Here is a 66998-nt window from a genome sequence, read left to right as displayed (position 1 = left end):
TTGTGGTCAAACTGTAAATTTGGAAAATATTTTCACTGTAGCAATCACTGTAGCAAACGGCTAACCGTTTATTTAAAACGGCTAACCGATAATTTCCAGAAAGCATGTTCTGCAAAGTATTGTTAAAATGATGATTCTGGAAACTAACGGTGAACCGTTTACTGAAAACGGTTAACCGATTATTTCCAGATTGCTAACCTTGAACCGTTTAGTAAGAACGGTTAAACCAAATTTGTTTTGCAGGTCCCTGGAAATTAACGGCGAAAGGGTAAGCCTAAACGGCTAACCGTTTATTTGAAAATTGGCCCAACGGTAACTTTGACCAGCGTAAACAGTTAACCGTTAATGGTTAACGGCGAACCGTTTTCGGGCAGACAGTTTGTAACGGCTAGTTTTTCAGCTCCAACTATAAATAAGCTCAATCCAATTCAAACAAGAAGTATTCCAACGATCATCATTGAGCAAAATATTGAGAATACAACTTTCATTGAGCTTTAAATCTTTGTATTCATCTCATTCATTCACACATTGAGCTTTCACTTGTGATCAAATACATTGTGTGAGAGAGATTCATTTGTAATCCTTTTTGTAAAATCAAGTTAAAAGATTGTAAGTGTTGGGATACACTTGGGTTAAGAGATTGGGGATAATCTCTTGTTGTAAAGGTCCATTGACACCTTGGAAGTCAATTGTAAGCGTTTGAAGCCTTGGGAGGCTAGCTTAGTGAAATCCTCAAGCCCGGTGTGCTTGGAGGCATGGACGTAGGCGGGGATTGCCGAACCACGTAAAAATCCTTGAGTTTGCTTTCTCTTCCCTTACTCATTTATTATTGTGCTTTTATTGAATTTATTGTTTTCAATTTGATTAAGGCAATAGATTAAATTGTTGAGCGAATTGCTTAGCTTAAATTTTAAAATTCCAATTCACCCCCCCTCTTGGGTTGCCTAGTTAGTATTTCAATTGGTATCAGAGCGAGGTGCTCTTGTATAGACTTAACCGTCTAGAGTTAAAGATCTATAGCAACCCAAATTAGCTCAACTTTCATGGAAGACCAATCTACCACTAGACCTCCATTCTTTGATGGTAATGACTATCCTTATTGGAAAACTAGAATGAGAGTGTTTTTACAAGCCTTAGATTATAAACTATGGGAAATAGTTTGTGATGGTTCATTCATTCCTAGGAAGAATGTTTTAAGTGAATTGGATAAGAAAAAGATGTCATTAAATTCCAAGGCTATGAATGCTTTATTTTGTGCCTTAGATAAAAAGGAATTTCATAAAGTTTCAAATTGTTCTAATGCTTATGAAATTTGGAGAAAACTTGAAATTGTGTATGAGGAGACTACAAAGGAGGAGGAATTTCATGAAGTGTCGAATTTGGCACTTATGGCAATTGGAGATGACTCGGATGATGGACTTGATGAGGTAAATGATCTTCCTACTTATAATGAATTACATGACGCTTTTAAAGAATTGCATGATAATTGGATAAAAATTGGTAAAAAGAATACATGTCTTAAAAAGAAAATGGTAGAGCTCACAAATGAAAATGAAACTCTAAGTGCAAAGATTAGTTGCCTAGAATTAGAAAATAAAATATTGCATGATAGAGTTGCATTATCAAATGAGAAACCTAGCACTTCACACAAGCATCTAGAATCACATGTAAATGACTTAAAAAATGAAAAAGATGCCTTGCAAAAATCCAATGTTTCATTAAATGAAAAGATCAAAGAATTAGAATTAGATAATGAAATGTTACATGATAGAATTGCATCATTCACATGTAAACAAAGTACTTCGTATGAGCATGAGAAATCACATGTTGATGAATTAATAAATGAAAATGAAACGCTTAAGAAAAGGAGCAATGAGTTGAATGAGATTGTTTTGAAATTCACAAATGGGCAAAAGATGTTGGATAACATGCTTAATTCACAAAAATGTGTGTTTGATAAAGGAGGACTTGGGTATAAGCCTTACTTGAAACAAAAATATTATAAGAATTATTTTGTTAAGGCTACCTCCACAAGCGATCATAAGATTATTTGTCATTATTGTAATGGAAATGGTCATATGAGTTTTAGATGTCCAGTTAAGAGAAATGCGTATTATGGAGCAAAATGTATTTGGGTTCCAAAAGAAATTAAATCTAACGTTCAAGGACCCAAGAGTATTTGGGTACCAAAGCACACAACTTGAATTTGTTTTGTAGGTACCACAATCAAGGAATGGTGGAGAAGTTCCTTGATGGAAGCTTGTGAGGATAATCATTTGAGCATGATCTAAGAGAAAAAGATGAGGCAAGATGATTTAATTATTTTGGTAACAATTCTTACCATATTAATTTTGTTGAATGAATCATGATAAATAAAATTGCGAAAGTATGCTTGTATGTTTACATGATGGAATTATCATTGTATGTAATATTGAGTGATTAATCATGATGGATTTGTTTGATGTTAATGTTTATGAAGTGTTTAAGCATGATAGTTAAGTGGTGTGTTTAATTTATTCACTTTTGAATGTTTATATGTTTAATTATTGTGAAAATCTCTAGTCTGCACAAGTTGTAATGAATTGGTCATAACTCCTTCTAGAGAACTCCAAATCCAGCTCTGTAAAATTTATTGGAAAGCTAACTTAATTAGCTTTCCAACGGTATATAGCTTGCACGTTACTTTCTGGCTCAATCAATACAGTTTTTATTCCGAATTTGACCTTTCTGCATTTTATTTTTGAATGCTTATAAGCACTCCAAATCAAGTCTGCACATGTTGTAATGAATTGGTCATAACTCCTTCTAGAGAACTCCAAATCCAGCTCTGTAAAATTTATTGGAAAGCTAACTTAATTATCTTTCCAACGGTATATAGCTTGCACGTTACTTTCTGCCTCAAATCAGACTACCGGTTAGCAAAACCGGAAAGCCGGATTCTCAAGGAACGCTTGCTGGACCAAACCGGATTTCCGGTTCTGTCAATTCGGAATTCCGAATTCGAGCTGCATTTTGGCAAATCGGCAAGCCGATTCTCTCTTGCTATCTTCTGGATCCAACCGGCAAGCCGGTTCGTGTTATCCGGAAAACCGGATTTGCGTGAAACATTTGCTGGAACCAACCGGATTTCCGGTTAAGCTCATTCGGCAATCCGGTTTCGGGTGCTATTTCAACTATTCATCTTCTCCCTCTCTTTCGGCTTTCCGTTTCTCTCTTTCTCACTAAAAGCCGATTACTCCTCACTTGATTTCATTCCAAAATCCATCATTCTCATTCGTTTTCAATCCAAATTGATTCATATAAATTATTCTCATCCATTCTTGTGTCTAAAATCATCTCTAAAATCGTTTTAATTGATTCAAACTTACACTTTTTACTCAATATCTTAAAAAATTCGAATTTGTGCATTTTGAGTATTTCAAATTACCACTTCCATAGTGTGCTCTCCTTATGGATTTTACCATAGTTTTTTATTATATTATGCACCTACATTTTCATATGCATTGTTGCTTTCATTGTGGATTGATGATGATTATTATTTGATATTTGGATGCAAATGTTTTATTTTGAGCACAAAAGATAATCTTGGCAAATTTGATCCAAAATTTGATGTTGGTATTTCTCTTGGCTATTCAAACACAAGCAAAACTTATGGAGTGTATATCAAAAGAACTTTGATTGTGGAAGAATTTATACATGTTATATTTGATGAGTCTAATTCTTCCTCTATGGAGAAAGTTGTTGTTGATGATAATGTAGATGAAAAGCTACAAGAAGATTATCAAATGATAGCCAAAAGAATGCACCACTTGAAAATCAAAAGGAGCAACATGAAGAAATAAATGCGGAGTAAGATGAAGGTACTTCTCAAACACTCCCTAAAGAGTGGAGGTATATTTCTTCTCACCTTAAGAATTTAATTTTGAAGATCCATCACAAGGTGTAACTACTAAATCATCACTTAAAAATATATGTGAGCATTTGTAATAATGGATTTGATCACTTGTTCTTTAGCTCATAATGATGGCTTTTTAGCTATGTTGATTTTGATGATCTATAATGGCATATGTTGATTTTGATTATCTATATATTGCTATTATATACTTATGCTTTGATGACAAAGAATGTGCTTTGATGATTCCATTGTAGTTGATGAAATTTGATCTTATGGAATCTATGATTGGTGAATGGATACATTTTTTGTATGCTTTCTTGACGTATTGTTAAATATCCATTACTTGCTTTAAATAATATCGAAAGGGGGAGAAATACATGATCCTTGAGATCTTGGCGCATATGAGAGTGTAAATTATATTAAAATGTCACATTAGATCTTTGATGAGTTTAGTTGTCTTGATTTCTAAAATGTGATTAGTAATTATATGTTTTTTGAATTGTTGACATTATGCTCTTATGACTTTTGCATTCCCTTGCTTAGCTTATTACTTGTTCTATTTTGGATAATATGCTTTTTGAACATTTTTATTGTTCAAAGGGGGAGACAAAGTAATAAATCATTTTAATGATGTAAATTGGGGGAAATAATATGCATTTTGAGCATTCTTTTAATGGTTGATATATGATTATGGAATCCTCGGATTTAATTGTTACATGTGTTGGAGGAATTCATATTGATTTTGATGATTAATGATTATATGTGCGTTGCTTGATGAATTGATGGAGTTATTGGTTTGTTATAACTGTTGAAGCTTATATCTTTTTAACCATGTTGTGTATTTGATAATTTGTTCATTTTTAAGGGGAGACTTTACCGAAATTTTTGCTCTCACAAAATGGGTAATATCTTCATCGAATTATTTTCATGATATTGTTTCAATTGCATCTATCTTTCCTTTTTACGATGAAGGGGGAGATAAATATGATATGTTTTTGGATAAAATCATTTTGGTTAAATTTTTTAATTGGCCATATATTTAGGGGGAGCATACAATATGATTTTGAACAATATGCATTTTGAACTTTTTTGTTGTCAAAAGGGGGAGAATAACATGCACTTTGAATATTCTTTTGATGATGAATATGTGCTTATGGTGATGTTTTTAAGATATGATAATGATTTGATTACATTGTTTTATATGATATTTTGGAAGTGATATCACTAATCTTGTATTTGAGGTGATGCTTGTTGTTAGGGGGAGATTCTTTCAAAATTTCTACTCAAACAACATGGGTAACAAATTTGCTATTTTTTTTCTTTTCCTTTAAAGTTTTCTTTTTGATGATGAAGGGGGAGAAGAATACATGTTTTTCAAATCTATAAAAATTTGCTACTTTTGTCTTTGCCAATTAAGTTTTTCTTTTTGATGATGAGGGGGAGAAAAACCCATGTATTTAAATCATGAATTTAGCTAATTGGCAAATTGTAAAAGAAGATTATATTTAGGAGCAATTTGTGGAATCATTCTTTAAATACATGAAATGTTTGTCATCATCAAAAAGGGGGAGATTGTTAACATATATGTTTCCATAATATTGATTTTGATGATAACAAACAAGTTTAAGAATGATTAATCTTTTAAGCTCAAATTATTTAATATTCTTTTTAAATAAATCATTATTTTCACATTATAAATGTTTTATATTTAATGGAAAAATGATTTTATGAAATTGATTGTTTTTATTCTTTTTAAATAAATCATTATTTTCACATTATAAATGTTTTATATTTAATGGAAAAATGATTTTATGAAATTGATTGTTTTTATTCTTTTTAAACAAATCATTATTTTCACATTATAAATGTTTCATATTTAATGGAAAAATGATTTTATGAAATTGGTTGTTTTTCAAAGTTTATGGTTTAATTGAAAGAATTTTGAAAACTTTGAAATAAACAAGTATTGCTTGAAATCTTGGTAAAGGACTTATTTGAAAAGTGTAATAGCATTTTGGGGTATACCATAATTTCAGAAAGTTTTGGGATTAACAAAGCATTACTTAGAAATTCTGAAATTGGACCTATGTGCAAAGTTTCATAACGTTTTGGGCCGTAATACAGTTTTATAAAGTTTTGTGGTCAAACTGTAAATTTGGAAAATATTTTCACTGTAGCAATCACTGTAGCAAACGGCTAACCGTTTATTTAAAACGGCTAACCGATAATTTCCAGAAAGCATGCTCTGCAAAGTATTGTTAAAATGATGATTCTGGAAACTAACGGTGAACCGTTTACTGAAAACGGTTAACCGATTATTTCCAGATTGCTAACCTTGAACCGTTTAGTAAGAACGGTTAAACCAAATTTGTTTTGCAGGTCCCTGGAAATTAACGGCGAAAGGGTAAGCCTAAACGGCTAACCGTTTATTTGAAAATTGGCACAACGGTAACTTTGACCAGCGTAAACAGTTAACCGTTAATGGTTAACGGCGAACCGTTTTCGGGCAGACAGTTTGTAACGGCTAGTTTTTCAGCTCCAACTATAAATAAGCTCAATCCAATTCAAACAAGAAGTATTCCAACGATCATCATTGAGCAAAATATTGAGAATACAACTTTCATTGAGCTTTAAATCTTTGTATTCATCTCATTCATTCACACATTGAGCTTTCACTTGTGATCAAATACATTGTGTGAGAGAGATTCATTTGTAATCCTTTTTGTAAAATCAAGTTAAAAGATTGTAAGTGTTGGGATACACTTGGGTTAAGAGATTGGGGATAATCTCTTGTTGTAAAGGTCCATTGACACCTTGGAAGTCAATTGTAAGCGTTTGAAGCCTTGGGAGGCTAGCTTAGTGAAATCCTCAAGCCCGGTGTGCTTGGAGGCGTGGACGTAGGCGGGGATTGCCGAACCACGTAAAAATCCTTGAGTTTGCTTTCTCTTCCCTTACTCATTTATTATTGTGCTTTTATTGAATTTATTGTTTTCAATTTGATTAAGGCAATAGATTAAATTGTTGAGCGAATTGCTTAGCTTAAATTTTAAAATTCCAATTCACCCCCCCTCTTGGGTTGCCTAGTTAGTATTTCAAGTGAGACAGAAGTTTTCCTCCTCTCTCTTCTTCTCACTTTTTTACTTCCTCTTTAGATTTTCCTTTTATCTTCTTTTTCTCTCATTCTCTCCATTGCCACCAACCTTTGATGATAAAATAAATTGAACCTTGTAAATCAGCTAATGTCTAAACTTTAGAATTATAGGAAAAAAAATTAATTATGAAAAAGGCTTAAGGTTTGGTGAGAATGATGAAGCAGCTTGGTATCATAAACCGAAAACAACGATGCTTGCTTAGCCAACGCCCCAATGAGAAGCCCAACATTGATTTATCAAAGTAGAAATAGCAGCCAACGATGCTTGGATTTTCAAGAAAAAAGAGCAAAAAACAAAAATCATGGCTTTAAAATCATATATATTAATTAAATTAAATCTTGTTTCATTAGTCATTACCCATTTGTAAGAATGTTTGGTGGCATCATGGTGAGATCTCCACTGACGCTTGGACTGTAATTTCATGACCAGAGGGTTTCATTGCATGAATAAATTCATGATGATTTTCTAAACCAAACTTGATTCCTCCTATGTTTAAGAGCAAGCTTGTGGGTGTAAAGAATTTTTTTTTTTTGTTTAAAGTGTGGGTTTAATCAGATATCTGGGGTGTTCATAATTTAGTTTTAATCGTTCAATCTGTCTGATTTGTAAAAATCTTATTCATAAAAATTTAATTCATGGATTAAATTGGTTTGAAAATTTTAAAATGCAAATTGAATATGAATTTATTTTTGTAAAGTAGCAAATTGGTTAAAAAAATAATATTTATTTAACCAAAAAATAAAATTTATAAATGTGGCATTATTAGTTAATGAACAAGCTAATTTTCATAACTTATTTCGGCTTTTGCATTGAGTTAATTCCGTAATTATTATAATTTAAACTTTCAAGCTTCAATTTTTGTATTCTTTAAGCTTTGAAGTTGAAACTTTGGTATTTATTTAATTCCATAATGATTATAATGCAAGCTTTCAAGTTTCAATTTTGTATTCACTTCCATAATTTTAGTTAATCCTCATGTATTGATCCAAATAAATCAATTTCATTTTTTTGGGGTGTTACAATTTGAAATTTTGAATGCATTATTTTAGGAGAGAATTGCGTGGGATATACCCCATTTCCTCCAAAATACCCAATATATGCCTTAAATTATAACACTCTTAAATTTTACATATATATACTTTAAAAAAAATAGAAAAAGTACAAAAATAACCACAATTAAATCCTCATAAAACTGAACCCAAATCCTCAAAGTCGGGTAAATAGTCAAGAATATTCGACTTCAATCAAACCATACACGATTAGTAATTCAGCATAAATTCTCGATTTTTCCATGTTAGTCGGGTAAACAATCGAGAATACTCGACGCCAATTGAAATAAAAAATTGTCTTAAAAAATCTCGACTTTTTCAAGTAAGTCGAGTAAAGAGTCGAGAGTACTCGACCTTAATTTAACTTGCCCAACATCCATTCAGTAAAAATTATCGACTTTTCATTGAAGTTCGGTAACTGGTTGAGAATACTTGAGTTAGATTAAAACGAAAAATTTCTTTTTAATTAAATCAAGCACACTCCACTTTAGTTATGTTATTATGTAGAAGTCATGAGAGAGGAAAAAAATGTAGATAGATGATTTTTAAGGTTATTTTTGACTTTTTACACTTTCATGAGGTATATGTATGTAATGGGGTATAGATTTGATATTTAAGGACAAATGGAGCATATTTAAATAAAAAAACACTTATTTTAGTTTTATTTAAACAATTATTATTTTGATTTTTTAATTTAAAATCGATTCGGTAGTCAATTATTTTTAAATTAATTTTTTTTATTAAATAGTTCGTCGATTGGACAAAATGAAAAATTTTTAATCAGCAATCAATCCACAAAAAAGGTAAATTGGATGTGGACTGTATCACATCTGCACCCGATCTAAAAACATATATATTGAATTTAGATTAAATTTCATTAATGCATAGATTGGATCGGATTAAAAATTTATAATTCGTAAAATCATACATCGATATAGATTGATATCTAATTTGTAAATTTTGATCCTTGAGCACCCATATCAGATATACTATTATCCTTTCATGTAATTTTACTGAAGGTATAGATAGTTTGGCTTTAAGAGTATTTAAAGGGTGCAATGATCTCGACTCTTTTTTTATTTTTATTTTTTAAAAATATCGGGTCTACGTTGGGCCAAGTCTGACCAGGCCGTATCAGGCAAAGTAAAGACCCAGGATCGAACGGATGTGAGGTTAACTAAAAATACAGTCAAGCTAGGACCGGGCTTGGCCAAGCCCAGCAAGCCCATTTTCCATCCTTCTATGCAATTTATTTGACAGGATGAAATTAAAATTTTTACTTAAAATCATGACTTAATTTTTAATTTATTATATTCATCAATCACGATTTATTTTTTTTCATTTGTTATATTAATCAAATTCAATGGTAAATGAATCAAGAATTAAATGCTACTTTTTAAATCCACACCATTGGACTAGACCGATTAAAAAGAATAATTAAGTTATGATTTTAAGTAAAAGGGCATTTGTTTTTTTTTTTTAATTTAATGACCTAATTGACGTAATTGACTTAATATCAATAAGTTAAATTAATAAGTTTGTTTATTTTTTCAGTTTAATGAAATTTTTTAGTCGTTCATTTATTTATTTATTAAGCCAATTTTAAAAATTTTTTACTTTATATAAAAAATCTGAATGATATTATTAAGAAATATTCTCTAAAAATATCCCTATCTTATTATTTTATTTTCATCATTACCTAAATAAAATGTAGAGCATCGCTAAAAGACTCTTCTAATTTAGCTCTTTAAATACTTATTTGCTTACCTATGTGACAAATAAAAGAGTATAAAAAAAAGTCATCTGCCAAATTCTCTTCAAATAAAAATGAACATAAATTATTTTAACCAAATCTTTTTCCCTACAAAAGTAATAGCAATTATAAAAATTCACTCTCTTCATGAATTATGAAATAAAAATAATTTAATAATAAATTAAAAGTTTCAAAAGACTCTCCAAATGAGATGAGATAGTACTTCTCTCTCTTTCATATTGAAAAGACAAAAGCATTATTCTATTTGAAGAATCTCATTTGAAAAGTCTTTTGAAACTCTTTTTGTTGATATGACTTTTCAAATAAGTAGTAAAATTTCATTTTGAAGATTTTTTTATGATTCTCTTACTAATTAACATTGTCATTCTTTTATATTACTTGTGATAATATAATAGTAGATTATTATTATTTTTAACTTTTATATTCTTCAAATTAGCATTATTTATCTTTATAATTTTTTATGACTATTTTTCATGTAATACATCATAAATTACAATAAAATTGATCAAAATTTTCTAGTTTAGAATATTAAAGAGTTGTGTTCACTTGAACATGATTTATGTTATGATAATATTATTTTATTTATGTTTGTTGAAATGTTAATTATCTATTTAATATTTAAAATTGATAAGGGTATAAATGTAAAAGAACTAGTTTTCAAGCTCTTTAAGTTAAAAAAAAAGCAACTTAATACTTATTATTAGAGATTAAAAAATAAACATGTTCAAATTTAGCTTTATTCATAATTCAAACTAATTCATATTTATTTAGATTTCAGATAAAAAAAAAAAGAAGCAACATCTAAGTCATGGAACCACTCATAACGATTTATTTAAAAAGGGTATCAGTATCACACCATAAGTGTTGAAGCCATTGTCTTTTGTTAGTTCCATATTTTGAACTTTGTAGTTATGCTTATGTACGCATACAGAAATGGACAAATATTCTACGCTGTTGTTTCTTGTTGTACTTATTTTCATATATTATAGATTGGTATAAATCATTTAATTTTGTCATGTTCGTTTTATTTTATTTATTTTCATATATTGTAGACTAGTATAAATCATTTTAATTTTTTAATGTACTTAATTAATATGTGATTAATGTCAATATTAAGGAGTAATTTTGATAGACTCAAATATTATATAATGAGTCTGATTTATTATACTCTATATAAGAATATATTATGGACAAATTTAACCTTAAATTGTGTTATCATACAACTTATAATGTAATAGGTAACTTTGTAATTAATACAGGAGAGATCCCCACATTCAACTAAAATATTTAGGTGATTATGGCACATTGAGAGTTAATGTCCGATAAGCAAATGGTCACTTGGTAGAGTGTAGATTGCTCTCTCTCTCTCTCTCTCTATCTCCCTCTACCATTTACTTTGCGTCTTCGCCATACTGTGTGCAGTGATCTAGAGCTTATGTTGAAGCTGTAACTTGCAGTATATTTGAAACAAGGCTGGAGCCGTTGTAGAGCTCAACAGCAACTTTCGTTCATGACAAATTAAGATACAAATTTTGCCTCAAGCGTAAGATCATAGTTTATATTTAAAATTATTGAGCAGTTTCTTCATTAATTCAAACATAATTCACTTTATTGCTTACAACAGTCCAAGCACCACATGCAAAATAACAATTTATATCAAGTAGAAATAGCCACTGATCGACCTGCACGAAAGAAAAACAAGTAAATAATACACATGTTTACCAAATACTTTAGTAATTTCGTGTTTATCAAAATCTTTTAGTAGAATTCGAGTTGTGCGCAGACAGAGCCTAAGCGGTCACATCTGGAGGCCGCCAGTGCCAATCAACTTAGTGAGCCCAAAAGTGATGGCCATGGCCATCCAGCCACCAACCAAAACCCTAGCAGAGGATTTCACAATCGGAGTCTTCCCAAGCAATGCTCCCAAAACTCCGAAAACTACCAGCGCGATGCTGGCCACTGCAGCCACAACAGCCAGCCTCACCTTGTGGTCTCGTACAAATGCAGAGCCCAGTAACGGCACCACTGCCCCTACAGAAAAGGCTAGCGCGGATGCTATTGCAGCCTGTGCCGGATTTGGCAATGCTTCTTCTCTCTGAATATTCTCATCGGGCTCTTCATGATTTTCATTGCTGGTAATTTTCTTTTGCTGATCTCTCTTCATTTGAGCAATTTCGATGTCCCTCTGAGTACACACAGAGACAAATTCTCCAATTGCCATACTGCCAGCACCGGCTACTAAGCCTGCAAAACCAGCTAGAAGCATGGCTTTGATATCTGTTTTAACAGCTCCAACACCCATCATTAATGAAGCGACGGAAACAAGCCCATCGTTTGCACCCAACACAGCAGCTCGAAGCCACTGTGCCCTTCGAGAGTAATCAAATTCATCACCAATTTTCTCTGCAGTATCATTCACGTGGATGGTCATTTCAAGATTCTGAGATGATGTTTCTTCAAGCGCTCTAGGGGCAGCCATGACCGAAAAAGAAATTGAAGGATTAGTAATTGGGAAGATATATATAATCAAGGGGGAAGAATGAAGATGCTTGTGCTGGACACACGCCCTCGTCGAGGCTATATTTATAGGGAATTTTCAGCTATTAGTGGCGTTTCATGTTGAGGACTCTCGCAAACACTCGAGAATAAAAAATTGCACGTTTGTTTTTGCTTGGAGAGAGTAACTAATAGAGTATAGTAGATAGTTTCTCAACATTTAAATTTAATATATATATTAATAACGATATAGTTAGTTAAGATAGTTAATTTATATCTTAATTGATATAGCAAATGATGGGTTACTACTTTATTAGCTTAAATGATAGTTAAATATTAAGCCTTATTATTTCTAATTTATATAATAAAATTCTATTAGCTAGTAATACATTAGTTGGAATACAAATGTATAAATAGTAGTTATATATATTTATTAGAGTGATGATACAACCACAAACTCTTGTACAAACTTATTTTGTACAAACTGATGTGGCATGATAAGATTGGTTGAATTAAATATCACTTGATCCACATAATTTATTTTTATTAATTTATATTTTCATTCAACCAATCTTATCGTGCCACGTCAGTTTGTACAAAATAAGTTTGTACAAGAGTTTGTGGCTGTATCATTACTCTATTTATTATACTCTTAGCAATTACAAATTTTATTAATATAGACGAAATTAAAAGACAAATTAATGATTCAAGTTTGTAGTACTACACAGAAGTATGTACTGTCTTGCTTATCTTTTGAATAATAGGTCTACTACACTTGGAAAAAGAAAAACAATGCAAAGAGTATAGGAATAAGAAAATTATTCAATAGATGAGATATTACTGAACAATTAATGTTGCTAGAGTTTGAACTTTACGTACTTGTGGTCCAGCAACCACACAATTTTCTGTGACGACATCTTTGCAAATTTGATATACATATATCAGTTCGATATGTATGCTAAATATACAGTTAATTTATTAACATGCCAAAATTTTTAATTTCTCGTTTTCATATTAAGAGAAAGTCTTTTGTATTTCGAATTCTATTTTTAACTAATTTTCATTATCAATTCCTAGATAAGGCTATTTTGTTCAAGTGACCAACACACACACACACACACACACACACACAAAAGGTCAATTCTTTTTTATTCACTAGAGTTTGGACTAATTACTCAGTTAATTTTTACATTTAAAAAAAAATCTAAAACATTATTTTCTTTTCATTTTGTCTAATGACAACTAAATCTTCTTTTCCGTTCCATGTGAACAGAGTTAGAACTCCCGATTTCATTATTTTCACACAAGAGATTTTATCTAGTAAACTTCCTTGGACCCCAATTATTACTTTTGTAATGGGTGGATTTAACTTTTGGCAAAATAATATTATGACTATCTAATATAACAAAATCAAACACACAACTTAAAAATTAATTAGATACCGAACCTATACAACGTATATCTTTTGAATAATTCTAAAAAATGTAGAGACAAATCGTGCAATTCGATTAAACTTAAAGCACTCAGGGACTGTATAATGCATAAGAAGATACAAGGAATGACTGCCTTAATGGTTTCATTGTTTTAGAGGGATCTTTTAAGCATGGATTGCTGAGTCATTGCTGAATAAGAGAGCACTTCAAATAATGTTACTGAGATCAATCAATTTGAAATTACATATTAATTTAACTAGAGTGAGTGGGCATTCCACACGAAAGGAAACTTTTTATCATTCTTATTTTATTGATAGAGTGTGTTTTCCACACGGAACGCTAGTATTTTAGAGTTTCTCATCATCAAAAAGTGAAGAATATGTATATATATACTCCTCACTGAATGGGAAAATTAGTCCACTATCATTATCTTGTTAATATTAATTTGTATAAATGGAGTGTGCTGTCCACACGACAGCTACTGGCTTCTCAAAATAAAGTCATTATCATGACGAACATATATGAAATTAGTTCCACTACTCGATTGTGGTGCGTACAAGCCAATGTTTGGAGTATACAAAAATAAAGGCATGCACTTTATGTGTTAGGTTTGGGTCGGCTGTACTGGTGAATTTATATATTCATGCAATTCTGCAATTACACGAAAGAATAAAATAAAAATCAAGTTAAAAACTGCAATATTTAAATGTATAATTATTTTTTAATTTTTATATAAGTTATATTTTAGGCTAAGTGTTTGATTAGTTCTTATATTTTAAAAAATACCTCAATCCACTCTTATTTTGAATTGGCAAAATCTCGGATTCGGGCCGGACTTGACAAAGCTTTGAGCATGTCTCTTTCTGGGTTGGAGTTGGGCCTGAAAGCCCGAATTTGTGTATTGTATATTATAGAAAAAAATTTTCATTATATTTTATGAATTTATTATATATAAAATTTTATTTTTATTAGATTACACTTTAAAAGTTGGGCTAAAAGAATTTAATACTTTTAAATATATGTTACCGGTGGGTTAAATAAATATTAAAAGGTGTATTTTAATTAAAAAATATTTTTTTCTTGTTTAGACATTTATTGGACGGTGGATTGGGCTTTGTTTTTTAGGCTGAAGATGTGGCCGATTCAGCCCAAGCCCATCCCAAAACATGCGGGCTAAGGTCGAACAGGCTTTTTCTACATTTCTACCCTTGTTAATTATGCTAGACTCTTGTCCTTGTTTTTTCTTTATTTTAACAAAAGATATTATCATTTTCCCACCAAAGGTATTCTGACACATCATGTCAGTACCATGGTTTGGTAAAACTATCATTTTACCACTAAACGTTTAAACTGTTAGCATTTTCCCACCATTCCGTTAACTGAATAAAAATTATGCTGACGTCATAAGGGTATTTTGGACATATCACGTGAGGCGAAAACGTTGCGTTTTGCAATTGTAAAGAAAGCGGGCAATTTGGACATGGAGCCCTAGAAATCGAAATCAACCCCCCTCTCTCTCGATTCTTCTTCCATCTCCGCCCTCTCTCGCTCATTGTAACTGATGCATATCTCTCTCAGTCTCGCAGCAGTGTTCTTCCATCTCTACTGTCTTCTACTTTGTCCATTGTAAGTAGGATTAATACTTGGTTATTGTTAATGAATTTTTGCCATTTTATTTGTAATCATCAAGCTTACATGCATTTGCCATTTTGCTGTAATTATGGTTATTGGGCATAATTTTTGTTATTGTTCGTTACTTTTTACCTAATTAAATTGCTTTGAGTTGTGATTAGCACTTAAATTTAATAGATTAGGATTATTAGTTGCCTACTGTTAATTAATTTTTGCTTACTGTTAATTAATTTTTTATTTGTAACCATCAAGCTTACATGCATTTGCTGTTTTGCTGAAATTTTGGTTGTTGGCCATAATTTTAGTTATTTTTCATTACTTTTTACCTAATTAAATTGCTTTGAGTTATGCTGTAATTTCAGTTATTCAAAATGTTTCCTCGTTTTTGATCTTGTAGATGATGTTACCATTACAACTACATTTACTTTACAAAGGTGAAAGACATCGTATAGGGTTGATTGAACCTGAAGAATATACCCTGCAGTAGATGAAGAATGAAGCATTGAAGATTACCAGGGAGCATGGGTTGACGACTCCTGAAAGTGTGTAGTTATCGGTTACCAACCCAAGGAACAAGCTTTCGATTATTGTAGATTCTGAGGCAGTCTTGCAGGCTCAGTTCGCTGCACATGATTCAATGGAAGTGGCAGTGTTTGAAGCCACAATTTTGCCAACCCTACGTCCTGATTTACTGCTTTGTGGGGTGTTACAAGTGATGCTACATAACTGTGGAGTGCAGTTATCTGCAGAGCAAATTACATGGGTGAATGATGGTGGAAATGAACCACCACCTAGGACTGGAGGCATACAAGGGCCACCAACAGAGTTGAATGAGAATGATGGACGTGAGAATGATGATGATGATGAAGTATATTCAACTGATGGGAGTCGTATAGATGACACTGATGATGATGATGATGATGCTGGTGACGATGACCAAAATGAAGATAATGGTGCAGATATTATGGATGATGCTAGGGGTTCTAGTTCTGACGATGAAACAGCTGAAGTAGATCCTCAGTTGTTAGCAGACACATCAGATTCAGATTATGATTTGGGTACCACTCAGCTGAAGGATTACATTGAAGTGCATGCATATAAGCCAGGGCGTAATGGTAAACATAGGCTGAGGTTAGGAGATGTATTTGATGATGTTGAGCATTTTAGATATGTGTTAGGTGAAGTGATGGTGGATAAAGGCTTTGAAATTACAAAGGTGTACAATGAGCCTAGGAGATTTTACGGAAAATGCAAGATTAGTGAGTGTCCATGGTATGTGATGGGAGGTAAAATAAGGGGCAAGGGTGGATTTGCAATCAAAGAGTTGCAAAAGAAGCATGAATGTAGACAGACTGGAAAGTCAGTGGCTGTGAACAGTAAATGGATAGCAAAGAAAATTAAGAGCAAAGTTACTGTAGATCCTCATGTGAAGATTTCTGTTCTTCGTGAGTTTATGTTAGAGACTTATGGTGTGCGGATAGGGGATTTAAAACTATATAGGGCTAGAGAGAGGGCAAGAAAAGACATTAATGGAGATCATGCGAGGGGATACGAAGATTTGTTTCAATATGCTGCAGTGATTCACAAGTATGATCCTAGTGCAATTTGTAAAGTGCTTTGTGATGCTGTAACTAGGCCTGAGAAAGTGTTGTTTCAGAGATTCTTTATGGCATTTCCGGCTCAAAAAAATGCCCTTAACAATGGCTGTAGGCCATATATCGGGTTGGATGGGTGTCACTTGAAATCAAAATATGGTGGAGTTCTATTAGCCGTTGTGGGTATGGATGCTAATAATGGAATGGTCCCATTACCATTAGCAGTGTGTGAGATAGATAATACTGAAACCTGGTCGTGGTTTTTAGAAATTCTGCATTCGTATTTTGATAATGGCTTGGAGCAGATTACATTTTGCTCAGATAGGCAAAAGGGTTTGTTGGGGGCCATTAAGATAACATGGCCTATTGCATATCACAGACCATGTGCTAGGCACATATATGCTAACTTCTGCAAAGAACATCATGGTGTTAGTTTGAGAAATCTGTTTTGGAGGGCTGTCAGTAGCACTAACAAGTTTGATTACGCTATTGCAATGGAAAAGCTCAAAAAAGAGAAGTTAGAGGCATGGCAGTGGCTGGAGACTGAGCTTGCTGGGTTTACTTGGTCAAGACATGAGTACGACAAGAATTGTAAGGTAGATCGTACAACTAACAACACTTCAGAGTGTTTTAATAGTTGGATATTACCCCACAGAGAGAAGCCTTGCTTGACCATGCTTGAAGAAATTAGATGCATGTTCATGACACTCTTCACAGAAAGAAAAAAAGAAGCACAATCTTGGACCAACATTCCACCTAGAGTGAAAAAAGAATTGGATGCTGCATATGAATGTGGAAGCAAGATGAATGTAATGGCTTCTGGGGATCTTCACTTTCAAGTATAATTCTAACTCATGTTCCTTATAATTATTTTTTTCCTGAACCTGAATGTTTGTTAGGTTAATCAATTTTTTTTCCTCAACCTTATAATTATTATTTAATCATTATGTAATTTTTGTTAGGTTAAAGACAAGGGTTATTATCCAGCAAGGAGGTTCATTGTCGATCTCATGAGCAGGTCCTGTGATTGTGGCTATTGGGACCTAGCTGGAATCCCCTGTACTCATGCTATGGCTGCAATTAGTCATGCTAGACACACGGCAACAGAGTATCTACCAAAATACTTCAGCAAAGAGGCGTACTTGACCACATATGCAGTGATGTTCAAGCCAATTCCTGACAAAGTTACATGGGACCCTTGTGATAGGCCCAAGCTCTTTCCACCTGAGATTACCAAGAAGATTGGAAGACCAAAAAAGGCAAGGAAAAGGGCAGCCACTGAGCCAATAAAAAAAAAAATCATTTTATATCTGCTGCTCCTTTTGTGGTGGGATGAACCACAATGTCAGGAAATGTCCATTAAGACCATCAATTGCAAGAGAATTAAGAGCCCAGCAGGTAACAGCCATTGAACCTAATGTTTTAGTTGTTTGTATGGGTATTGAAATTAATTTTTTATTGTTATCTATGTAATTTTAAATAGGGAGTTAGTGGGCTGGGAGAAAGTTCTAATGCAGCACGTACTTCAAAGAGGACAAAGAAAGTGGTAATTCGTTTATTGTTATTCATTGAGTAATTTTTAGTTTGTTATAAATATTGATGATTTGATTATTTATATATTTCAATTTAAATAGGCTGTAGGTGGTTCACAGGAGAGCTTTATTGCTCATAGAGGAAGAGGAGGTAGTGGTAATAGAGGAAGAGGAGGGAATAAAGGCCGAAGGGGCCAACGGGGTAATAGAGCAAGAGCAAGAGGCGATGGAGTAAGAGGACGTAATAGAGGTATGTTATTGTTTCAAATTAATATTTGATGTCTGCAAATAGCTATTGCTGGTCTTAGATAATGAGGTAATAATTTTTTTGTCCAGGCCAATATGAAGCTGATAATGTTTCCTCGAATCCAACTCAAGGCTCACAAGCTTCACAGATATTAGATGCTGTATGAAATATTACCATTAAGGTGCTGTTATGTATTTTAGATGCACAAAACTTTATATTAGTGCATTAAGTTGCTGTTATGTTTTTGGAATCCACAAACTGTTTTGATTACTTTCCAGTTGCATTACATCTTAAACTATAATGCTTCATTACATCTTCAGCTACAATGATTGATTGATTACTTTCCAGTTGCATTACTTTTCATGTTTATTACATTACTTCATCATAAATAAGCCTATCACAATGCCACAAATAAAAACTATGACCAATTTCAGTTTCGCTTCAATGCATCGTAGTTGTTCACTTATCTTCATCACATCTTCATTTAGGTTCATGCCATGACCGGATGTAATGTTACGCATTTCCATATCTTCTTTTGCTGCCCATTGCCAAAAATTACACTTTTTAAACTTGCATGTCCAAAAGAGCTTATTGGGGTTTTCCGAGGTTGTAGATACCATCGCACATGCCTGCACTCCACAATTGCAATATTTAGGGTAACAAGTAACTTCAGCATGTTTCTTAGCTCGAACCCTGGTATTAACACTTAAGTTACTACTGGAGGCCATTGTTTTGTTTGAATTTATGTGTATGAAGGCTGAAACTATGTTTGGTTTTGAGTGAATATTAAGAAGAGCTGGATTTTTTGAGCTTGGATGAAATGTAGTGTTTACAGTGGCTTATTGTTGCTGTCTTTGAATGATAAAGGATGTTTGGTTTTGCTGTCTTTGAGCTGAGCATGTCATTTTCTAGGTTGCTGGGGCTGAAATGGGGTTGCTAGTTGGGGTTGAAATGGCCTGATTGCTAGTAATAAAATGAGCTTGCTGGTGTTTAAAAATGGCTTGGGCTTGCTAGTGCAGTGGTATTGAAATGTTTACTGTGGCTTGTAGTTGTGCGTTAAAAATTGAGTTGTTGGGTTGCCATTTTCTTTCTTTTTCAGCTGGGTTGTTGGTGCTCAAATGGGGTTGCTGGCCTTTGATTTGGGGTTGCTGGTTGCTGGTTGCTGGTTGAAATGGCAACCAGCAGCAGCTTTTATAAGCATAAAAGTAGCCGTTATTTGAATGTAACGGCTACTTTTAGGGTTATTTTTGTAATTTAATCATTACTTGCTGCTGTTCATTCTTAAAGGGTAAAATCGTCTTTTACGCTCTAGGGGTAAAATTGACATTTTAAGAATTTTCCGTTAACTATTAACTGAGTTTTAACGGAATGGTGGGAAAATGCTAACAGTTTAAACGTTTAGTGATAAAATGATAGTTTTACCAAATCATGGTACTGACATGATGTGTCAGAATACCTTTGGTGGGGAAATGATAATATCCATTTTAACAATAATACCCTTACGACAATTTTAGAAATGTTAATAAAAAAATTTTTAATTTATTGAATTAATCTAAAAAGGTAATAACAAAAAAAAATTACCTTATGCTTTGTTCGATACATTGTGATTTTCCGATGTTGTGGCTTTAAACTTCAAAGCCACAAAATGTTAAATGAAAACTACATTAGTCTAGTGGCGATTTTGATAGATTTTTGTAACTTATGAAGTTTGGTAAAATTTATATTAAAATTATTTTTTGTTTGACTAATTATATATTTATAATTATTCAATTAAACATATTTAACAAAACACTAATTTAATTAAGTTAATTTCAGTTTCTACAGATAGAATAATAACCTTCAATTTATTCCTAAAAATGTAAATATCTCAATTTGTCCTCTATTTTTGTTCAGATAGAAATGGCAAGAGGAGCCATGGAGGGCATGTTAGTAAATTTTTTTATTAACAATAAATAGAATAAATTAACATTTTCGTGCTTTTGAGAAGTAAATTGAAGATTGCCATTCTAAATAGAGGATAAATGGAAGTTTACCTTTATTAGAAAAACTCTTAGCTAGCAACACAAAATAAAGGAGCAACGGAAGATAAAAGAGTAAAATGAGAGAGCAATATATTATAAAGTGATTTTATTTATTCTAATTGTGTGTACAAAATAAAGAGATGAATTCTCTTTTTATAGTTACATAATCACTCTATGAAATTAATGGAAAAATTATGGATCATAATTCCTTATGAGATAGTGGGAGTTATAGAAAAGCCGAATGTTGTTAATGAGAAATAATGAGGAGACTAATAGATATATATTATGAACATCTACATTTATTTTAATAAATTCATAACAACCTTATTTTTTATAATTATAAAAATAAGACCTCCCCATTCAATAAATAAGTAAATAAAGACCTCATTTGGCGCGATGCCCTGTCAGGTCATAGATGGTACTATTGGAAAACGTCTAAACAGTGGTACTAATCTATGTTGCATATTTCTTTGATCGAAAAATGAAGATTAAACAGTGGCACTAATCTTTGTTGTTACATATTCCTTTGATCGGAAAACGATGTCTAAACTTTCAACTAGTTTAGACTAAAACATAATGCTACAGTCAAACGACAGCGCAGTGAAGAACAAAAAATCAGACAACATAGAAAAAAGGCATTGGTGCAGATTTGATCACAAAGATTCCAATGAATAATGATATCGTTTCTCACCACAAGAGAGAAAAGTGTTGATGCCCCAGAAATGGAGTTTAAAATTCTCCAGTTTCAACCCCAGGCGTTATCAAATCATTGTCCTAATATGCTATCTAGAAGGTAGAAATCCTCCCTAAGATTAACTAATTCTAAGGATTCTACTTCTTGTATAAAATGCCTATGTAGATAACATATTATTTGGGCCTACTAGAGAGATGAATCACACTCACTAAGTGATGTTAATAGTAATGTGTCAGAAGTTTGATGAGCTGTTGTAATATGACCATTAACCAATCCAAGCTCTAGTCTCAGATTTTTTAATTGTGCACAATCATACTGTAGCCAAAGCAGTAGGTAGTAATGGAATCATAACTGAGATTTAAGGTCTCTGTATCATAAAACATCCATATAAAAAACCAGAAACACCTTTATGGGCCACATCAACCAAGAAAATTTAGTAAGTCCTCAGTAATCAGGTTGATTTTGCATGAAATGAAGAGCGACTAAAAGCGTACATAGGGTTACTCAAAATTCAACGAGCAGAATCAAGGAAAATCTGACAGTGACAAACTGAGATACTACCACATAGACACAACATTATTAACTACCGGTAGCCATCAAAAACTCACCCTCGCAGACCACTTCACCTCCCACATAAGCTTTCCCTTCCATCTTTGCTATTCCGAAGCGTTTCTGTAGCTTGACAAGTGTCATTCTCATGACCAAAGTGTCACCTGCAATCACTGGTTTCCTGAATCTTACTTTATCAATTCCAGCAAAGAAGAAATTTTCACGAGAGCCTCCCACTTCTGGTTGCAGCATAACCAAGCCACCAACCTGTGCCATTGCCTGGTTCCAACAATCAAAGTCATGCATCATTATTTAACAGGAACAAAAATACATACAAAAACAGAACTTTAGATAAGTTTGCACAACAACAATTTCAATGTTGCGTGGAAACTATGCTTTAATCTCATTATGCAGCCATGGCTTACGTTCTACCTTCTGAAAAGTAAAATTTTGACACACTCAAACCCAGAAGGCAGGGCAAGTCTCTCTCAGGTGAGGCGGTTGACATGAATGCGTAACTGGACTCACATTTACATAAAAAGTTTATTTTCATCAATGATATTTACGTCTTCAGATAAGTTTGCACCGAGACAATTTCAATGTATCCTGGAAACTAAAGCTTTAATCTCATTATGCAGCCATGGCTGAAGTTCTACTTTCTCAAAAGCAAATCATTTACACACTCTAACCAAATATAAGACAGGCATCCTTGGCACTTTGCCTCGGGTGGTGGGGCAAACCAAGGAGCCGAGGCCACTCTCTCTCAGCTGAGGTGGTTGAGGCGAGAGCCTTACAGGACCCATATTTTCATAAAAAGTTTATTTTCATCAATGATATTTGTCCTTCTAAAACAAATGAAATACATTAACTACGGCTTGTAAGAATACTAGGTGAAAGAAAACGCAGTATAGCATTTTCGAAACTACATTTGGTACAATGGATTAGATTGGACCGAAAAAGAACCCAACTAAATTCAGAACCGTCAGTTTAGAGCAACACTACGTTGGCCAAGGTTGTATTATGTAATGAATATTAAATCAAATACGTAAATAATCTGAAAAAGAAAATACCTCAACCATGAGAACACCGGGCATAATTGGCCTCTCAGGAAAATGGCCAGGAAAGAAGTTATCATTAATAGTAACATTCTTAATAGCAACAGCTGAAACTCCTGGATTGTATTCAATAACTCTATCCACCAAAAGAAATGGGAACCTACACAAGTACAAGTCCATCAAAATCATATCTAATGGACACATAAAATCTCACAATTCGGTAAGCAAACTGACCTGTGTGGCAAAATGTCACGAATCTGGTTAATGTCCATCACTGTAGGAAATGCCTGGTACCCTATGGAGAAGCAAATTAAATTAAAATAGTTATTCACAAAGAAAAAAATAAATTAAATTAAGTATTAACAAAAAATAATTAAATAAAAAAGGTTAGGGGCATACGAAGTTCGATGGGTTTATCTTCGATGGAATCTTTGGGTTCAGCGTCCAAAGAACAAAATGTGGTGAAACGAGCATGTCGTTGGTGCTGCTGTTGTTGTTGATTCGTCTTCTTGTCGAATTGGATGGAGAGAGTGTTGGGTTTTGAAATAGAAGAGGCATTTGGATTTGGTCGATGAGAATTGAGAGATAAAAGTGAATTGGCAAAGGAAGCAGCAGGGGCAGTAGCCATTGTAAGAGAGAAGAACTGAGAGATTGGATTCTATTGATTCAATTGAGGAGTAATAAGTTAACTAATAAAATGAGGCAGAGATGTAAGAATAGACATTTAAATCAAACCCATGACAGTTGGTCGGCGGCGACATTAACGAGATAGTCTATGGGTACTAGTAGGAGAGACCAATGATGGGATTGGGTGTTGGCAAAAGTTGTACTGTGTAAAGCAAGAAATACCGGAGGTTCCAATGTTTTTAAGTGCAAAGCAAAAAGAACCATTTGGGCTTAGCCCAAGTGGTTGAGCCCCTCCTTCGTAAATATGAGGGAAGTGATGCGAGTTTTCACAGACGTATTGCAGGGATTTAATTTAAATATTTTTTTTTAGAGTTTTAAAATTTGAGTGAAGGTAATTTTTCTCTCAGACTGGGAGTTGACGTCTCTCGAATATTTGAGAGAATTAAAAATAATCTGAGCAGTACTATATCAGCATTGATGTCAACAGGTCTCAGTATATATATATGATTGTACATATCAGTTATACTCTCATGTAATATGAGTTGTAATTTAAGCAATAGTCTCATGTTATAAAAAAAAAAAAAAAAGTGCAAAGCAAAAAGTAAATGAGAGTGTAGTCGCTCAACAAACTCTTATGACTCTACTATATAAAGTTGAGTATTTATTTCTTCGAATTAATAGGTGCATTCTTTTGGATTATATGCTCTAAAAATTTCATTTTATACCGTATAAACCGTAACAATTAAAAAAATGAAAAATAAGGATGGAGTTGGGTCGGAACAATCTCCAAGCTTAATCCAATTTGATATTTTGAGAATGTCTTTTTAAAGATAAGGATCTTCTTCCTGTTTTTTATCTCGTTACCTCTCCTCCCCTCCATAATTTAGTGAAAAAGAAGTGGTTGATTTTATCAAATAAGGTGAAAAAAATGGTTTGATATTTTGATTGTCAATATTAAAAATAAAGCTCAATCTTAGTTGCTCATTATGTGAGTGGAGGGAGAGAAAAAAAAAAAGAAAAAGGAAAGGATGCCATTTCACTTATCAAACCCTAAAACCTCTAAAATAAAAAATTAAAAAATAGATAAGGATGATGACAAGATTATTATCACCAATTTGATGACAAGAATATTATCACCAATTTGTCATAAGAGTGTGCCGGGATTATTTTCACCAATTTTTGATAAGAGTGTGCTGAGATATTTATCACCAATTAAATGTTCCGAAGTGAAAAGTCGTATAACTAGTCCTCTGCCCTTTTTTTTTTTTATTAATAAAGTAGGGCTAACTTATTTTCATTTTCATTAAGCTCAAAACACCACCAAGGCAATTTGATTTGCTAATGCTGCATTATAAGATGCCGAAAGAAGTTGTTTGAAAATCATACTCATTATTATGTTCACCTTATGCATTTCCTGCTTCTCAATCTCGTGTCAACCAATACGCATTTCCTAAGATCATAACCTCTTTGTTATCCCAAAATGCACACTTATTTTCTACATCCACCTTTATTAGCCTTACAACACAATCACTTTGTGGCTAACAAAATCACACTTACAGACCATCTCCGTATACCTGAGTAATTGCAAATGCTAATCCCACCGTGATAAGAAATAAAATCACACTTACTCTACCACAATTCCATTAACTCAAAGCCCAAAAAGTCTTAATCTACCACAAACAATTCAATTTACTCAAAGCCAAAAAAGTAGATCTACACAGCGAAAGACTAACGAGAGAAATAAAATATGGAGAATAAACTCAAATATATTTTCAAAAGAGGGAAGGAAATGCATAACAAAGATATCAGAATACGTGCAATGGAAATTTCACATCTTCCAACATGTTAAGATGAAGAGAAATAGCTTGGTCATTGGTTTCATTATTGTCAAGAAAACAACATTAGAGAATAGTATTCACCCATTCACCCCTCGTTGAAACTAAAAAAATTCAATCTGGAAGTAATTAATTGAAAAACTAATAAATTGCAAAACTAATTCCAATATTCATAATTTGATGCATGAACACCTAAAGTCCATAAATGAATGGTTGTGGACCAAGCAAACTTCTCCAAACAAAAACAAACAGAGAAGTGAAATACTGCCGCGAAGACAAGTGACTTCACTGCTTCTTCTCTTCCTCGGGCTTCGGTGCTTCTTTGATCTCATCAGTTCCATCATCCTATCAACATAACAGCAAATGTTGATAAAACCATCCAGTATAAAAATGAAAACTGTTGAGGAAAAACAAGTAAACTAACAAGAAAGAAAGATCGAGTTTAATACCTGCATGTCTGAGGTCCACAAAGTGAGATTATCACGAAGAAGCTGCATTATTAAAGTGCTATCCTTGTATGAATCTTCTCCGAGTGTATCCAACTCTGAGATGGCTTCATCAAAGGCCTAAATATTGTTTAAAAGGATGTAACAATCAGCAAACTCAAGGACATGGATGGTACAAAGAAGTCAAAAATAAAGGGACAGAAGATCCATGGTTTAAGGATCAACTGCTACTGCAATTCTTGTCTACATATTGTTTGTTGATCCGTGTCCCAAATTTTGCAGAATGACAAAGTTCTTGGAAGAAACTAAAATCATAAATTCAGGCCTCTCACCTGTTTTGCAAGGTTACAGGCTCTATCGGGAGAGTTCAAAATCTCATAGTAAAACACAGAGAAGTTCAGAGCCAGTCCTAGCCGGATAGGATGAGTTGGCGCCAGTTCAGCATTTGCAATATCCTGATCAAATAATATACCCAACAAAGACACAAAATCAAAAGGCAACAACTAAGAAAAATAGATGGACATATTTTACACATAACATTAACTTCTAAGATTAATAGAAATCAAATAGAAAGATGCACCACATTTCAAACAAAATAAGGTTTACAGAAATAATAACAATAATAAATGGGTATTATACTTCGACTTGTCACGGCATACAGTTAAAATAAACAAGAGAGCTCAACAAGAGAAAATATTTTTCAATACAGCGTTAGAACCAAAATGAAGAACATAGTAAAAGGGCATCAAACCGCACATGATAGAATTGTAAATAGAGCACAAAAAAATTGGAGGAAAGAAATGAAGTTATTAGGATCCTGCATTTAGTGATGAGCCATCAGTAATTTCAATAATAAGATGAATGCTTATTGCTGCATAAACGAAACTCTTAACAGAGCCTTATTAGCATTCATTTCTGATCCTTTTTGCTTAGTCACAGTATACAAGCCCATCCTAATCAAACAAAATTTTAGATCAAACATGCCTTAAGAAAATGAATAATGCAGCATCTAAAATAATTTTAAAACACAAAACAACAAATACTCCACATTTCAAAGTAATAAAAAAATAAATAAACGCAGTGCAAATAGATTAAACCTGAGCAGATTTATAGGCATTAAGAGTATTCTCAGCGGCGACTTTCCTCTCATCGCCAGTCTTAAACTCGGCCAAGTACCTATGATAATCTCCCTTCATCTTCAAATAAAACACCTTGGAATCGGCAGCGGCAGCGGCGGGAACCAATTTCTGGTCCAATAATTTCAAGATCCCGCCACAGATCTCCGTCAACTCGGCCTCGATCTTCGATCTGTACTCCTTAATCACGGAGACATGGTCCTGGTTGCCTCGCGACTCCTCCTTCTGCTCGATGGAGGACACGATGCGCCAGGAGGCGCGGCGTGCGCCGATGACGTTCTTGTAGGCGACGGAGAGGAGGTTGCGCTCCTCGACGGTGAGTTCCTCGCCGGTTGAGGCGGAGGCGACGACTTTTTCCATGTATTGGACCATCTCCTCGTACCGCTCGGCTTGCTCCGCAAGTTTCGCCATGTATACGTTTTCTTCCCGTGGAGAAGGGGCTGCCATTGTTCCGTTCAGTTGTGTTTGTTTCTTTCTTTCGGTTTTCTTTTGGAGATTTTGTGGGCGATTTGGAATTGATGGAAATGGTGGAGGTCAATTTAAGGGGGTTTTATACAGAGGCTCCTGATTTGACAGCTAATTTGAAGAAGCAGCAAAGACAGCGAACCAACGCTTTTGGCCATCGTTTCAGTTGCTATTTTTATTTATTGTGAAATTACAGTTATGTCCTACCTTTTCAAGTTAAATATAAAAATATCCGTGAGGTGTATGTCTAAATATGATAATGGTACATGAGTTCGGATAAAACTGTGGTACAACTGTGGTACCGTGCCACAGTTGCACCAAATCGTTGAATTTTCACTTATTTAAATAGACCCCACTCATTTGAGTAGATCCAACGGCTGGTGCAACTGTGGCACGGTACCACAGTTGCATTGTAGCCTGACCCCATAAGTTCACGGTATATTTACGGAAATGCCCCATGTTTTCTAAGCCTTACAAAAATGGCCCAATCCATACTGATTTTCGGACCAAAATGCATGTACTTTAAATGAATTTGGTAGCTATTTTAATTTGGATATTCCATTCAATTCTTGCAATATCACAAGCAACTCTAATAATGCAATTAGAAAGGAGATATATATTTCCTCCAAAAAAAAAATATTCACTTAACTCCTGAAAATTACCAGATAAACTACTAAATAGCAGGATCTTAAACAACCATTGGCATGTTGATTTTTGGGTTGACTGTTGAAGATGCTCATCAGCGAGCTATTTTGCAAGCATCACTTTGGACTTTCCAGATTGAATTATTCACATCCTCTCTTCTAAATGCTACCCTGCTCTGCTGCGCACAGGCTTGGAAGGTCGAAATGCAACTTGCAGAACTCAGTCTCACTGAAAAACCAGCTTTGGAATATGTTTTGTAACGAGTATTCTAGCTGTAATGAGTCCAGCAACCAATGCAGCTCCAAATAATGCGTGAAATCTCACACAGTAATACTTTGCCATGAAGATCTTCCCTTTGTCCTGAAACAAAAAATTGATTAGTTTAGGCAAGGTCAAGGAATGAGGACTGTATATCTATTGTATTTCAAGGTCTCATGCTCCCTCATTACGGATTGGTCGCTTTACTGAGAGGATTATATTGTTGTAATTAATCATGATTCTGCATACTTTGAGGATGGGTTTGAAACATTAAAATTGAAGTATTGTGCACAAGTTTACTACTTACCTTGTGGTTCTCTTCCACATAACTAACAACCAATTTCCCGATGGGCGAAGTCATGGCACAAAGAAACTGGAGAACAATTGACATTTCAGATATCAGGTGCTATAACGAGTATGGTGCTGGAGAAAAAATACTAGAAGAATACATTTCATCATTAAAATATTGACTTACGATGCAACTCAAGGGAAGAGCTCTGCTTAAACCAATAGCAAAAAGAAGAGAGTAGAGAATCATAACTGCCCATTTCACCACTACAGAGCCTCTTTCAGTTCCCAGCCTCACCTGCATGCAAATAACAAGACAATCAAATGACATAATCTACTCTTAATAAAATTTTAAAAATTAAGAGAGCTAAGTAAACACACCAAAGGCGACATCTTTCCAACATTCCGATCGCCTTCCACCTGAGCTATAAAAAAGGTATCATTTTGTTTGACGTTAGAAAGTAGAGACTTCAAAGTGGGGAACCAAAAGAGGGAAAACCCAAAAGAAAGAGAACTACCTGATGAAAGTGACTACAAAAGAGAATTAAGCTGGTTGTTAAACCAACAAGGAGTGATGCAGAAAGAACTGTAGCCGTTATAGATAGACATAGATTTTCTCTGTCAAAACCATCCGAATCAATATTATGACAAGGAAAGTGAAAGACCATGAAATTGTTAGTAATTAAAATAGGCAACCTTGTGCTGCCAAGCAATAAGTAAAAGGCAGTGGTAGCAAATGGGCCAAATGCTGCAAAGCACAAAGGCTCCCCCAATCCTTGATAACTTAACCTAAATGGAGGGCACTGCAACAAATACAATATTGAAAACTGTCAGATTTTGGTCGTCTGCTCCAATATGCGCACAGCTATGACCATTTAGAAAGCAGTTTTTAACAATATGAAAGCTCTAAAAGTAGATATATAATAATACAAGTTCAAGTTGTCAATCTAATTCCTGTCAAAGGATAGGAAAGCCAACTATGTAATGACAAATTCTGAGAAGCGCGTCAAAGAGAGCACACAACTGTTGTGCCATCAATGATCCAAGCAAAGCAATAGTACATGTTTCCTATAAGGATGATAGTGGGAAATTTTGTAGCATTCCCAAAATCATTTGGTAATGGAAAAAAGAAATGTGTTACAAAATTGAATACATAAAATTATACAAAGATGATAATCATAAAAAAGTACACTTTCTCATCATTAAAGAGTTGGCCTAAACATTAGTTGACTCAGATGTTCTGGCGAGACTCCACCATTGTTGGACTGCCATGCACACAACCAACACCCCTAATCAGATATTACAGGTTCCCAGATAATTATAATAGAGGAGAGATCCAGATCTCCAAAATTAATTTTGTGTTATGTATACCAAGGTAAATCATGTATATATTGCCGAATTTCAAAGCTATCTAATGCCAATTCAATTTCTGCACCTGATATATGTAACCACAAATAACTGCACAAGTCAGTAACATAATTGCGCGCAGATTTCCTGCCTCCACAGATGCCCATGTCAGCCCAATGAAGCCAAGGACAAGAAGCAAGTAGGCAGTAACAAGGGTCCCTGTACGGCTTCCCAGCAAAACAAAAGAAATAACCAGCCAATGTGACTCTTTTGAGTACAAAACAGAGGGACAAAATAGAAGAAAAGTAGCTCTTGGACACACCTTAGAATAAATAAATAGAAAAGAGGAAAATTTATTACCTGCCAACCAAGTTCACAACTGATTCTGTTTTGTTTTTATCAGCTCCTGTGTCGAAATCGTAAACATCATTGCTGCCCACAATACACATTAGCAATTTTAATGGCTTCAAATAGGAGGAGTTAATAGTTCTGTACCAAAGACTAAAGACAACAAATTCAGTTTGCCAAAGTCGTAATATTTTTATGAACCAAAATTACTGGGAAGCCCAAAAGCCAAAGAGCAGCAATCCTTTTTCTGATCTTCAGGCTGCTATCCGCTAAACACTTATTCTATGAAAGTGAAAGGTCTCTTTCAGAATGCAAACGCATCATGAAGTTCCTAGGGGGGTATATGTGGCAATTGCAACACCTTAGGCAAATCAACCTAAAATATAATGGTTGATTCTTCTACTGACTGCCAAGAGACAAAGCAGGCCCAAACACAGATGAGTCCTAATATTGAGAATGAAGACTATATGATCTTTCAAAGAACCCCCAGAAATAAATGTTTGTGTGTCCTCTCAAATTAAATAGAAAATAGCCCATGAGATGCATAGCCATTCATAGGCTATCAGAAGAAATGTTCAATAAATTCAGAAAAGCAATAGATGTATTAGTTTGCAATTACAACACGTAGCAATTACATTCTCAAATGTAAAGTTAAGCTTGTTCAAAGAGTCAGATTCATGCCATCACTAATCTACATCTGAAGTAAAGTTACAAAACTCACCTTAAATTCAGCCAAGTAATAATGAGGACAGAAGAAATCAAGAGAACAAAATAACGCCGGGTGGAAAACATGCCTGTCTGCAAATAAGCAGTTGCACTACCAACCTGTTCAATGGGACTTAAAACAGTGAGACTGAATAGATGTGTGTATGTGGGATCTGCTAGAGAAGAACCAAATTTACTGGTCATTTCCTTCCTGAACAAAGAAAATCACATAAAACCTGCTTGAAAACATGCTTATCTTTTTCTAATGTCAACAGTCATGCTCTTGAGCAACTTAAATTCAAAGCTTCGAAAGTGAATTACAGACCGCTTGAAGTTTTAAAGGAACTCACAGTGAGAGGAACCAGAGCCACGGAGTAAATAGGTAATTTGATGGCCCTCCATATTAAGGTTGCTCTGGAGACATCCTCTTCGTTTGCCTGATGATGCATACTACTAGAGAAATCTGCTTTATCTTTGGAACGAAACAGTGCATGATGGCACTGTTGCTTGAATTCTAATTCTCTTCTACAAGTCATTCGGAAAAAATTTTTAGCACTAACACAGAAATGTGATGACCGCCTTGGAGAAAACAGAGCTCCTGGATACCTGAAAAACAATGCCAGCGAATGATCAGACATATGCCATAGACACCCCCATTTGTCTCTCCCAATAAGCACTCAAAACTGAGAATAAGCATCTTCGAATGTAAAAACTCTAACAAGCAGGAGTACCATAAGATGATTTTCATATTATATCAATATAATGATCAGCACAATCAAATTGTAACTGGATGGGATGGTTTCAAGAAAAAGCCTATTTTATGGAATCAAAGAGTTTCGAAGAGGATCCTTTTGTTTAGGTAGTAATTGTACTTTGGGAAAGAGTTTTCCTGTTGCCAATGAGTTTATATGATTGCAGTTCCTTAATCATCTACTCTGAAACTCTGAAGTGGTGGTGATTGAATTCAAGAAAATGGATATTAATTTATCCTAATTTGAATATATGAAAGGTCTTGAGTCATGATATGAAATTTAACACAAACTGACGTTTGTTTTATGCTACACGCTTGTCTTGACTAGCATCCTCAACAGTAGAAAGCCGCTACCCTTGTGGATAAATATAATACTAAAGCCATTATTCATTCAATACAGATAAATGAGGCGGAATCAAATAGCATTAACTTTCTTACAGTCATTGACACAAAGATGAATTCAGTTTTAAGATAAAAGCAACTTGAACAGTTGTTTTTCTGTGATGGCCTTCTGCAGCTGAAAATACAATGATCCTTAATTGATATTATTTTCTCTCAAATGCATAAATTTCAGTTTTTGATTAACGTTTCAAACACATTAGATTTTTTTTTTTTTCATTTTTAAGACATTGAGAGATTCGTTATCCCTGAATACCCCACACCTCTATCTCCTTATATTTTTCATTTTTGATTATTTTGAGTGAGTTCTTAGTATCTTTCCACGCTAAACATGATTAAAAAAATTTATAAACAAGCAAATTTAACACCTGTATACAAATGTACAAGTAATAAGAAAAGAATTCGTTTCTTTAAGAACAACAACAAAGAAATAAAACTTGCCTTGTCACATAACTTTGCTTAGTGAAGGAAATGGCCATTGGCATCAACATGTTTCAGTGCTAGCTACAAGCAGTTAAATAATAGTTAAAACAATTAAAGATCACCCACTTCATAAAAAAAATGAACATGTACAGCAAGCTGAGAAAAAAAAAAGGGATGGTTTCATTTTCATGGTTTAATAACAAGAGGAAATTCTAAGCATGAAGAAGAAGAAGAAAGGTTGCAGGACTTATTTTTGCTCCCGCAAAAGAATCATCTTTGTGTGCTGTGTCTCAGAAGAGATAAAAAAGGAGTGATAGAGTGAGCATGTGTCCGTTGAAGTAACGGCAACCAACAGATGGACCTTCCCTAAATCCTATCCTATTGTAATCTCGTTAGCTGAATAAATAGGATAAATTGCATATCTATCCTTTTATTTTGACGAATTAGCAGAATTCCCCCAAAAGTTTCATTAATCATTATCATCAACCTTCCTTGTTTGATTGTTTTTAATTTTTGTTGCTTGTTTTGTATTCACGTAAACAGCACAAAATAAAAGAAAAGAGGTATTGAAAAGCCCAACATTTTGCTGATTAGTGACAATTTTAATTGTCACTTTTGCCAACATTTTTGGTCATTCTAATTTGAAGACTTAGTGACGCCATATGTGTCTCTCACTACAAGCTACAACAAAATCGGTAATAGAGAGTAGGCGACAATTCAATTTATATGTTATTTATAACAATATCACTCATTTATAAGAGAGTTAATACCTGTCATAAGTGTTGTGGTAACAATTGGTCAATAATCAAATATGATATTTACCTAACCCTATCACTCATTTACGTAGAATATACCTGTGATAAATGTTGTGATAGAAATTATTCAACATAGGTTGATTAGACCGCAATTTAGTGGGTCCTTTGATATTTTTAATTGGATTTGGGAAAGTATTTTTTCTCTTAATCTTCTTCGACTTTTAACAATCGGTTGATATGTGTCATTAATAAAATCAAAAGGATAAAATTTTATTTTAATTAATTTTTATTTAAATAGACATTTAATTCATGTGTGACTCTTGCCAAATTTTTCTTTCGCAAATTCTTTCCCTCTCAACACACATTCACTCGTAAAATATAGCAGCTAATTTTTTTTTTTTAAATTTTAGGGAAGAAGATTTTTTTTTTCCTTGTAAATTCTTTCCCTTTCAGCACACATCCCGCTTATAAAAATAAAGCAGCTAAGTTTTTTCTTTGTTCTTTTTTTTTTGTTGGGAGAGAAGAAGTGTAGAACTTATTGGACAGAATATCCTTCGACCAAGATCTAAGCTGATGAAACTTGATGAGATTCAAGCACACTTGCATAAAGTTTGGCAGCGTTCGAGTGCTTAGCACTTAATCCCATTCGCCGGAGGCTTCTTTGATATCCACTTCAATGATGAAAATTATGAGGAAGATTTGCATTAGTGGAACATGTGTGCTACCTCAAAGGGTCTTTAAGTTGCATCAATGGCAAGCAGAGCAAGCATTATCCTCAGCAAAACAATTGACATCTTCTTTTTACAATTAGCTGGAAATCGGCATGAGTTGAGAGGGAAAGAATTTGCTGAAATTTTTTTGACAAGAGTCACGCATGTGTTTAGATATGTATTTAGGTAAAAATTAATTAAAACAAAATCTTAATTATTTAATTTCATTAATGACATATGTTAATGGATCCTTAAAAGTTTAGAAGGACTGCGAGAGAAAATGCCTAGGAGAGGATACACATCCAACAACAACACAATGTTATAGAAAATCAATCAAAATAAACTACCATTATTAGATGCAAAATTACATTGATCTTAATCCCATCAACACGTTAACCACTGTAATTTTAATTTACCCAATTCTAATAAACTCCAATTTCATATGCATACTAACCATTATTTGTTGCGACAAGAATTGTAAAAAAAAAAAAATTGTTAGCTCACTCCAAATGAACCTTATCTATTTTAACCTGTGTGTATGCTTCATTTCCTTTCAACTATTAACCACAATATAATGTTATTAGACTTTTAAGCAAACAACGTATATTTTATAATATGAACCTATAATGATATTCATCAGTAACTTACATTGTTCATTAACAAATAAACATCAGCTAGTATGTCCATCATTGTAAGTACCCAATTCCCTAGGGAACCAAGTCTTGCCATGTGTCCCCCTTCAGTAACTGAGGAAGGATCATTTCAGATAAAATGACATCTGAAACACACCTTTTTAGTAAATTACAAAGAAAAATAAGAATAAAAAGAGAAACTAGGTTCAACATGGTTCAAGATCTATCTCTAAGTAGACCATGATAAGAAGAATAAGGCAACAGGGAGAAAAAGGATATAAAGAAAATAATGTACAAAATTCCCCCTATATACATCCGCATAAATGTGTACTAATAAAAAATGATGGCACATACCCTTGGAATTAGGGTTTAGAATAAAACCCTAAGTCCATGTCACCTATTTTCTATAAATAGGGGCTCATTTATAAGAGAATGATTCTTTGGCCATTGTAAAGACACTGTCCACTTCAAGGGAAAAACTCATCTTCTCCCAACTTCATATATATATTTTTTATTTGGCCTTATACAAACACTGACTTGAATGTTAAGAGTATCTTTTGTAGGTATCCACAACAGCTCTAAAATCAATAAACACCGTCAAGTTCTCCACAACTACAAATTTGTGTGAAGGTAAAAAAATTTTATGTGAAGGTAAAAATTTTAACTCCTTCAATCATGTATCTTATAACATAATTGTCACACTAAGCTTCTTTTGTTATTGTAGGGTCTAGTTATAGTTCAAAACCAAAATTTTAATTACTATAACAACTATTAAAATTAATAGTTTAACTAAAGATTTACTTTATGTAATTTGTTTTACTTTCACCATTCTCACCTTTTATAATTCCAGTTTCCTTACTATCTTCTGCTATGAACATTGTCATGGCAATGTATGAAAATTACCTTAGTCATCTTGGGAATATATTGAAGAATAATAAAAGATTAATGGTAACAAAAAGAAGGAATGCATACATTATAAGGAGATTGCATAAATTTGGATTAAGACTTTACTGCACTTGATCTAAATAAAACACATCATTTTTCACCACATTATTTGCAACCAATACCCAACGAAAACTACAATAAAAAAGGGCATGAATTTTGAAATCCATGTCAAGAAGACTAATATACTTTAATAAAAGAAGATAACAGTTAGCGAAATGCATGAAATTAGAAGACGGCATGAATTTCATACCAGGCATTTTATATCATTAGAAGCAGTTATCCTTTTGGTAGGGGTAGCAAAATGAATAAATGAATCAAATTCGAATTGGGTCAAAACTTTGCTGATTTGAGTTTCATTCATTTAATAAATGAATCAAAATCTCAAGATTCGAATTCAATTCGTTTATTAAACGAATATTCAGTTCGTTTATTAAACTAATATTCAGTTCGATTTGTTTAATTCGTTTAGTAAAATTAATAAATGAATTTAATCGAATCTAGATTTGATTACTATTCATTTATGCCATAATAAGCAAATGCATAATGAATCGAATTGAGTATGAATTGTTTTACAAATGCTTTGAATAAATTTGTTATTGATCGGGAGAAAATGACAATGGATCAAATAAAACCCATCTCGAAGATGATTGATTCAAGAACTTGAGTTGAGAGATCTCCAGCTAGTGAACAATTGGTGGTGACCAATAACACAACGAACGAAACGGTTCTTCGATTTCGACCACTCTAGCACTTGTAGTGATAAACAGTGAACTCGAAACTCAAGTACTACAAGTTGTTTAGAGGATTCAGTCTCGGATGACTTGTCACTTGTAGAGTTCCTGAAGCCAGAACCGACATAATCTCAGCCGTCAGTTCTATCTTAAGTAATACACGTGGTTTGCACATGTGTTAAAGCTGACTCTTGCTTGGATCAAGAAACGACGTCTCTGAGTGTCGTTTCTTAAACACACTTAAATCAGCGTATGTCAAGCACGTGAGGTAGAGCTTCTTGGATAGATTTGGCGGGAATGGTAGTTAGCGTAACAACCTAGAAACAGAGGTTAAAAGGTGCAGGCTCTGTCATCATCTTCACATTGATTTGAGAAACACTTAGAGTAGAGAGAAGATAGAGAGAGAAAGGGGTTTACAAGTTCTTGTTCTCTGTAAATCAATTCCTATTCTTGTATTGTTTTGTGAACTAAGGAGTGAAAGATTGTTGCTTTGTTTCCAGTGGATGTAGGCACCACCTCTTGGTGCTGAACCACTTATACTTGGTGTCATATTGTTTCTTTAATGCTTTGATTCTTGCGTGTGATTGTTGATGGATAATTCTGTGCTGTTAATTCTCAAACCATTGATACAGAATTAGTGTCTTGGGGAGAATTTGGTTAGTCGTATCAAAGCCAAATTCACAACAAATTGGTATCAGAGCTCTCTTTTCTGTATCAAGGTTCAAGAAATGACTAATAAGGTGGATCTTGAGAAGTTCACGAGTCAGAATGACTTCAATATGTGGAGGATCAAGATGGAAGCATTGTTAATCACACAAGGTCTGGGAGATGCCATTGATCCAGTCATCAAGAATGAAAATGCAGAAGTTTCTTCTTCAAGAACTCCAGAACATATGGCTGAGATTGACAAAAAGGCAAGAAGCACCATCATCCTCAGTCTTGGTGACTCAGTGATAAGGGAAGTTGCCAAAGAAAAGACTGTTGCTGGGCTCTGGGCAAAACTGGAACAATTGTATATGACAAAGTCCTTAGCAAACAGGCTATACATCAAGAAAAAGATGTTCTCACTGAGGATGATTGAAGGAGCATCACTTGATGAACACATAGATGAGTTTAATAAAGTTTGTGATGAACTGGAAACAATTGATGAAGGACTGAGTGATGAGAGCAAGGCTTTGCTGTTAATCAGTTCTTTACCAAAATCATATGAACATTTTGTGGATGCCTTGTTATATGGAAGGCAATCACTCTCCTTAGAAGAGGTTAAATCTGCTCTGGGTACCAAGAAGTTAAAAGACAAACAAGATAACCCAGAGAGTGAATCAAGTGAAGGGCTGATGGCAAGAGGCAGATCTGAAAAAAAGGAAGTACAAAGGAAAGAAGCAAGGAAGATTAAAGTCAAAGCAAAAACACTTGAAGTGTTTTCATTGCCACAAAGAAGGGCATTTCAAGAGGGATTGCCCTGAGAGAAAAACAAATATGGAAATGCAGCAATAGCCACAGAAGAAACCAGTTTTGAGACAGCTGAAGTCCTCATTGTCACAAAAGAAAAAACTCAAGGTCAGTGGGTATTAGACTCTGTATGTACTTTTCATATGAGTCCAAATAAAAATTACTTTACTACATATCAGTCCTGTGATGGGAGTATGGTGCTGATGGGAAATAATTCAGTTTGTAAAGTAGTTGGAATTGGGACAGTAAGCCTTAAGATGTATGATGGCATGGTTAGAGAACTGACTCAGGTTAGGCATGTTCCTGAACTTAAAAGGAACCTAATATCTATTGGCATGCTTGATCAAACTGGATGTGTCATTAAGGCTAAAAATGAGACATTGAAAGTTATCAGAGGCTCAATAGTCATAATGAAAGGTACCAAGCAAAATGGTTTGTATGTGCTTAATGGACATACAACTGTTGGAGAGGCAAGTGTTACTGAGAGGAGTGAAGATAAAGCAAGACTATGGCACTTGAGGTTGGGGCACATGAGTGAGAGAGGACCGAAGGAGCTTCAAAAGAAGGGGGTGTTTGGAAGTGACAAGCTAAGTTCTTTGGGGTTCTATGAAGACTGTATTCTAGGGAAGGCTTCCAGGCTCAAGTTTGAATATGCAGTTCATTCTACCAAAAAGAGGCTTGCATATATACACTTTGATCTGTGGGGACCTGCACAGGTAGATTCCCTTAGTGGCTGTAGGTATTTCTTATCCCTAATAGATGACTATTCAACGATGGTTTGGGTGTATGCACTCAAAACTAAAGATGAAGTTTTGGAAAGGTTTAAGAAGTGGAAAATTCTGGTAGAAACACAGACAAGCTTGAAAGTAAAAGCTCTCAGAACAAATAATGGATTGGAATTCTGCAACAAAGACTTTGGAGACTTCTGTGACAGACATGAGATTATGAGGCACAAAACAGTCATACACACACCTCAGCAAAATGGTCTTGCTGAGAGAATGAACAGGACCTTAATGGACAAGGTAAGGTGTATGCTGCTATACTCAAAGCTGCCTAAGTCACTCTGGGTAGAGGCCTTAAATATAACATGTTACTTGGTAAATAGAAGTCCATCTACAGCAATAGAATGCAAAACACCTATTGAGCTATAGTCTGGAAGGGTTGCAGATTATTCAAAATTGAGGATTTTTGGCTGTGTTGCTTATGCACATGTCAAACAAGGCAAATTGGAGCCAAGGGCTTTAAGGTGCAGGTTTCTGGGATACCCTGATGGAGTCAAAGGCTATAGGCTATGGTGCATTGATCTTAAGCCACCAAAATGCATTATTATCAGGGATGTAACTTTCAATGAAACAGAAATCTCGAACAAATCCAAAGCCATTGAATCCAAAGATTATAGATCAGAAACAAGACCTGGGAGTGTTCAGTTTGAGGTGGAGTCCCATGAACAAGATAGGACTGAATCAGAAACTGAAGAAGATACATGAAGGGTTGCTGATGGATCTGATGGTGTTCAGAAGTCAGAGCCAGCTGAGAATGAAAATAACTCTTATCAGTTGGTCAGGGATAGAAAGAGGAGAATTGTAAGACCACCTAAGAGGTTTGTAGTAGCAGATTTGATAGCTTATGCATTAACGGTGTACAAGAGGTAAATGAGGAAGAGCCAAGAACCTATAAAGAAGCTATAAACAGCATGGATAAGCTGAAATGGAAGAAGGCTATGGATGAGGAAATTGAATCACTGATGAAAAATGGAACTTAGAAGTTGATAGTTAGACCAGAAAAAAGGAAGACTGTTAGCTGCAAATGGATTTTCAAAGTTAAAAAAGGAATATTTGATGCTGAACCTAGTAGGTTTAAAGCTAGGCTGGTAGCAAGAGGCTTCACACAAAGAGAGGGGATTGATTTCAATGAAATATTCTCTCCAATGGTGAAACATGCCTCCATCAAAGTTATCTTAACTTTAGTTGCCATTCAAGACATGTACCTGGAGCAGATGGATGTTAAAACAACCTTCATGCATGGTGAATTACAAGAAGAAATTGTAATGGAACAGCCTGAGGGGTATGTGGTGTCTGGTAAGGAAGATCATGTGTGCTTACTGGAGAAATCTTTATATGGATTAAAGCAGTCTCCTAGGCAATGGTACTTGAAGTTTGACAGTTTTATGACAAAACATGCCTACAAGAGATGCAATTATGATTGTTGCGTGTACTTTAGGGACATTGGTGATGGAAAAATGATCTATCTTATGCTGTATGTGGATGACATGCTTATAGTATGTCACAGCATAGATGAAATCAATCATTTAAAGGATCTCTTGAGTAGTGAATTCGATATGAAAGATCTTGGAGCTGTAAGGAAGATCTTAGGTATGGAAATTATCAGAGACAAGAAAAGGAAGCTTATGTTTTTAACCCAACAGAGCTATGTTAAGAAGGTGTTGCTTAGATTTGGGATGCATGAATCTATGTCTGTTCAAACACCTTTGGCAAATCACTTCGAACTGTCTGCTGCACAGTGTCCACAAATTGATGCAGAGCAAGGAAAAATGGCAAGGATACCTTATTCCAGTGCAGTTGGGAGCCTCATGTATGCAATGGTTCTCACTAGACCAGATATCTCACATGCTGTGAGTATAGTGAGTAGATTCATGGCAAATCCAGGCTATGAGCATTTGAGGGCAGTCCAGTGGATAATGAGGTACCTGAAAGGCACTATGGAGTTTGGTCTGCTATATGGAGGGTTAAAACAGGAAGGGCACCAGCTAGTGGGATATGTTGACTCAGACTTCGCTGGAGATCTTGATAAAAGAAGGTCACAGACAGGTTTTATATTCACTTTGGGAGGCTGCACTGTGAACTGGAAAGCCACTCTACAAAATGTGGTGGCTTTGTCCACAACTGAAGCCGAATATACAGCAGCTGCAGAAGCTTTTAAGGAAACTATCTGGTTAAAGGGAATGGTCTCAGAGTTGGGAGCAAAATAAGAAACAGTTGAAGTATATTGTAATAGCCAGAGTGCAATACATTTGAGTAAAAACCAGACCAATCATGAAAGAACAAAACATATCAATGTAAAGCTGCATTTTGTTAGACTTGAGGTCTCAAAAGGAACTATGAAGATGCTCAAGGTTCACACTGATCAAAATCCAGCTGATATGTTGACTAAAGCTGTGCCATCTGCCAAGCTCAACTTCTGTTTGAGCTTAGCAGGAATTTGCAGTTTCTGATCAGCTGCAAAAGAAAGGGAATGAAGTAAACAGGAATAGCTTGAGTTCTGAGTTCAAGGTGGAGATTGATAAACAGTGAACTCGAAACTCAAGTACTACAAGTCGTTTAGAGGATTCAGTCTCGAATGACTTGTCACTTGTAGAGTTCCTGAAGCCAGAACTGACATAATCTCAGCCGTCAGTTCTATCTTAAGTAATACACGTGGTTTGCACGTGTGTTGAAGCTGACTCTTGCTTGGATCAAGAAACGACGTCTCTGAGTGCCGTTTCTTAAACACACTTAAATCAGCGTATGTCAAGCACGTGAGGTAGAGCTTCTTGGATAGATTTGGCGGGAATGGTAGTTAGCGTAACAACCTAGAAACAGAGGTTAAAAGGTGCAGGCTCTGTCATCATCTTCACATTGATTTGGGAAACACTTAGAGTAGAGAGAAGATAGAGAGAGAAAGGGGTTTACAAGTTCTTGTTCTCTGTAAATCAATTCCTATTCTTGTATTGTTTTGTGAACTAAGGAGTGAAAGATTGTTGCTTTGTTTCCAGTGGATGTAGGCACCACCTCTTGGTGCTGAACCACTTATACTTGGTGTCATATTGTTTCTTTAATGCTTTGATTCTTGCGTGTGATTGTTGCTGGATAATTCTATGCTGTTAATTCTCAAACCATTGATACAGAATTAGTGTCTTGGGGAGAATTTGGTTAGTCGTATCAAAGCCAAATTCACAACATGTGGCAATGAAGAAGACGAGGTTTTTGGCTTTGAGTGATGAAAAAGAAGAGGAAAAAGTTGTTTAGAAGAAGAATAGTCATAAGAGGAAGCTGGTAAATGATTTTGATGGAGTTGGTGACATTAATGATGATGGTGATGATGATGATTTGATTGGAGTGACAACGAGAAGCAAGTTATTGAAGGGAGTTAATGAGATAAAAAATGTGAATGTGAGTCCTAAGAAGACCACCAAAAATGCCAAGAATTGGAAGATTGATATGATAACCTCCCTCACATTAGCTAAGCATAGATTAAAAAAGAATTGAATTTGTTTGATCTTTTGTCATCAATAAAGGATATAAATTAGGGCCAGCTATGCCTGCACTCACTTATACATTTTGTCTTATTGTCATTTATAATTTCTAAATTAATTTTTAAATTTTAAATATTTTTCATATAAATATAAGGATAAAAAGTTACTTAATTCAATGAATAATAAATCAATTTTAAACGAATGGATTATATTCGATTTATTTATAACCCATTTATTAAACGAATAAACAAATTAATATCCTCACACCCGAATTCAAATTGTATATTAGTAAATCAGATTAAATTCACCCATTTATTAAATGAATCAAGTTTTTTTAAACCCATACCCATTTAATTTGTATCAAATTGAATCGAATAAATGAATCATAACCAAAATTGCCATCTTTACCTTTTGAGGCCTTTTCAAGCATTTGTTTAGGTCTTAAACTCTTGACCAAGATAATTTTGTCCATGAGTTGTATTTTATGGAAAAAATTGTACATAGAGATATGAAACAAAATGATTTCATCCCACTTCTGGTTAGGGTCATGTAAGTATGCAATACCTTGAAATAGTGAAGACAGTAAACTAAAATTAATAGAGAAGTGTCAAAAATTCTTATAAAATGGTTCAAATACAAAGGTAAAATACAAATTGGATCTCATAACACAATATATACTTCAATAATGTTAAGTCCTATCACGTTTATTGAGAGCAATAATTGCACTCCTCATTCCCAAAATGAGCTGAAACACTATTCGGATGAAGTACATCATCAAGAAACATATATTGCATGACTTCAGTTATTGGCAATCATGTTTCACACAATTTTCCAAAATTGGCAACATTAGATGCTTGTTACTATGCGTGATCCCTCCATGCCTTGTATTTCTCATATTTGTCGCAAATTTTTTAGCTTTGTTCTTTATTTACTTTGTTGTTGGGCTAAAAGGTGGAATCTCTTATATACCATTAGCAACTTTTGTAACCCCAAATTTCGATTGCTTTTTAGTCTCTCCAATTTTATTTTTCTCTCTTTCATTTGAATTTTACTAGTTAGCATTTGCAAGCTTATTCTTCCCATTCTCATTTAAAGTTTGTTGGTTGGCGTCCGCAATATTCATTAAAATTTCAAGATCCATCACTTTAGTAACAAAAGGATTGAGTTTTAGCCTTTTCTTTGGAATGCCAGCAGTGTTTGTTGGAGTTCCTTTTTTCTTCTTAAATGTGCATTTTTCCTTTTGAATAAGTCTAACTCTTTTTTAATATAGGTTTTGGTTTTGTTACATTTTCTTCCTTACTAACCTTCTTAGTGTATTAGGCTGTTGATAAATTTAGTAGCAAATATTAGAGGTAGATAAATATTAATATAAACAAAATAACAAAGTATTGATGATAAATTTCCAATCATCTAGTGTAACTGATTCTAAATAACAAAAAAATGAAGTTAATAAAAGAAAATCAGATTTAATGATAATAATAAAAACAATAGGTAATCCAAATAAAACAACAAAATGATAAATAACCTTAACTAATATCGAGAAACTAACATTTTCTTCCAAGCAATCATCACCATCAATAGCTTTATAAGTTGAGTAGTTAGAACTTCCTACATCCGAGTGGCAAGATGTCTTCTTTAATTTCTTATAAATATCTTCCAATTCATCATCAATTACTTTCTTCCAAGCATATAGCTTTTTCTCTTTGTCACTATGTATTGGTCCCTAAATGGTGTGAAATTGCGTAGAAGAAGTTACAAATTTACCCACCCCTTGCATATAACTATAATGAGGAATCTTTCCCAGTGATCACGCAAATAAGTCATTTCTTGCATCTACCTTTAACAACCTTTTTTAGCCTCTTTTTCCAACTTTTCCTATCACCTATAATAAAGAAATTAATAACTATTAGTTACGTACACAGTGGCTTAGAATGAGGAAAAAAATGTTGTTGTAACTGAATTTTGTAACTATTATGTTAATAATTTATTTAGTCTCAAGGTTGTATTGTCCATTGTTCAATCTCCGAGCTCTTTTCTATAGCACAGTTTCGTCTGCTTACTCTTCAGGAAAACCCTTGTTTGAGCACCACTGAATAAAAAAGACAAGTTAAAATCCACAGTTTAAGATAAATTAAACTCTTAGTTGATATATATTCATGATTTCTTGTATATATCCAATGTATTCTATTCAATTGAGGCGATGACTATACTTGTTCATAGCCTGCATTTTATTAGCACCGTTGAATTTCTTCGTAAATTGAACATTTTATAATACAAATGGTAAATTTTAAATAATATTAAAATATGATGAAACCTAAGAGAAAAGAATAAGACAATGAGAGATAAGAGATTTTTTTGTGAATGCACATAGTTTCCATTTCTTTAGCTTGAATATATACTATACTTTACATTACTTTATAGTCTTTGCTGTATTATTTTATTTGCTAATCACATGGCCATTGTCTCCACTACACTTTATCTCCACTTGAGTGTTCTTGAGTGCTAATTGAGTCACCAAGTCACCTTATCATTTTTGCTGAGCTTGCCTGTCATGCTTGACGCGCTGACTTCACACTTCATTCTAACACTACCACTCAAGCTTAGCTTTTTTCCTATACTCTTAATTTATTTCTATGGAATTTGAATAGCTCCTGTCCCAATGCCTTTGTCATAATGTCTGCCACTTGCCTTCGACTCAGCACATACTTAACCATTATTTATTTCCCTATCTTTTCCCTCACAAAGTGCACATCTATTTCAATATGTTTAGCTCATCCATGAAATGTAGGATTTTCAGAGAGTGCAATTGCACTCATGTTATCACACCATAGAATAGGCCGTGACTAAATTTATGATGAGCGCTTTAAAAAGTGACTGCATCTAGACTAGTTATTGAGAAGCATTTGATAATGCTCTATATTAAGCTTCAATAGTAGACTTTAAGATTGTCATTTGTTTTTTGGCATTCCATGAAACAAGATTTCCAACTAGACAGATATAGCAACCTCATGTTGATTCTCTATCGTCTTTATCTACTCTCCAATATGCATCAGTGAAGTCCTTAATTTTCATTTCTCTTCTAGGTGTATAAAATAAGCCATAATTGTTGTTTCTTTCAAATATTTGAGAATCATCTTGCACCCTTGCCGATGTATTTCTCTTGGATCCTCAAGATATTAGCTTAGTTTATTTACAATTAAAGAGATTTCTTGCCTTGTAGTTGTGGCATATTGCAGAACATCAATTACACTTCTATACATGGTTTTATCCTCAAATGGTCTTCCACCTTCTTTGATTTCTAGGTTCACCCTATACTTGACTATTGTACTCATTGGAGTAAGACTTTTTTTTTAGTCTTGTATGCATGTTTTCTTCATTAAATCTTAGATGTACTTGGTTTGAGTTAGATGAATTTCTGACTTATCTCTCTTGAGCTAAATTCTTTTAGAGTAAATTTGTTTCTCAGCAAGTCAATGACTTTTTGTATATCCTTGATTTGACCTCTTGTTATTAGAATGTCATCAACATATACTAAAACTAATAAATGGTTCTCCCCTCTACTTTGATCAAAGAATGATGTGTCTAAGATTGTATTTTTAAACCCCCACTCAATTAATGCTCATTTTAACTTTTCACACCAAGATTTTGGTGCCTGCTTCAACCTACAGAGTGCTTTCTTCAACTTACATACTGCCTTTGGACACTTTGGATCAACAAACCCTTCCGGTTGTTGCATATTTACTTCCTCATTCAGTTCACCATTTAGAAACGCATTGTTTATATCTACTTGTTTTATTTCTTAACCTTTTGCTACCACTATAATCATTATCATTTTTACTGTTGCATTTTTTACTACTAGATTAAAGGTCTCTATATAATCAACTCCTACAGTTTGGTGATACACTTTAGCCACTAGCCTTACTTTGTATCTTGATACAGTTCTATTTGGATTATATTTGATCTTGTACACCCATTTATTTCTTACAATCTTCATATTTTCCTCTGGTTTAACTAACTCTATTGTTGAGCCGTAAAGCATTGAATTCCTCTTTCATTGCATTCCTCCAACCCTTATTTTCCAAGGCATTTGCAGTGTTATATAGAATGAGTTCAGCATCTTTTTATTCTCTCTTGGACAGATAGATCCTAAGCTTGTAGATTCCTACCTTTGATCTTGTTATCATTGGGTGGCCTTTTCGTTGGTTTGATGGTAATTCATGGTTTTCTAATAGGATATTAGGTTTAGTTCCTTTAGATTCTTCATTTGTGGTTTCAAAATCAGGTTAAGTGTTTTCAATTTGTTGGAGATGAGGAGAATGTGATTGATTTTCAACAAGGTTAGGTGAATTGTCATTTGTATCATGAGTTTGAGTAATGTTCCACTCTAAGGTGAGAAGTGAATCTCTATAAGCTGAAAAATCAAAACCAGATGACATATATAACATAGAAAGAAGTTGTATGTAATAATTTTGTGTATTTTGACTTTATGATTGATTTGATGTATTAAATAAGGGATCATTAATGAAAGGAAAGTCATTTTTATAAAAAAACTATATCCCTTGCTATGTATATCCTTCCTGAATTGTGTAGACATCTATAACGTATGAAAATGCACTTTAATGTCCTACATTGTACCTTGTGAGGATAACATACATATCTAAATGTTTTGAGGAGGCTATAATCTGGTTCATTTTGATAGAGTTGGCATAAGGAGTTTATGGTTCAATACAGATGTTGGAAGTCTATTTAGAAGATACACACTTGTCTCACATGCTTCCCATTATAATTTTAATGGTAATTTAGATTGAGCTAGAAGTGTGAGTGGTGTTTCTAGGATGTGTGTGATTTTTTTTAACTTTGTAAAATTTTGATGTGATGTGTAGGGACATGATGTCTAAACATTGTTCTTTGTGACTCTAGATATCCTTTTGATGGTCTAAATTCACCTCCCTAGTCACTTTGGATACATTTGATCTCGTTATCTATGAGCTTCTTAATAAAGTTCGTAAATTTGATAAAAACATTTGTAGTTTATACTTTGTCTGTTAAGGGAAAGTTCCACGTATATCTAGTGTTGTCATCCATTATACTCATATAATATTTATATCCATTATTAGAGCTTATAGTCGCAAGTTCCACAAGTTTGTGTGCACTAATTCAAGTGATTTGGTTGTTTTGTCAGGTGTAGATGAATAATGTAATTTGTGCCTTTTTCCATGCATGCACACTGAATAAAATGACGTTGAACATTCTTTATTTGTTCTTTTGAATTGATTACAACTAGATATTAGTTTCATTAAGACTTGCTTGTTTAGGTGACCGAGTTTCCTATGTATAATGTCTATTTGTTTTACATTCTTAAGAATAGGCTCTGACTTGACATTAGAATGAATGACTAAATGTTTTGAACTAGCAAGATCGCACAGTGAGGCATACAATGACATAACATAATTAAAGGTAGAAACAACTTCATTTTTGTTTCTTTGTGTGCTAACTTTATTGACTCTATTTACCTCAAAGAGACCGGCTATGTCAGTTCCTTTGAGCATAACTCTCCCCAACTTGTCTTTTACAATACAAATTCCATTAGTGAAAATTATATCAAGGTTATTTTGATTGGCCAGGCTTGAGATGCTGATGAGATTTTTAGATATTCTAGGAACATATAACACATCACATATTGTGAGGTGTGTGCTGCTAGATATGTGTAGAACAACATTACCAATGTGAGAGATGCTTAATTCATTTCCATTACTAACTTGGAGATTAGTTTACCTTTGTACTTAGATCTTTAGCTTAAGTTGTTATGATCATTTGCGACATGATGTGTGGCTTCATTGTCTAAAAACAATCCATGTTCACTGCCTGCTTCACTAGTTGCTGTCATGAAAGTTGTCCTTTATCCTTATTGCCTCTGAAGTGTATAAGTTTGTTGTTTCTTTGAAGGTGGCCTTGGCATGTAGTCATCATCTTTCTTGTGCTATCATTCATCGGCCGTTTTTCCTTCTTTAAAGCAAATTTGACAAAAGACAACATGCTTGAATATGGTTTTTGACCTTTTGCTTTTCTTTTAACCTTTGTAGTTTTTTCAAACTAATTGTTATCATAGTACTCTCCATGTTTGTGAGAGGAGCTACTTACAAATTGCAATTTTTTATTTCCCCAGTTGTTGTATTTTCTTTTCTTGATTTCACAGCCATGTTAGCTTTAATAGATTCATTATCTTTTTGTAGTTACATTCTTCCTCCATGGTTTAGAAGTATGGCATACACTTCTTCAAGGGTTGCTAGTATTGGCCTTACTAGAAAGCTCACAACAATGATTTTATATGCATCTCCCAAAACAGTGAGAATACAAATCACAAGATCTTCTTTTAAAATTGGTTTCCTAGTAACTGCAAGTTCTATGCTTAGAATTCTCATTTTTTGAAGAATTCAACGATAGTTCTAGAGCCTTTTTGGGCTATCTAGAATTGCATATTAAACCAGGTTGTTCTCGTAACTAATTGTGAAGCATAAAGTCTTTCAAGAGATGTCCACATTTTATATGAACTGGTACAGTGTGTCACAGCAGTGTGGATGTTCTTAGACATTGTAGTTAATAACCAACTCAAAAGCAATTGATCTTGTCTCAATCAAAACATATTATGGGCTTTCGATGGCTATCGCACTTTGAAACCCATCTATTGAGACCTGATAATTTGTAGGAGCCTTCGTTGTTCTATTAACAAAGCCTTCAAGTCCATTACCCCTTATTGCAGGTAACACTTGTGCTTTCTGTTGTGCAAATTTTAATGTACTCGCAAGCGCACGAATTTATTGTAGTATAGATTAATGGTGTCGAGTGTCGATCTCATGAGGAGGTGGATTTTAATTGTGTAGAATTAATTTTGTGAATTGGTGATTGGATCTGTGGTGGAAATGATTTGGAATATGCTAAAACTTAAATTAAAATGGCGAGAATAAATTCTAAAATTGAAATTAAAATGGTGAGAATAAATTGAAGAGAATTCTATTGAAATGACGTACTTGGGTATCTGGATCCGTATCAACATGCATCATGGGCTAAATAATCCGTGTTAATGCCAATTAAATCATGAGGGGGGAATCCACACCTCATGAACCACGCTCTAATCAATATGGTGCTAAAGGCTTATCGTGCCAAATAATAATAACCTTGTACTAGAGAGCCAGTGAAACCAAGGCGGTACTAGACAAGATTAGTATTATTTGTCGACGAGAAGTCAAAACATCCACAAAAACTAGAGGGGAAGAGAAAATAAATTTACCAAATAAAGCCCATGACACATGTTGAGACTTCACCTTCAACCCAAGCTTGAAAAGAAATTAGCTACTCATAATTGAACTAGGGGCAAAATGAGAATTTATTAAAATACGAAGAAAATACAAGATGGAGAGGGAATTACAGAAAATGGATCCCAAAAATGGATTCAGAGATATCAAATTAGGGGGGGGAGGCCCCCTTTTTATAGATACATGGAGTAAATTATGGCCATCGGATTAAAAATAGTTTGGACGCTCAGGATTGCGCCACGTCATCAGTTAACAGTCCACGGTTTGACCACGTGGATGAACAGTAACACGGTTTGACCCGGATGAACAGTAACACGGTTTGGTTGAAAATAATCCTGTGTGATGCATGCACCGTACGTGAGATTTTTCGTCCACTGATATGCTGCCACGTCACCATCAACAGTACATAAGAATTTTAGTCCAACAGGATCGTGACACCTCATCAGTCAATGCCACATCATCGGTCAATGCCACGTCATCATCCGTCTATGTGAACAGTGTCGTGAACAGTAACGTATACAGTACCGTACACGTGAATAGTACCATACATGTGAATAGTGCCATTTTTCCTTTTATGCTCCTCCTAAGGTTTTCGACCGTCCTGAGTTCAAAAGTGATGTCCGTTTTGCCGTCTGATCTCTCCTTTATTGTGAAATGACTATAATGCTCCTAAATATATAAATTACTTAATTAAAATAAAACACACGTAATTAAATCACAAGAATGTTAAAAACATAAAAGTAAGGGTTGTTAATAAGACTTGAAATGTAAAATGACGGTTTTCTCCTTTATAAATATGCATTTTCTAACACTCAACACACCCCCCAACTAGCTTATTGCTAGTCCCTAGCAAATAAAGCGAAAACAAAATTCAAATTCAAAATGATTTTTTTTTTGAAACACTCGTATTTATTCAATCAGATTAATGATAGCAATCAAATAAAAGTATAAGCATTATCTCCAGTCTAAAGAAATATCACACCCATATTAACCATCCACATGAATCAGCCCAGTAGACTTTGTTATAGCTACTTTCAAGAATGACATGTCAAACCCCAAAATCTCACTGGAAGTAGTGACACTCTCACAAATAAATTAAACCCAATAAAAATAGTCACTCCAATGAATGGTAATTGAGAGAGAAAATAATAAAGAAGTGATATCACATGCTCTCACCAAGATGAAATAAATATGCCCTCAGCTTAGAATAATATGATCTCAAGTCAAACAAAAATGCTAGTCAACCCACTTTATTTATCTTTTTTTTAATTATTTTTTTTATGCATCACTACATCTTTTTAGCCCATATAACTAGCTTCTACTTCAAACTATAGTTCCCTAAAATCAAGAAGGACTTTTATTAGGACGTAACGTAGGCTAGGGACATGGCTAACAAATAAGGGAAATAAGGAAAATAAAGTGTATGTTTGAGAAAAGTGCAGAGAATTTTTTTTTTTTTTAAGTTGCAAGGTGGATTTCACCTATTATTTTTATTTTTATTCTTTTGAAACAACAACTTTTGTTTTTTTGTTTTTTTTTTGGCATAACTTCACTGAAAAAAATAATTATTTACATTTTTCTCAAACATAAATAGGTGATGGAACTTATAAGACATCGGGTAATACTCCAAATCGGAGTGGGTCAAGATGATAAGTTGACAAAGAAAAAGTTTTTTTTTAAATTTTTTTAAAAGGCTCAAAAGGGTTAACTATGGATATTTAATAAAAGGGATGGCTAGAAAGGCTCAAACGGATCAAAGATGGCCTTTCCATCGTCTTTTAGGGCTCTAAATAATCATCCATATCTACTAGTTAGATGGGTCTCCCAATGTAACAACACACATTTTTTTTATTTTACAATTTTTTTTAAGGGTTAACTCAAAAGCAATTTAGAGATCGTGTGAAAAATAATAAACTGATAAGCTGTATAAAGAGTGGGCAAAAGTGTTATTCTCCAAGAAAAATAATAGGCTCAAAAACTCACTTGGTACTTATTATGACATGTTCATTCCTTCAAGCAACTCACATTTGTCTCCGACATCAACATGTAAAGTAGCAAACATAGCGTAACATCACTTAAGACCAAAGATAATACAAATACTAAAATTTGAAATTAATCATGTCATCCAATGTTAAAACAAATCACACAAATTTTTTTTTTTAAACAACATTCTACCCCCCAACCTATTCTAAGCATGAAAGGAAAATATGCATGCAGAAATGTGAAAATGATGCATAAAAACTAATTAGAAAAGTTACACGTAAAATGATAGAAAACGAAAATGATTTTTTTTTTTAAAGAAGATGCGTTTCTAGAGGAACTACACTCCATATTCAGCCATCTTCGACTTAAAAGTTGGAAAATATATATTTATAGAGGAGAAATTAAAAAGAAGAAAAAAATGAACATCAAAACTTAATAAAGAAAAAGAATTTTTTTAAAAAAAAATTTTTAAGTAATTTTTTTTTTAACGATGAAGATGCGTTTCTAGAGTCACTACACTCCATATTCAGCCATCTTCAACACAAAAAGTTAGCAACAGTTAGTTTCTACAACAAAAAATCAGTAAAAACTTAACCAAGATTCCACAATTGTCGACTATTCCCTCCCCCCAACCAGATCGAAACATTGTCCTCAATGTTTTAAAGGAAAGAAGTAGAGTTTAGAAAACATCACCTGGGTGGTGTAACACAGAAGAAAATATTTACAGGCGAAGAGTTAAATCTAATTTGTACTTCTTACTGCCGCTACTGTTACCATCATTATTTGGACGCTTCAACACAAAGGTCCAGGAGTCCGGCTCCGGTTTATAAGCTTGTAACATATCAAGTAGCTTATTAGCAGTGTGAGCACAAATAAAAAGTTTTTTCGCATGGGAAGGAATGAAGTAGTTTTTTATTGCATGGTTAAGAAATGCGATAAAGCCATCATAAAAGTTATTGACATTTAACAAACCGATGGGTTTCTGGTGAATGTGCAGATGGGCCCAAGATGCTAGTGTGATAAGTGCCTCTAGTGTTGCAAGATCTCCTGGAAGGAAAATAAAAGCATCAGCATGATTAAGCATTTCAGTTATTCTTTTTTGCATACCTGAGACAACTAACTCGTCTCCAGTTGATGAGTCAGACGAACTGCCCAACGGTTTTAGGACTTTTGGGATGATGCCTAACACTTGACTTCCTCTGACAAAAGCTGCTTCAGAGACCATTTTTGATAACCCTCGGTTACCTCCTCCATACACCAAGTGTAATTTTCTCTCTGCTATACTTCAACCAAGATCGATGGCTGCCTCAACGAACTCTTTATGTTTGCCATAGGTAAACCCAGAAAGCACACAAATGTTCTTGAATTGTCTATTTGGAGTAGCTGCCATTGTGATACTTCTCGAAAAACAATTTGTGAGTGCTTGACAAAAAAAATCACATTTAAGAGTCTTGGTGACAGTGGGTCACAGTTGTGTATGAGGTAATATGTCAGTGTCAAATAACGCGTAAAGCATGTGGCTCGCAAGTCAAAAAGAAAACAGTAAAAAGGAAAAAACAAACAGTAATAAAATTATTAAAGACAATAATGCACACAATAAAACAATAGTGAAATAAAATAATAGTAAAGTGAAAGGATATTTACAGGTAGTTGCGACTGTGGCTCACATCTTCCTCTGGTTTTACGTCCAGAAACGGCTTGAACGCCCTCTATGGGTCGAGGATAGGCTTCCTATCCAGTTTTCTTATAAACTGGCAAACAGGGTCGTTTATAGTCAGATTCCCGAGATTATATCGTGCATGCTCTTTCTGGAATAATGGCCATAACTGGAGAATCGCTCCTTGCACATATCCACTGGGATGCGTTTCAAGAGACAAAAGGATATCATCCAATGACTCCTTATTCAAGCCATCCCTAATGAATTGAATCTTATCTTCTCTGTTATCAGACATCATTCCTAAAGAACATGGGTTTTTATTGCAACTCATTCTGGCACACTTATGACAAGCAACAGAAATTCTTCGAGCTCGTCGTTTTCTTGCATAATTTCCTTTACCACAACCAGGCATGTATGCAATACATTTTGGAGGTAACTCACCTGCCGATCGTACTTTAGCCTCGATTAACCAACGGATGTCAGCATGTATGTTATTCCTCATGAGTAATCGATGCGTTCGGACCGAGCTTTATAGACCGTAAGGAGGGCATTCTGAGGAAGTGAAGGGAATCGCTTGTGAAGCTTCGCTAGAGTCTCGTTTTTGTCCATACTTTCGCCTCAGAATATCAGTTATTATAGGAAACTGAAGTAACCGACTTGATTGTCACGGAGTACCGTTATCCGCCACTTCACCGGGGTAACAAACTAAAGCACACAAACAGAAAAATAAATTAAAACACACAAAGAAAATTAAAATCGTCCTCTTATTGAATTTACCTCAAGCTCCAACTGGATGTCGTAAACACTTCTCTCAATGTCTCGGAGTTGGCGTTCTAAACCTTCAACATAGGCTACTAACTCTGGTGGTTGTAGAGCCCAAATGCGTTGTGTTTTACAAAATTGAATCTGCCTTTTGAGATAAGTTTTGACACGTTGAAGTGGTTTAAGAATGTTCAGGAGGAACGGTCTAAGTATGAGACTCATGATTAAAAATGATAAGAGAAAACTTAATGGTAAAGTAAACACACTTATGCAAAAACAATTTCAATTAGCAAAAGAATAATAATAAAAAGAAAGAAAGAAAAATCAAATCAACGAAAAGAAAAAAAAATCAATTCAAATTTGGTGGGTCACTCAAATTTATTTCGGTGTCTTCTTCATGTGGTTCGTATTCTAGATATGGCTTTAATCTTTGACCATTAACTTTAAACGTGACACCGTTCTTTGGGTCCTTAATTTCAATTGCCCCATGTGGAAAAACAGTATGAACAATAAATGGGCCAGACCAACGAGAGCGTAACTTACCTGGGAATAGGTGCAAGCGAGAATTGAATAAAAGCACTTTCTGACCTGGAGTGAACGATTTTCTCATAATTTGCTTATCATGGAAGACTTTTCATTCGTTGCTTGTAAATCTTGGCATTTTCGTATGCATCATTGCGAATTTCTTCAAGTTCTGCCAGCTGTAATCTTCTTTCTGAGCTGGCTTGTTGCATGTCAAAATTGAATTTCTTGATGGCCCAATATGCACGATGCTCGAGTTCCACAGGTAGGTGGCAAGCTTTTCCATACACTAGCCTGTAGGGTGACATCCCAATCGGGGTTTTGAAAGTCGTTCTATATGCCCATAATGCATCATCAAGTCTTAATGACCAATCTTTTCTGTTCGGCCTCACCGTTTTTTCTAATATGTGCTTTATTTCTCGATTGGAGATCTCAACTTGGCCACTGGTTTGCGGATGATACGGGGTCGCCACTTTGTGTGTGATTGAATACTTTGTCAAAAGAGCTTTGAATGCTTTGTTACAAAAGTGGGCACCACCATCACTGATTATTGCTCGAGGGAATCCAAAGCGCGAAACAATGTTGCTTTTCAAAAATCCTATCACCACCTTGTGATCATTGGTCCTACATGAAATTGCTTCTACCCATTTCGATACGTAGTCAACAGCAACCAATATGTATTGATGGCCAAAAGACGGGGGAAAGGGTCCCATGAAGTCGATACCCCATACATCAAAAATCTCAACCACTAAAATTAGATTTAGTGGCATCATGTTCCTTCGTGTAATGTTCCCCATTCATTGACACCTATCACATGAAGAATAAAAAGTATAAGCATCTCGAAATATAGTTGGCCAATAAAAACCACATTGTAAAACTTTAGTTGCTGTTTTCTTAGCACTGAAATGGCCTCCACAAGCTTGTTCATGGCAGAATGAAAGAATATTCTGAATTTTATTTTCTGGGATACATCGTCTAACAATTTGGTCTGCACAATACTTGAACAAATACGGGTCATCCCAAAAGAAATTCTTTATCTCTGCAAAGAATTTAGCCTTATCTTGCTTGGTCCAATGCTCTGGAAGTTGACCTGTAACAAGATAATTCACGATGTCAGCATACCACGGTAATACTTTCACATTCATCAATTGTTCATCAGGGAATGACTCATTTAATGGTAATGGCTCTGTAGTTATGTCAAAATGGAGACGGGAGAGGTGATCCGCTACAACATTTTCTGTGCCTTTTTTATCTTTGAATTCCAAGTCAAATTCCTGCAAAAGTAACACCCAACGAATTAGTCTAGCTTTTGCATCTTTCTTTGTGAGAAGATATTTAAGAGTTGCATGATCTGTGAATATAATTATTTTACAACCAATGAGATAAGATCGAAATTTCTCTAATGCAAACACTACTGCTAGCATTTCTTTTTCAGTAGTTGAATAGTTCAACTGTGCATCATTCAATGTCATACTAGCATAGTAAATGACGTGGGGAATTCGATCAACTCTTTGTCCTAATACTGCTTCTACTGCATAATCAGATGCGTCACACATGAGCTCAAATGGTAAGCTCCAGTTCGGGGGCTGAATGATGGGTGATGATGTCAACAAATGCTTTAATTTTTCAAACGCAACAAGACATGAATCATCAAAGATAAAATGTACATCCTTAGCAAGTAAATTGCATAAGGGTCTAGAAACTTTGCTAAAATCTTTAATGAAACGTCTATAGAAACCAGCATGCCCAAGGAAAGATCTTACTTCTCTGACTGTTTTGGGTGGAGGAAGATTAGAAATAAGATCCACCTTGGCTTTGTCAACCTCAATACCTTGTTTTACCATAAAATGACATTTCTCCCAATTTAAGACCAAGTTCTTCTCGATACATCTCTGCAAAACTAGTGTTAGATGATGTAAACATTGATCAAACGAGTCACCAAAAACAGAAAAATCATCCATAAAGACTTTAAGGAATCGTTCAACCATATCAGAAAAAATGCTCAACATGCATCGTTGAAATGTAGCAGGTGCATTACATAATCCAAATGGCATTCTCCTATATGCAAATGTGCCAAAAGGGCAAGTGAAAGTAGTTTTCTCTTGATCTTTTGGTGCTATGGGAATCTGATTATATCTTGAGTAGCCATCTAGAAAGCAATAAAATTCATGGCCTGCTAATCTATCAAGCATTTGATCAATAAATGGTAAAGGAAAATGGTCTTTACGTGTGACAGAATTCAATTTTCTATAATCAATGCATACACGCCATCCTGTAGTTACTTTAGTGGGTATCAATTCATTATCAGCATTGGTAACTACTGTGACTCTTGACTTTTTGGGGACAACTTGTACAGGACTGACCCATGAACTATCAGAAATTGGGTAAATGATACCTGCATCTAATAGTTTAAGGACTTTTGTTCTAATAACTTCTTTCATATTAGGATTTAACCGACGTTGCATTTCCCTAGTAGATTTAGCATTTTCACCAAGGTGAATGTAATGCATGCAGTCTACTAGATTTATACCTTTTATGCCTGCTATGGTCCATCCTAATGCTCCTTTGTGCTCTTTTAAAACATCCAACAACTTACCTCTTTGTTCGTCATTTAGGGATGATGAGATGATTACCGGTAGAGTACTTTCTTCTCCCAAAAATGCATATTCCAGAGTGTTGGGTAATGGTTTGAGCTTGAGTTTCGGTGGTGATTCTGATGATGGGATGAGTTTCTTCTCTGATGGTGCTAGTTGCTCAACTCTTGACTTCCATTTATTAGTGTCCATAGATGGTGCTGAGTCAAGCAGGGCGTTGACCTCATCGACCGATCTGTCAATGTTAAAATCCAAACCAAAGTGAGTTAAACATGTTTGTAAAGGATCATCACTAAGGTTTGAAACAAAAGTATCATCAACTAATGCTTCAATTAAATCCACATCAACAATTCCATCATCTACACTGTGAGGTTGTTTGGCAATGTTGAAGATGTTCAGCTCCATAGTCATGTTGCCGAAGGACAACTGCATATTTCCAGTCCTACATTGAATGTGAGCATCCGCAGTTGCCAAGAAAGGTCGGCCTAGAATAATGGGGATGTGCTTCCTTGAATCCTGTATTGGTTGAGTGTCAATTACAATGAAATCAACAGGAAAATAAAACTTGTCTACCTGGATAAGCACGTCCTACACAATGCCACGAGGTATTTTCGTAGACCGATCTGCAAGCTGTAACACCACTAAAGTTGGGTGTAATTCTCCCAGTCCAAGTTTCACGAATACAGAGTACGGCAAAAGATTTACACTAGCTCCTAAATCCAACAAAGCATTCTCAATTGTGTGGTTCCCTATGCTACATGAGATAGTGGGGGAGCCTGGGTCTTTGCATTTTAAAGGAATTTTATGTTGGAGTATAAAACTAACGTTTTCTGTTAAAAATGTCTTCTTTTGAACATGCATATTTCTCTTTTTAGTACAAAGGTCTTTAAGAAACTTGGCATAAGATGGAACTTGTTTAATAGCATCAAGCAAAGGGATGTTAACACTTACCTGTTTGAAGATTTTAAGAATCTCACCTGTGGATTTTCCCTTTTTGCCTTTAGCTAACCTCTGAGGAAATGGAGCTTTCGGAACGTATTCTCGTGGGTTGGTTTCTTCTTTCTCCTCCGGTGATGATTCCTCAACATTCACAGGTACAATTTGATTTTCTTTTGTCACCGGCATCTCCACTTTGTTGTCGACTTCTTTTCCTTTTCGCAAGGTCATGACTGCTTTGACCTCTCCATGCTGCTGTGGTGAACTAGTACTTGCTTCATGTACTCCTTTAGGATTAGACACTGGTTGACTTGGAAATTTGCCTTTCTCAACAGTCATTGCCAAGGTCTGAACTGAAGAAGCAAGTTGTCCCACCATCTTCTCGAGGCTTGAAACTGATTGAGCTTGTGAGTTGAAGCCTGCTCTTAACTCATTTTGTAGTCCATCAATGGTGCGGTTCTGTTGCTCAATCGTAGAGTGAGTAAGATTCTTGAGATTCTGGAATGAATCCTCCCATGGTCTGGGTTGAGAGTAGTTCTGGTTCTGATTGTATGGTCTAAATGGGGGCTGAGAGGCTTGAGGAATTTGAGAAATTTGTTGCATTGGTGGAGCTGGAGCTGCTGGTCCATTCTGTTGGAATCCTTGAGACTATGAAAAATTAGGGTGGTTTCTCCATCCAGGGTTATATGTGTTGGAGTATGGGTTGTAATTCGATGGTTTTCTCATTACACCTATGGCATTGGCTTGATCGGAGTATGAGTCAGGGTCATGTGGTTCTGTTGATTTAGCAGTCGATAACGATGCTATTTGTCGAGCAAGACCTTCAACCATCTCCTTGACTTCTTTGAATCCCGAAGTTGACTCGCCAATTTGAACCTCATTTACTCCCTTAATTCTTCTAGTATTCCTGATTGATCGACTCCGTTGTTGGGAATTATCCGCTTGTCGCTGGAAGAATTCCCAAATCTCTGATGCACTTTTTGACATTAGCTCTCCTCCACTTGTTGCCATTAGCCATTCTTGCACATTTGGTAGTAATCCCTTCAAAAAGTATTGGCATTGGTGCCATTTCTCGTACCCATGATGTGGACACTTCAAGAGTAGCCCATTAAATCGCTCCCATGTTTCGAAAAATTGCTCGTCCTCTCTCTGGGTAAACTCCGAGATTTCCCTTATTGCGCTATTAAAACCTTTCTATAAAAATACACAAAAACAAATACGTGAAATAAATTAACTAAAAATAAATTAAAAAGATAAACAAAAAAAATTACAAAGAAAAATAAATTGAAAATTAAATTACAGAATTTTAAAGAAGAGAAAAAGAAAAGAAATACTAACCTTTAAATGTAGATTCACTTTTTTTTTCTTTTTCTTTTTTTTAATAATAAAAAAATACAAGAAAACAAATAAAAGAAATTATTCACAAAAATTAATTTTATGAATTAAAATTACTTACCTCCCCGGCAACGGTGCCAAAAACTTGTTGTGCAAATTTTAATGTACTCGCAAGCGCACGAATCTATTATAGTATAGATTAATGGTGTCGAGTGTCGATCCCACGAGGAGGTGGATTTTAATTGTGTAGAATTAATTTTGTGAATTGGTGATTGGATCTGTGGTGGAAATGATTTGGAATATGCTAAAACTTAAATTAAAATGGCGAGAATAAATTCTAAAATTGAAATTAAAATGGTGAGAATAAATTGAAGAGAATTCTATTGAAATGACGTACTTGGTTATCTGGATCCGTATCAACATGCATCATGGGCTAAATAATCCGTATTAATGCCAATTAAATCATGAGGGGGGAATCCACACCTCATGAACCACGCTCTAATCAATATGGTGCTAAGGGCTTATCGTGCCAAATAATAATAACCTTGTACTAGAGAGCCAGTGAAACCAAGGCGGTACTAGACAAGATTAGTATTATTTGTCGACGAGAAGTCAAAACATCCACAAAAACTAGAGGGGAAGAGAAAATAAATTTACCAAATAAAGCCCATGACACATGTTGAGACTTCACCTTCAACCCAAGCTTGAAAAGAAATTAGCTACTCATAATTGAACTAGGGGCAAAATGGGAATTTATTAAAATACGAAGAAAATACAAGATGGAGAGGGAATTACAGAAAATGGATCCCAAAAATGGATTCAGAGATATCAAATTAGGGGGGGGAGGCCCCCTTTTTATAGATACATGGAGTAAATTATGGCCATCGGATTAAAAACAGTTTGGACGCTCAGGATTGCGCCACGTCATCAGTCAACAGTCCACGGTTTGACCACGCGGATGAACAATAACACGGTTTGACCCGGATGAACAGTAACGCGGTTTGGTTGAAAATAATCCTGTGTGATGCATGCACCGTACGCGAGATTTTTCGTCCACTGATATGCTGCCACGTCACCATCAACAGTACATAAGAATTTTAGTCCAACAGGATCGTGACACCTCATCAGTCAATGCCACATCATCGGTCAATGCCACATCATCGATCCGTCTATGTGAACAGTGTTGTGAACAGTAACGTATACAGTACCGTATACGTGAATAGTACCGTACATGTGAATAGTGCCATTTTTCCTTTTATGCTTCTCCTAAGGTTTTCGACCGTCCTGAGTTCAAAAGTGATGTCCGTTTTGCCGTCTGATCTCTCCTTTATTGTGAAATGACTATAATGCCCCTATAATACATAAATTACTTAATTAAAATAAAACACACGTAATTAAATCACAAGAATGTTAAAACCATAAAAGTAAGGGTTGTTAGTAAGACTTGAAATGTAAAATGACGGTTTTCTCCTTTATAAATATGCATTTTCTAACACTCAACACTTTCCAGACAATTTAGTTAGTGGTGTCAAGTTTTATAGTGGTTGAAAATGAGAAAGAGCTTAGGATGTGATGATTCAAAGGTGTGTTATTGTAAATTCTATAGCTCCTATTTGTGCTACAGTATTTGCTGACTAAGCATTTTATGCTATAAGTGTTTTACTTAAAACTGGTTCAATGTTTGTGTTTTTTGCATTTGTCTCTTAAATCCCAGGATCACCCTCAGCAAATTTCATCTATTAGAATGCTAATGGCTGCGTTGACACCAAGAAAAGAATAAGACAATGAGAGATGAAGGAATATTTTGTGAATGCAAACAATTTCCATTTCTTGAGCTTACTTATAGTACTAGAGTTTATATTACTTGAGTATTCTTGAGTGCTAACTAAGTCACCAAGTGATCTTATCATTTCTGCTGCGCTTGCCTGTCATGCTTGATGCACTAACTTAAAACTTCATTCTAACTCTAAGTAAAAGATCTTCAATTTAAATGCTTCCGATAAACATTCCCCAATCATGTCACTTAATATGGTAGTAGTCAATTGTGTGTTTACATAATCTTTTGTGATTATGTCTAAATGGAATCATGTGTTTTCTGGTCAGCATGTTCTTGAAGATCATAAATGCAATTTTAAGTAATTAGAACACCTGCTTCTTCCTATAGGATGAACTATTAAATGATTCTAGCACTCATGAAAAAGTGACGGTATATACTAGTTAGCATTTGTAAAATAAATTAGCTTTGTCAAATGAAATAATTGATAAGTAGCTTAAATGATATAGCTCAATGACTTTTACCTTTATAAACTCTCGTATACGCTCCTTCATCCCGATCGGAATCATTATAAAGAAATGAAAATTAAGCATCATTTATTGTATCATAAAAGGAAAACAAACAAGTTCATGGGATGGTTAATTTTAATGGAATAGGAATCTTATCAACTAGCCACTTCGAAACATACAATTGTGTTTCTTTTGCAAATGTGCATATGTCATTTTTTAGTGAATGACAATCTTTAGGCCATTTCATGTGCTCACTAATGTCGTGGTTAGTGCACATGTATTGACATGGTATGCACTATAATAAATTTTAACCCATATTTGTAAATCCACTTGAGTGGCTTGCACTATAATAAAAAAATAAGTTAGTACAAACTTTGATGTTAAAACGAGACTCAGGAGGAGGTGCAGATTTAAAGGCATCTATAGTAACTAACAAATAAAAAAGAAAAGATTGTCTTTTGGATTTCTCCATGATGCTGTATGTGTTTTGAGGGCATTGATAATGGATTGTTGTGGACCCTTAGATTTAAGTGTTTTAATTTCAACTATTCATTTAGTATAATGATAAATAAATAATTAATTAAAAGATAACCTATAATAATTAGGTTGTAGATAAATACAAAGAAAAAATCTCAATTTAATTAATGATTGTTACTTTAATCTTATTTGCCTCCTCAATATTAATCTTCCTCCAAGTTCGAGAAATCTCCTAATACTTAGTAATTATGAGATGCCATAACATTAGTATAACAAATCTATCTTCTTTGATGTGTTTACTTATTGGGAATGTGAATGGAATCAAATAATGAAAATGAATAATGTGTTTACTTGCTTAAATAAGAGGTAGAGTGTGAATCAAAATGGTGGGCTCCACCTAAAATTGAGAATGATTACTAGAGTTTCGATTCCCATGAGAAGATGTGGGAATAAGATTCTTATTCCCTAAAGTGACCATATTATCCTCATTTAAATGTTGAAATTTCCATTTTATTCTTCCTTATATTATTATTATTATTATGAAAATTTTATTGTTGGTGATGATGATAATAATAAAATAGTAATAATAATAATAATAATTACTATTATTAATTTTATAATAATAATAATCATAACAACAACAAAAACAATAATAATAATTATTAACAATAACTATTATTATGATTATTAACAATTATTATTATTATGATGACAATGATAAATTAAGGTCAGTTTAGTAACTTGTAACTATCTAATGACCTAGTCCAGCCCATACGGTACGTATTTCATGGTGGACCCAAGCCACTATACTAGGGCAACCACTGTGAGTTATGCTTTGGAAGGTGTGGATACACCAAAATGATGCTCAATTTGCATTGAATCCTTGGCTAAGCCCACTTGGGGGATCTTATCCTATAAAAGAATGCCTTATGAAATGAGCTAATAGAGAATCAATCATTACATCTTAATAATAATAAATAATTTAGTTTAAAATACTAAATCGTAAATCATGCATTAATATTTAATCTAAAGCATGCATCGATATTTAATGGAAAAGCATGCATTAGACTTTAATGATAAGCAAGCATTGATATTTAATGCAAAAGCATACATTAGAATTAATGATAAACATGCGTTGATATTCAATGCAAAAGCATACATTAGAATTAATGATAAGCATGCATTAGAATCAATGATAAGCATGCATTGATATTTAATGTTAATGCATGCATTAGAATTAATGATAAGCATGAATTGGTATTTAATATAAAAGCATGCATTATAATGAATGTTAAGCATGCATTAAAATTAATAAAAATGAAGAAATGAAGCCTATAAATAGCAAGCTTCACCATTTATTCAAGCATCCATCATTTTAGTTAAGAAATCCAAGAGAGAATTTAAAAGAAAGTTATGAGTATTTTCCAATTTCCAAACACACTTCAATATTCATTTTCCATAAATGTTCTGTTTTCACACGTTTTTTGTGATTGCAATTGTTAGGCTATAACAATCCTAGAAAATTAATATTAAGCTACCGATTCTCCATTATTCACTAGTGTACTCCGCCCCCACATCATTATCCACAGCAGGTGCTATTATTGTTTGGGTTCAAATCTACTACTCAACAAAATATCATGCATAATCAAAGTTGCAATAAGAGCTTATTTCAGCCATATCAATGCTTGAATATGCTCTTGGACCTTACTCTCCAAATCACATAATAGAATCAAGCAGATTGTCGACCACTAAACCCGAATTTCCAATCAAACCCAAATTTACTTCAATCAAGAAAGAGCATATCTTTGTGACAGATGATCCGGATAAATTCTTGCCCCAAACAATTTTATTATTGGGTCTCCGTTAGGGATGGCAATTGTACCCGCAAACCCGCCCAAACCCACCCGCCAAAACCCGCCCGTTGCGGGTAATTTTACCCGTTGCGGGCGAGTTTAGTATTATAAATTAAAACCCGCACATGGATGCGGGTGGGTTTGGTATTAACCTTATATCCGATGGATACCCGCATGGATATCCACCAAACCCGCAATATTTTTTTCAAATATTTTTAATTTAATTTAAATCTAAAAATGTATAAAGAAAATAATGTCATTAATTAAATTACCAAATAGCCAAAGGCTCAAAGTTGTGTATGTGTGTATGTGGCCTATATCTTATTCTAAAGTCATAATCTAAAGAAAACTAAAGGCATTTTCTTTCGAATTAGTATTTGAAAATATTAATCTTAATTATTATTATAGGCATTGTGTTGGATGGATGCTTATGGTGGTGAATGAAATGAATATCTTCTCTTGGAGCTTGTTTTAAATGATAATATGAAATGTAATTATTATTTTTAGATACTAGTTTGTGTTTTTTAAATGGATTTGTGTAATTTATACTTAAATTTGAGAATTTGTGTTGAATTGATGTGGAAATTTTAATTTTTCATTTACATTATTTAAATATAAAATTGAGTATGTTATATGAAATTTGAGGTTATTATTATAAATTTATATATTAAACATTTGTAATTTTAAATACGGAAACCCGCAAAAAATCCGCCGGATACCATTGCGGGTTTGGTAATTGTTAAAACCCGCTGCGGGTGGGTTTTTATAAAAAAATTAAAACCCGCTGCGGGTTGCGGGTGGGTTTGGTAATTTAAATTTTGTGCGGGTTTGGGTTTGGTAATGGCAAACCCGCTGCGGGCGGTGCCCATTGCCATCCCTAGTCTCCGTTATATCTCTGTATTTCCTTGGTTGCTTAGAAAATTTGGGAGTGGAAAGAAATTGAGCAATTTAAGAGATTTATTTCATTGGGGTTTGTTTGGTTTGTTGAACTTGCAATTGCTCCATATATTATTATTATTATTCTTCTTTTCTTCAATTGGCTGGTGGGTATCCATCCATAAATTTATGTGAATTTGTGTTACTAAAGAAAATGGCACTTGGGTATTTATTGTTATTATTATTATTTATTGTAAGTCAATTTTGCGTTGGCTAGGGCAATTGACAACTGTGATTTATTAACTTTTGAATTTGAGAGATAGGCCAAGTGGGTGCTATGATTAGGTACTGAACAAGTTGGTTTTATTTTATTCATCTAAGTTAGTTAACATATATTAGAAAAGCTATTAGCCAGCAATACAAAATAAAGGAGCAACACAAGATAGAGAGTAAAATGAGAGAGCAATATATTATACATTGATTTTATTCATTCCAGTGTGTGTCCAAAACAAAGAGATGAGCTCTTCTTTTTATAGTTACATAACCACTCCATGAAATTAATAGAAATATTATAGATCATAATTAATTATGAGATAGTGACAATTATAGAGAGACATGGGTTCCTAGTGGGAGATAGTGGAGAGACTAAGAGATGTATGTTATGAATATCCACATTTATTTTAATAAATTCATGACACTCTCCCTTGGATATTAATTACAAAAGAATATGTCTCATTAAAACCTTACTAGAAAAAACCCTATGGGATAAAACCTAGTGAGAAAAAAGAACATATAAAATTCCCTCCAAAATAAATTATTTTCCCCAACAAGTATACTTCCCCTCATCTTGACATAAATTCTTCAAGATTTAGAGAAAAAGCTTTGAGTTGACACATCCCAATTTTGTGCATCAATTTTTTGAATGTCGTAGTTTGGTAGGGATTTTGTAAATAAATCTGTCAGATTATCACTTGAGCTTATTTGTTGAATATCTATATCACTATTCTTTTGAAGCTCAAGTGTATAAAAGAGTTTTGATAAAATATGCTTGGTCCAATAACCTTTTATATAACCACCTTTAATTTGGGCAATGCATGCTGCATTGTCCTCATATAATATTATGGGGTTATTTTTAATTGATGACAATCCACATGTTTGTCGAATATGTTGTATCATTGATCTTAACCAAATGCACTTATAACTTGCTCTACGAATAACAAGTAATTTTGAATGATTTGAAGATGTTGCAACCATTGTTGCAACCATTGTTTGTTTCATTGATTGCCATGATACAACACTATTACCAAAGGTAAATAAATAACCTTTTTCAGATAAGACTTTATATGGATTAGAGATATCCAACATCTACATATCCAATTAGTGGTGATTTTAGTCCATTTGGTTAAAAAAAACCCATGTCAATTGTTCCATGGAGATAGTGAAATACATGGTTTACACCATTCCAATGCCTACGAGTTGGTGTAGGAATATCTTTTGCTAATAAATTACTAAAAATGCAATATCAGGTCGAGTACAATTTCAAGATATATGAGTGCACCAATTGCACTTAAATATGGTACTTCAGGACCAAGAATTGCTTCACCATCTTCTTTAGGACGAAATGAATCTTTTTCCATATGAAGTGATCGTACCACCATTGGGGTATTTAATGGATGGGTTTTATCCATATAAAAACACTTTGAAACTTTTTTAGTGTATATTGACTGATGTAAAAGTATTCCACTTGGTAAATACTCGATCTGTAAGTCAAGGTAATTTTTTTTTCCAAGATCTTTTATTTCAAACTCATTTTCCAAATAAGAAGTTGTTTTTAAAAGCTCTTTAGGAGTTCTAATGAGATTTAAATCTTCAATATATACTGCAATTATTGCAAATCCCATTTGAGATTTTTTAATAAAAGCACAAGGATAGATTGGGTTACTACATATCATTCTTTCAATAAATAATTTGTTAGGCGATTATACCACATACTCCCAGACTATTTTGATCTATATAAGGATCGTTGTAGTTTCAAAGAATATAAGTTACGAGGTTTAAATTGATTTGCTTCTAGCATTTTGAATCATTCGGGAATTTTTATATAAATATTTGTATCAATCGAACCATATGGAT

The 66998-nt window shown here is 34.2% G+C and overlaps 5 protein-coding genes and 1 non-coding gene across 9 annotated transcripts; 2 read left to right on the top strand and 4 right to left on the bottom strand.

Annotated features, from left to right (window-relative positions):
* Positions 1 to 11466: 11466 nt before the first annotated feature.
* Positions 11467 to 12402, bottom strand: LOC102630116 (vacuolar iron transporter homolog 2.1). The gene has a single exon (XM_006492580.3). It carries the CDS (start codon positions 12347 to 12349, stop codon positions 11669 to 11671), a length of 681 nt encoding a protein of 226 aa, XP_006492643.2. The 5' UTR covers positions 12350 to 12402; the 3' UTR covers positions 11467 to 11668.
* Positions 12403 to 16068: 3666 nt separating this feature from the next.
* On the top strand, positions 16069 to 19765 carry LOC127899324 (uncharacterized). The gene is made up of 6 exons (XM_052432678.1): positions 16069 to 17865; positions 17989 to 18285; positions 18510 to 18572; positions 18661 to 18808; positions 18895 to 18965; positions 19718 to 19765. Exons 1-6 carry the CDS (start codon positions 16069 to 16071, stop codon positions 19763 to 19765), a joined length of 2424 nt encoding a protein of 807 aa, XP_052288638.1.
* A 2085-nt stretch (positions 19766 to 21850) lies between these two features.
* Positions 21851 to 24014, bottom strand: LOC102623523 (uncharacterized). The gene is made up of 4 exons (XM_006492560.3): positions 23524 to 24014; positions 23359 to 23419; positions 23140 to 23284; positions 21851 to 22348 (listed from the first exon to the last, which is right to left on the bottom strand). Exons 1-4 carry the CDS (start codon positions 23750 to 23752, stop codon positions 22100 to 22102), a joined length of 684 nt encoding a protein of 227 aa, XP_006492623.2. The 5' UTR covers positions 23753 to 24014; the 3' UTR covers positions 21851 to 22099.
* A 1588-nt stretch (positions 24015 to 25602) lies between these two features.
* LOC102623806 (14-3-3 protein 6) lies at positions 25603 to 27760 on the bottom strand. Its single transcript, XM_006492561.4, has 4 exons — positions 27130 to 27760; positions 26365 to 26487; positions 26036 to 26152; positions 25603 to 25931 (listed from the first exon to the last, which is right to left on the bottom strand). The coding sequence occupies exons 1-4, from the start codon at positions 27613 to 27615 to the stop codon at positions 25872 to 25874; spliced, it is 786 nt and encodes a 261-aa protein (XP_006492624.1). The 5' UTR covers positions 27616 to 27760; the 3' UTR covers positions 25603 to 25871.
* Positions 27761 to 28151: 391 nt separating this feature from the next.
* LOC102624098 (2-carboxy-1,4-naphthoquinone phytyltransferase, chloroplastic) lies at positions 28152 to 33154 on the bottom strand. Of its 4 annotated transcripts, none has more exons than XM_025093180.2 (11): positions 32816 to 33154; positions 31575 to 31749; positions 31241 to 31397; positions 30532 to 30603; positions 30260 to 30398; positions 29521 to 29627; positions 29343 to 29442; positions 29206 to 29244; positions 29012 to 29122; positions 28844 to 28909; positions 28152 to 28638 (listed from the first exon to the last, which is right to left on the bottom strand). In XM_025093180.2, exons 2-11 carry the CDS (start codon positions 31624 to 31626, stop codon positions 28504 to 28506), a joined length of 978 nt encoding a protein of 325 aa, XP_024948948.2. In that variant the 5' UTR covers positions 31627 to 31749; positions 32816 to 33154; the 3' UTR covers positions 28152 to 28503. The 4 variants fall into 4 exon arrangements, with proteins under 4 accessions (XP_024948948.2, XP_052288094.1, XP_052288093.1 ...); XM_052432134.1 differs by having other exon boundaries at positions 31241 to 31344; XM_052432133.1 differs by having other exon boundaries at positions 31241 to 31344; positions 31575 to 31830; positions 32816 to 33153.
* Positions 33155 to 59116: 25962 nt separating this feature from the next.
* On the top strand, positions 59117 to 59224 carry LOC127899497 (small nucleolar RNA R71). The gene has a single exon (XR_008051374.1). It is a non-coding gene; the product is annotated as a small nucleolar RNA R71 (small nucleolar RNA).
* Positions 59225 to 66998: the final 7774 nt, after the last annotated feature.

This window comes from Citrus sinensis, chromosome 8 (assembly GCF_022201045.2).
Source record: "Citrus sinensis cultivar Valencia sweet orange chromosome 8, DVS_A1.0, whole genome shotgun sequence".
Lineage (NCBI taxonomy): Eukaryota > Viridiplantae > Streptophyta > Magnoliopsida > Sapindales > Rutaceae > Citrus > Citrus sinensis.
Note: the sequence above shows the minus strand (reverse complement) of the source record. Positions and strands in the feature narration are given on the sequence as shown.

Coding starts and splice junctions, on each gene's coding strand:
- LOC102630116 (XM_006492580.3), bottom strand. CDS start 12,349: ATGGCTGCCCCTAGAGCGCTTGAAGAAACATCATCTCAGAATCTTGAA.
- LOC127899324 (XM_052432678.1), top strand. CDS start 16,069: ATGGAAGTGGCAGTGTTTGAAGCCACAATTTTGCCAACCCTACGTCCT. Junction 17,866..17,988: donor CTGGGGATCTTCACTTTCAA/GTATAATTCTAA, acceptor AATTTTTGTTAG/GTTAAAGACAAGGGTTATTA. Junction 18,573..18,660: donor CAAAGAGGACAAAGAAAGTG/GTAATTCGTTTA, acceptor CAATTTAAATAG/GCTGTAGGTGGTTCACAGGA.
- LOC102623523 (XM_006492560.3), bottom strand. CDS start 23,752: ATGGCTACTGCCCCTGCTGCTTCCTTTGCCAATTCACTTTTATCTCTC. Junction 23,420..23,523: donor AGATAAACCCATCGAACTTC/GTATGCCCCTAA, acceptor GCTTCTCCATAG/GGTACCAGGCATTTCCTACA. Junction 23,285..23,358: donor CGTGACATTTTGCCACACAG/GTCAGTTTGCTT, acceptor GTACTTGTGTAG/GTTCCCATTTCTTTTGGTGG.
- LOC102623806 (XM_006492561.4), bottom strand. CDS start 27,615: ATGGCAGCCCCTTCTCCACGGGAAGAAAACGTATACATGGCGAAACTT. Junction 26,488..27,129: donor ATGCCTATAAATCTGCTCAG/GTTTAATCTATT, acceptor TTATTTGATCAG/GATATTGCAAATGCTGAACT. Junction 25,932..26,035: donor TGTGGACCTCAGACATGCAG/GTATTAAACTCG, acceptor TTATGTTGATAG/GATGATGGAACTGATGAGAT.
- LOC102624098 (XM_052432133.1), bottom strand. CDS start 32,865: ATGTTGATGCCAATGGCCATTTCCTTCACTAAGCAAAGTTATGTGACA. Junction 31,831..32,815: donor AAGCAAAGTTATGTGACAAG/GCAAGTTTTATT, acceptor ATTGTTTTTCAG/GTATCCAGGAGCTCTGTTTT. Junction 29,443..29,520: donor TTATTGCTTGGCAGCACAAG/GTTGCCTATTTT, acceptor TGGTTTTGACAG/AGAAAATCTATGTCTATCTA.